Source organism: Prunus persica, chromosome G1, assembly GCF_000346465.2.
Source record: "Prunus persica cultivar Lovell chromosome G1, Prunus_persica_NCBIv2, whole genome shotgun sequence".
Classification (NCBI taxonomy): domain Eukaryota; kingdom Viridiplantae; phylum Streptophyta; class Magnoliopsida; order Rosales; family Rosaceae; genus Prunus; species Prunus persica.
The window spans coordinates 1714414-1784474 of NC_034009.1; the positions used below are offsets into that span (position 1 = coordinate 1714414).

At 37.7% G+C, this 70061-nt stretch overlaps 9 protein-coding genes and 1 pseudogene across 11 annotated transcripts in view; 3 read left to right on the forward strand and 7 right to left on the reverse strand.

Annotated features, from left to right (window-relative positions):
- On the forward strand, positions 2682-5130 carry LOC18790725. Its single transcript, XM_007222714.2, has 3 exons — positions 2682-3828; positions 3962-4151; positions 4259-5130. Exons 1-3 carry the CDS (start codon positions 3370-3372, stop codon positions 4825-4827), a joined length of 1218 nt encoding a protein of 405 aa, XP_007222776.1. The 5' UTR covers positions 2682-3369; the 3' UTR covers positions 4828-5130.
- LOC18789254 (splicing factor 3B subunit 6-like protein) lies at positions 20008-20795 on the reverse strand. The gene has a single exon (XM_007225743.2). It carries the CDS (start codon positions 20653-20655, stop codon positions 20281-20283), a length of 375 nt encoding a protein of 124 aa, XP_007225805.1. The 5' UTR covers positions 20656-20795; the 3' UTR covers positions 20008-20280.
- On the reverse strand, positions 21390-22217 carry LOC109946779 (annotated as a pseudogene).
- Positions 22205-25258, reverse strand: LOC18792175 (GDP-mannose 3,5-epimerase 2). Its single transcript, XM_007223158.2, has 7 exons — positions 25123-25258; positions 24108-24518; positions 23722-23818; positions 23508-23637; positions 23273-23405; positions 22823-23030; positions 22205-22734 (listed from the first exon to the last, which is right to left on the reverse strand). The coding sequence occupies exons 2-7, from the start codon at positions 24515-24517 to the stop codon at positions 22573-22575; spliced, it is 1140 nt and encodes a 379-aa protein (XP_007223220.1). The 5' UTR covers position 24518; positions 25123-25258; the 3' UTR covers positions 22205-22572.
- On the forward strand, positions 27229-32937 carry LOC18789664. Of its 3 annotated transcripts, XR_002269923.1 has the most exons (13): positions 27229-27756; positions 28313-28411; positions 28571-28628; positions 28720-28800; positions 28949-29020; positions 29123-29361; positions 29473-29544; positions 30043-30159; positions 30244-30325; positions 31282-31328; positions 31761-31835; positions 32045-32126; positions 32543-32562. XR_002269923.1 is itself a non-coding variant. In XM_007222726.2 (12 exons), exons 1-12 carry the CDS (start codon positions 27584-27586, stop codon positions 32624-32626), a joined length of 1206 nt encoding a protein of 401 aa, XP_007222788.1. In that variant the 5' UTR covers positions 27230-27583; the 3' UTR covers positions 32627-32937. The 3 variants fall into 3 exon arrangements, 1 of the variants encoding a protein (XP_007222788.1); XR_002269924.1 differs by lacking the exon at positions 32543-32562 and having other exon boundaries at positions 31987-32065; XM_007222726.2 differs by lacking the exon at positions 31761-31835 and having other exon boundaries at positions 27230-27756; positions 32543-32937.
- LOC18789265 (F-box protein CPR30) lies at positions 33621-34340 on the reverse strand. The gene has a single exon (XM_007224074.2). The coding sequence runs from the start codon at positions 34338-34340 to the stop codon at positions 33621-33623; it is 720 nt and encodes a 239-aa protein (XP_007224136.2).
- Positions 44282-47515, forward strand: LOC18791125 (armadillo repeat-containing protein LFR). The gene is made up of 8 exons (XM_007222912.2): positions 44282-44519; positions 44827-44996; positions 45199-45341; positions 45455-45708; positions 46264-46369; positions 46472-46610; positions 46682-46827; positions 46959-47515. Exons 1-8 carry the CDS (start codon positions 44333-44335, stop codon positions 47212-47214), a joined length of 1401 nt encoding a protein of 466 aa, XP_007222974.1. The 5' UTR covers positions 44282-44332; the 3' UTR covers positions 47215-47515.
- LOC18789438 (3-ketoacyl-CoA synthase 20) lies at positions 47750-51117 on the reverse strand. The gene is made up of 2 exons (XM_007222753.2): positions 50113-51117; positions 47750-48703 (listed from the first exon to the last, which is right to left on the reverse strand). The coding sequence occupies exons 1-2, from the start codon at positions 50887-50889 to the stop codon at positions 47915-47917; spliced, it is 1566 nt and encodes a 521-aa protein (XP_007222815.1). The 5' UTR covers positions 50890-51117; the 3' UTR covers positions 47750-47914.
- LOC18789291 (U-box domain-containing protein 44) lies at positions 62559-67760 on the reverse strand. Its single transcript, XM_007225327.2, has 4 exons — positions 67591-67760; positions 65401-66776; positions 64730-65051; positions 62559-64303 (listed from the first exon to the last, which is right to left on the reverse strand). The coding sequence occupies exons 2-4, from the start codon at positions 66628-66630 to the stop codon at positions 62808-62810; spliced, it is 3048 nt and encodes a 1015-aa protein (XP_007225389.1). The 5' UTR covers positions 66631-66776; positions 67591-67760; the 3' UTR covers positions 62559-62807.
- Positions 69927-70061, reverse strand: part of LOC18791782 — a 1163-nt gene continuing 1028 nt past the window's right edge. Inside the window, exon 2 of the mRNA XM_007223890.2 lies at positions 69927-70061. This exon is cut by the window's right edge and continues 335 nt beyond it. The gene's annotated coding sequence lies outside the window, so the exon portion shown is untranslated.

A 70061-nucleotide genomic window follows, 5' to 3' on the forward strand; every position in this document is an offset into this window, starting at 1 on the left:
CGTTGTCTTTTGCATCACGATCATTTCTTGGAGTTGGACTAGTCAAAGAGATTGATTCGTCGACATAAAATGGCCAAATTTATGTTTGTATAGAGTAACAAAAGTAAGTTGTGAAATTGCATTGGATCTCATTTAAATTAAGGGTTATTTGCAGTAGTTGTTCCTCAATTATAATCGTAGTTACAGTTTGATCACTCAATTCAATTATTAGTTGCAGAGGTCACTCAAGTAGGTGTTTTGTTGCATCATTAGTCCTTCCGTCAACTCTGTTAAATTTTTTGTCCAAAGTAAGGATAAATTCAGAAATTCATCCACAATCTTCCCCTTCTTCCACAACCCTCCATCGCCGCAACCCAATCCTTGCGAACACCAAAAAATTTCCCCTAAAACCTTTCTCGGCTACCTTCTTGAATTCGTCTCTCAAATGCTCTAGAAACTGAAGAACACCAGGGTTTCCCAAACTCTCATCAACAATTGTGAAATAAATATACCCATCTTCAATTAGGAACCCATAAGTCATTTACCCACTGTCTCAAAATACCACCTATGAAAAGGAGTCGTCTTTTCCAAGCACAAAATAGCCAAGTTCTCAATTTCACCACTCCACCACTGTATACATAAAGGATCCGATTACCACTTGATACACAACAGTAGTAAACGGTATTTTGAATCGAACCCATATTATACTCAATTGTAGTCTACAACCAATTCTACTGGTGAACCTCATTGCCAAGCATCATTAGTACCAAACGAAATGTAATTGTGTAAACAACAACTCAAATACAAAATCAAAAGCGTCCAAGAAATACAAGAGTAGTTCACTGAAGTTGTGAGGATGCTTGAGAATGCAGAGACTGATATCACGATCGTCTTCTTCTTTGGTCCAAGCTCCTTTGTTGGTGTGAGTCTTTTCACAGCAAGGAGATCTTCCCACTTCTTGTTGTTTTGCGGCTTCAAATTTTTTGGTGTTTGCAAGGATTGGGTTGGGCAATGGAGGGTTGTGGAGGAAGGAGAGGATTGTGGATGAATTTTCGAATTTACCCTCACTTTTGAAAGAAAATTTAATAGAGTTTGACAGAATGACTAATTGTGCAACAAAACACCTACTTAAGTGACCTCTGCAACTAATAATTGAATGAAGTGACTAAATTGTAACTACGGGTATAGTTGAGGGACCATTGCTGCGAATAACCTTTAAATTAATTTTGGCAGTAATGTTTATCAAAAAATTCAAGCAGATGTTTATACAAGCGATCGATACGTGTTCTATTACTCAAGTTCGAAATACTCAATAAGAAAGTATAATGTCACACGTTTTTCACAATCAAAAATCAATTAAGCCTCCCTAGATGAATTGCGAGACTCCACCTGACACAGGGCTATAAGAAAACATTGCTGCACTCATGACCATAATTGGATTGATATTGTGAAAAATATGAGAAATCATGATTTGAAAGAAAACAGCAAAGAGCATAATTGGCTCCCCACAATGGGCACTAATCGATTATATATATAGGAACAACTTAAGTGTCTTTGATCGTAAAGGGGATTCCTTCAATTGGTTTTTTGTCCTATACATGCCAACATATAAAGTGACATTTCACTAAAATATTTTTTGACAAATTCTATTGTAAAAATAAAATTAATAAAAACGTCTTGCGAAGTGCGTGTGATTATAGATAGAAGAAAATATTATTAGAGATAGAATATTCATGATAATTTTGACTAAGTAAAGAGCATAGTTTTCAATATATAGTCACGCCAAAGTTCATTCTTTTTAAATAAGCAACAATCAATGTTTATCTAGATAAAGACCAAGCATTGGTATTTATAGTCCTTTATTTTGGCTGGACAATGTTTGTGTACTTAATTCTAATCCTTTTACACTTTCAATTACATTATTTGATGACTTGAAGAATAATACAAGTAAAAACAAGCCAAGAGTTCATATACATTTATTTAATAATGATGAAATGAATTTGACCTTTCTTTAATAGATCAAGTCTAGAATGAGCTCATTTTATACTTACGTTTCACACAATTTATTCGTGTCGCCGAATTCGATAAATCAAATATTTTAACATAATAAGCTACACATCGTGTCACGTTAATTTCTTTTTTGTAATGGACAATTGTCATAAAGTGAAAAATTAAAATAAATAAATAAAAACTTGAATTTTCTCCCATTTTCTTTTTCCAAAGAAAAAGGAGTTACTGAGCTCAGTTAAACACAAAAAAGGGGGGAGTTATGTTGCTCAAAGCTCAAAAAGAGAGGGGGGAGGGGCGGGGGTAGGAATCTAAAACGGTCGAAAATGATGTCCTTGCGTTGCAGTCAGTTTAAAATCACGAAAGTCCAAAACAGACCCCGCGCGCGAACCAACGCAAACTACGTGTCGCACAAGCTTTTAGCCGCGCACCTCTCGAAAAACGTCCGAGCGCCTCACACCCATACTTCCCCCTCTCACACGACTTACGACCCCACGATCCCCTCCCTCGTGCCAGTTTTCGATGTCGTCTGATTATGAAGGGCACGGTGGTAATTTCATCCATATAACATCATCCACCATGCCACGCTGGAAACTGCATTTTCCGGATAATTTCTTCCACGTAATATCCAACGTGGCAGACCCGATCCTGCTAAGCAGACCCCTCAGCTTCCCCCTATATAACCCAAACCCATCCAACCTCTTTTCTTCACTCTCCACAAAACCCATTTGCCTCACCCACAGATTACTCAAAACTCTCTCTTCTCTTCTTCATCATCAGCTCACCTGTCACCACCACCACCACCACCAGCATCGTTGCAGGCCAGAATAGATCGCCGGAAATGAATATTCCGGCGACGTTACTACTCATATGCATACGAAATGTTCGTATCTTCGATCATCGCCGTCACGTTTTCCACGAAAAACCCTCATCGGAAGCCATACTCTTTTAGCTCAAGTTTTCCCCAAAAAAATCAAAAACATTAACAGTTTCTAGAGAGAGGTACTAATTTTTCTGTTCAATCTTAATTTTGGAGCTTTTGGATCGGATTGGCCTTGTAGCCGGAGAGAACGCGTTGAGATTTTTGAGTGTTTTTGGTAGTTGAGGAGGAGAGTGAATGTGGATGAAGAAAACGTTGATTTCAGAATCGAGTTGATTTTTGTAGAAATTTTTGGGTAATTTCGTAGCGGTGTAAATGCGAAGAGTCTGTGTGTCTCTGGATTTTGATTTTGGATCCCAAAGTTTAACGAGGCTCTGAAAATTGAGCAGAACTGAGATATAGATAAGCGGTGCGTCAGCCTAGTTATTTGTAATTTGTAAAACCACAGCAAAAAAAAAAAAAGCACTAAAATCCTTAAGAAACTCCCGGAGCTTCCCTCTTCTATGCCATTTCCGATGAAGATCCAGCCGATAGATGTCGACTCCGAGGCCTTGATCGAACCGGCCAGGGTCGACTCGGCGAAACCGGTCTTGAAATCGCGGCTCAGGAGGCTGTTTGACCGGCAGTTCCCGAGCGTGCTTAGAATTTCTTCGGCTCCGGAGAAGCCTAGCAGTGGTACTGAGCCACCGCAGCAGAGCTTCAACAACAGCAAGGACGGAGGCAACGCCGCTGCTACCACGGAGTTCGAGCCGAGCTCGGTTTGCTTGGCGAAGATGGTTCAGAATTTCATCGAAGAAAGCAACGAGAAGCAGCCGCCGCCGAAATGTGGCCGCAACCGCTGCAATTGCTTTCACGGCAACAGCAATGACAGCTCCGACGACGAGCTTGACGTCTTCGGTGGCGGTTTCGGCGATTCAATCCCCTCGGGTTCGTTCGGCGGCGACGCCTCCGATATTCTGAAGGTATATTCGCCGCTTCAATTCTTACTTCACTTCTCTTTACGTTTTTATTACTGTAGCTGTTCATTTTCTCGCGGTTTCCTGGCAACCAACCAGAGTATTTAGATGATTGATTGTTGCTTTTTTGTAAAATCAGAGTCTGATTCCATGCGTGAGTGTGGAGGAGAGAAACCTCTTAGCCCATACAGCGAATATCGTCGAAGCAAACAAGAATCAGAAACAGAAAGACGATTGGAGGAAGGCCGTCACCGACGGACTCAACTCTCTCGGCTACGATTCCTCCATCTGCAAATCGAAATGGGAGAAATCGTCCTCTTTCCCTGCCGGTACTTAAAATTCTCTCTCACTTTCCGAGCATCCAAACAGATTTTCTATATATAAAAAAAATACAAGAATTAAAAATAATACTTTGGTTCTGGCGTTTGGGCTTCAGGTGAATACGAGTATATCGATGTGATGGTAGAGGGCGACAGGTTGTTGATTGACATAGATTTCCGATCGGAATTTGAGGTCGCTCGATCCACTGGGCCCTACAAGGCCGTCCTTCAATCCCTGCCGTACATTTTTGTTGGAAAATCGGACCGTCTTGGCCAGATCGTCTCCATCGTATCGGAGGCAGCCAAACAGAGCCTGAAGAAGAAGGGCATGCATTTCCCTCCATGGCGGAAAGCCGAGTACATGCGCGCCAAGTGGCTCTCTCCCTACACCCGAGCCACAGCAATCAATCCCCAAAACGACGCCGCTCCGGCGCCGGAGGTCCCAACCGTAGTTTCCGATGCTCCGACCGAGACCGACAATCTCAGCGATTGCGGCGAACTCGAGTTGATCTTCGGCAAGAGCCCGTCGCTGCCGGCTACCCCTCTGCCGTCGCCAGCGGAAAATCCAGTTTCCGGCGAGAAGGAGGTGGTGAAGTGGCAGCCGCCGGCGATCAAGCCGAAGAGCGTCGAGAGAGGAGCGCGGATCGTGACCGGATTGGCCTCGCTGCTTAAGGAGAAACCTTGAGGCAAATTTTGGATTTTTAATTTTTTTTTTCCTTTTTTCTTAATTTTGAAAATCCACGGACAAAAAAAAAAGGATATAAAATATAAAAATATAAGTAAAAATATATATATGGCAGTTGGAATAGTAAGAGTGTACTGGTACAGGCTTTTGAACTCGTGTCTTTTTCCCAGTTTCCCCTTACTTTTTTGTAAGCGAGGGCACCCCAATGTAAGAGAAGCAAAGTAAATCTACGCACCATGATCTTTATGTAATAAAAATAGTTTTAAAATAGATAAAGAAAAACAGATAATATTTAGCACCTAATTTATTTATTTATACATCTAATTTATTATTAATAATTACTAATTTATTTGGTGGTGGGTATTTTGAGGCAATGTACTCTCTGCAGTGACGGTTTCTTGAAAGGGGAACAAAGTGGGATATGAGACTCTTTTCTCAATTTTCTCATCTTTTTAGGGCATTTTTACTTTTTTCGAAAAAAATTAAAACCATTAAAGAAAAAAGAGAGATAAAATGATGATGAAGATGACGGCAGAGGGAAGGGGGGCTCGTGGAGTCTCGAAGGCCGTGAGGGGTTAATAATAATAATAAAATAAATAATAAAAATGAATAAAACTCATTAGGATTGCGTGATATTCCCTGCAATTTTATTATTTTGGGTGTTTTTATTTGCTCTTGAAAAGTGAAAACCAGTAAACGAGTTTCGTTCTGTTCATCCACGACCACCAGAAATGAGGGAAGCTTCATTTTTGTGTGTGTGGAAGTGTTAGTTTGACTGAGGACTCTCTGCTCTCACGACTCACAAGAAGCTACTCTCCAACACGTGCAACAATTTGACTGGGCGGTGAAGAAGATAAAGATTTTTGGGTTTGGGTCCTTTTTTGTGCAAATGAAGCTCGAGTGAGACCCACAACCCTAGTGCTCTCTAGAAGAATTTAGAACTCATGTCCTTTTCTTTAAGATGTTCATTGTGCATTGCTTGATGTATTTTTTTTAGGTTAAACTGATAATTAGGGGTAATTTGTGATTCAAATTGACAATTAGGGATAATGGAAACATCAACCGAAGGTAAGAAGACTGTCTCTTTCTCTATTTAATTGTACTTTTTGTTCGTAAAGGATAGCGAATCCATTAAGTCTAACTGCGAGAATTTAATTTCAGCTATGTTTTTGTAAAAGTTTGTTTGCGGATGGATTTATTTAGATGGATGTCTTCTATAACCATCTTTCATTTTTGTGATATTTATGTCACAAAATTGATGTCAATATATTTGATTGTATAATAATCTCTTACTAAATTTTATTAGCTTTCGACAGTTTCTTCCGTAATAATAGGAGAAGTGGAGTGTGCTACATATTTTAGAAGTCATACATAATACATGATCAAAACAGTGGAGTGTTTGACAAATTTCAAGCCTCTTGGAGGGTTGAAAACCTTATAAATCCACCTTCGGAGAAACCCCTCTTTTCTGGTTCAATTCAAACACATGTTTTCCGAGTCCAATCCTAACCTTAATTATTAAGGTAATGTGCATCATGGCTATCTACAGACAAACCGACCTTGTTGCCTTTTCATGGCACAAACCTCCCTTCTATTGTTGTGCTACATTGGTGATAGATTTGCCAGAGATTTTCTTTTCAATGGGACCATAAGTTTTTGACTACGTGTTACTAATGCGATATGACTATTATTTATGACGGATATCATTTCAATATGCACGTATTACATCAATTATTATTATAATCAAAAATTATTTCAATGCGTCAACTATTATATTAAAGAATTTATTAGTATGATTAAAAAATGTGATCCTCTCAACCAATTTACAAATTTTTTGCTTAGAAATGATTGTGGTGGGGACTTTGCAATCCATTATGTTGTGTAAAATATATGTTCATATTATTATTGTTATGGTCATTCATTTATCTATATATATAAAGCAAAAGGCAGAGAATGGTGAAACATTCAAAATACCAGAAAATGCCCTTGGTTAATGCAAACATTAAGAATTCAAATTATTAATTAAATGAGGATAATATGGTAAATTCACACTTTTTCATATTTAAAAAAATTAAAAGAAAAAGAAAAAGCAGATAATGGATCCTATTTTTATGGAACACAACTACCCATTATCTTTTTTAATTCTAAAATAAATTTACTTATTTTTTTTTGAAAAAACCTCTCGCAAGCGCGGAAGCGCGTGCAGAGAGGCTAGTATATATAAAGCAAAAGGCAGAGAATGGTGAAACATTCAAAATACCAGAAAATGCCCTTGGTTAATGCAAACATTAAGAATTCAAATTATTAATTAAATGAGGATAATATGGTAAATTCACACTTTTTCATATTTAAAAAAATTAAAAGAAAAAGAAAAAGCAGATAATGGATCATATTTTTATAGAACACAACTAACCCATTATCTTTTTTAATTCTAAAATAAATTTACTTATTTTTAAAAAAAAACCTTTCGCAAGTGTGAAAGCGCGTGCAGAGAGGGTAGTATCTTATAATTGTATGAAGTGGGTAGGGTCGGTTACAATGCTCTCTCAAGAACTACAAAGGCTCCAAAAGTGGGGGTTGTGGTTGTGGGGTCCCTTTCCTTTATTTATTTATTTATTAATTTTTTGGGTGATAAGACTGATGCTGGGGCTTTCTTTTTTGTTCAAAGTAAAAAAATAAATTGCCACAAAGTTTTGAAATAATAATAATAATACCCTTGTGAAAGCAACTTCCCACCTACCCCCCCTCTCTCTCTCTCTCTCTCTCTCTCTCTCTCTCTCTCAATGAGAGATTGCTTGTGATGTGCAAAATTTGATTTCATTCTTTCACCCAAGTTTGCCCACACCACACGAAATCAAGTGTTTGGATATTGGAAATTGGGGAGAGAGGATAAGGTGCACCCATCCCCATCTTGACAGTAGTGGATTCTACAATGTTTGGCTGTGGGATTAGGATATTCTCTTGGACATATGCTTTTTAGGTTTTGTGCTTTTTTTTTTCTTTTTCTTTTTTTGATAGCACAAAATTTGAGGAATGTACCAACCCCAAAAACCCTGTGAGGGGTTCACGAAAAGTGTAGGGCTCCGTCACTCTTATCCAATCATGATTTGACATGTCTGTGCTGTGCCACTGCCACTGCCACTGCCCTGCTCTTCATTCATGCATTCTCTATCCTGTACGAAATATAGACCCAGTGTTTAGATGACATGTGGTGCTCTCAGGTCCCCCAATTTTTGCTTTTTTCCTCTTTCTGCTTCTGATAAATTTCTTTATTCATTTAGAAATATTCTGTCACCATATAATTTCACAAGGGCTAAGCCCGGCCAGAGGAGTATGAAATACATATTTTGATCCACAGCACTATTATCTAGAGGGCACAAAAATGTTTTGAATCTACCCAATTAATCATATAATGTCTGCATATATATATATATATTTTGTCTAGAACTAAATTGAATAACTCATTAGTTTTGAGATATGTTAAAAGAGGAATTGAAGAAATTTTGTTCGGTAAGAAAGGGTTTACTCATGAAAGAAATTTATTTGATTCAATTCCCAAAAACTAGTAAGATATCAACACCTTATAACTTATCCATTTTATATTCATCTCTACTTTTATTTTCTTTTATATATTCAACTTATTAAACACTTTTATCCATAGCATATGCATGTTAGGCTAGTTGGTCAGAGCGGTGAGTATGCCCACTTAAATCTAAACTCGAATCCTCTACTTTATAGATTAAAGTAATTTAGATTAAACAAAAAAAAACCATGTATCCACAATTCTATACGATAGAAACAAACCCTAAAATCTAAAGGTTTTAGAAGTACAAGATGTCAAATTATAACACAAGCCAACCTTTTATCTTTATCTTTTCCTTTCTTCTTTATTTCCCCTCTTTATTATTATTTTTCTTTCTTGTCCTGCTTGAGACATAAATGCATGACAGGTGTCCACGGAGGATGACGTGGATCAATGGTAAAAAGTTAAAACCTCACAATTGTGTGTTTCTTGTAACGTTATGTGTGCACATAGCATGCCATCCATCACACTCATAAAAAAAAAAAAAAAACATAATGAGAATATAAATTGAGGTCACTTTGAAACATACATGTCCACAAATTTATATAAAAAATCATGGACAAGTAAATTGATTTAGCATATCTCCCATCGCTTTAATGGGGACAGATGATTTCAATGGAGTTGAATGCTTCTTGCTTGACTTTAGGCTTCAAATCAAAACCAATATGAAGCTCTCACCATCATTCAAAAAAAAAAAAAAAATTTGTTTTTTCAACCTAAAATCAGTATGTGATTCACAATTGCTGTCACAAAACAATTAATATTTTCACGTCAACTGTTTTATTGTTATGAACCAAAACCAGTCATGAAGATGCACGTAGCAGCTAAGCCATGGTCAGCAGTTTGTGTCAAGACAAAATGGTCTCATTCAAACTCCATGGAAATTAATGTTTCATGACTTTTATAAGGAACTACAATAAACTGTTTTTTTTATCTTGCTTAGACTTTGATTATTTTGTATTTAGGGCACAATCCAATAAAATCCACCTATTTCTAGGGCTTATCCAAGTTTGGACATGGATGGGTAACATCCTTAGAAACTGCTTAGGAAGAAAAAGAAGAAACAAACTTCAATTATTTGTTAGCACATCATTTGATTTTATTGGTATTTTATTAGTGTTTATATCTTCTACATATATTAAATTTTGGGTTGATATTATGCTTATAATCAATGTCACTTGATGGTATATTTGTTAAATATCTAGTATAAAGCTTAAATGCCTGGTCAATATCATTTGGTCAATCACGCACACATATATGGATTATTTTTTATCTTGATATAGATGAATTTTACACATCAAATTGGGTGATGACACATGCATCAACGACTAAAAATTAATCATGCGCCTCACTCAACCTGTTGTAGCATTTCATAGTTTAGATTCAATAAGTTGACTAATAATATTCCACACAAAAACAATAATTTTAAAAATCATGAAGGGAACTGGCCCAAGACCTATAACATCTATTCCGTCTCAATATTTCATTTGCGGCAAAGTGTAAAGACTTGAAAAAGAGAGGGGAATTATAATTGGACCCAAAAACAAAAAATAATTAGCCATATATAAAATAATGGTCACATTTACTTTGTTTTTATTCTCCAAGTTAAATGACCTAAACAGGTTTACGCGGAAACCCAGACATTTTGTGCGACCACCAGTAAGCTTTTTTGATTGCCTTTGGTGTGACCAATAGGTTGCATTTGGCGGATTGTTGCTTTCCAAATGAACATTTCCCACAAAATTACCCAAATTCATGAAGTCATAATCCTTGTATTATCTATCAAACTAAAACAAGAAAACGAAATGATCTTGATTGGCTTGGCACTTTCTAGATGGGCTTTTATTATGCAACCCTTTTGAGCCAATTAAACATAAATACTTGCATTTATTTTACTGACTCAAATTTAATACAGGAAATAACAAAATGGCAAAAAACCCCAATTAATTCTTTCAAAAGAGGACAGTTTTGTGAACCATTTGAGGAAGAAATTAAATTAAATGTTAGAGAATCAGAAAAAAAGAAGAGAAAATTGAGATTATGAGATACTGCAGACGCTACTGTTTAGCTGGAGGATCCTCAGAAAGCCTGTGAAATTACCTGAGGCTGAGCCTGAGCTTCATAAATGATAGATGATGCAGCCTGTGAAATTACCTCTTATTATTATTAATTTACTGAGGCGAAGGAAGGATATTTTTAGATTTGAATTACAACCACTAATTGTTGTACAAGTACTTCAAACTTGAATGAGGAATTAATTATACCCAACAACAAAAATTGGCCAAAATCTTTGCTTAAATGATGCACTTGATTGTTTATATTCGACAGGCTTCAATTGATGTCGACATTCTGTTGCTGTTTTATAAGCAAATTATAGTACCATCTTTTTTAGTGGGGTTTTACTTATTTATTTATATCATATTTATTTATTTTTTGGATTCAGGATGCATTCTAATATGACCAATTCAAGAAGGTTCCCATTGGATTTCCAGTAGGATATAGCCAAACCATTTTCTGCCGCTCATTCTAATTGGATTTCTTCGGGTGTCATTATAATCTATAAAGTTCTGTTTTTGGTTGGTTGGTAGCCACAATTAAATTAAGTATAAAGAATTAAACCAACGAAGTCTAGTCCAGTGAAAATATATCTTAATTTACAGAGCAGTGGCCATGACTCAACCTTGATAGCGTGTGTCAGAAAACCTTCAATCTTTTATAATTTAAACTATCGCTTGTATTAAAAAATAAAATTTAAAAAATTATGAAATAAATAAATAAAATATCTATGAATCCTGTAATTGGGCTCAAAACAGAGTATCTAGATAGTCAGCAGAGTGACCTGGTATTGAACCTAGCAAGCTTTGTTTTTAGTTCATGACCTTTGGCAATTTGGCAGGCGAAGCGACTTGGAATTGAATTTAGCAAACTGTTGACCAAATAAAAAAGAATTTAGCAGCTTTGTTCTTAATTCATGTCTATTGGCAGGCCATTCTCAGCTGCAAAGAGCTTTCAAGAAAGTTTATTGCCGTATTTCAAATGCCTATACTTTTACTTGCATTACGTTCAAAAGTCACTTCCATTTTAATCCCTTGATCTCAGTTGTGCCCTTTTTTCTTGGGAAAACTAGGTTGATTTATGCTGTCATTTCATGTTGACATTTTGCATGATTTGTGGGTCTTCAAACTGTAAGTAGTATCACTTCATTATTATTATTTACTTATGTTGAGTTGGGTGAGAGGTTTGGCTTGGATTGATATTATAAACGATAGTATAAATAATTTTAAATAAATCTAATTTACAAGTAGGCGCATAATGAGTGGACTCACTACCCTGATCAATCGGCATGACCCACTTCTGGAGCTTGAATTGAAGTCTCGGGCTAGTAAAATAGATAAATTCACAGTGATAATAATTGGAACAAATTTATTTGACAAGTCATGAAATGTTTGGAAAAGGACATTTGAACTTGAATCCACTCATGGAAACATTGGAATGAGGAGAAATATTTCTTCTTCGGTTTGAGAAAAAATCATTCAAACAAAGGCTAGAAGGCTGTCGTTGGCCTACCAACCGAAAAAAGAGAAATAATCAAATCTCTATGATTCTCATTGAGACATGTACAACTGGTTGTTCAAGTATCATAATAATTAATAGATAACCTTAAAGGGTGAAAATTAAATAAAATGATTTAAAAATAAATAAATAATGCGAGGGGCGAGCTAGAAATGAATTTTCTTGTAGTCAATGGTCTGCAGAGAAATATCATTTGAGTCTCTTTTTAGAGAAACTTTATTCTAAAGAAATGCATATGCAGTGTCATTTTATGACAATGTTGACCAGTATCTCCGATGTTTGGATTCGACAAGCAAGGCTACGGTCAAGTTGTTTGATGGTTGGGTGGTGTTATAACATCATCTAGAACGTCTACTCGCAGGCAGAATCTCGGCCCTTCCATTAAACAAGGCAGCAAACAATTTCAAAATATTCTCATGTTTATGGGTCAGAGAGTTGAAAGCTAACACTATTATTTGCACCTTCTCATGTTCTTATAATCCTAACCAGTAAGGATCTGAATGTATGCAACATTCACAACACTAACACAGTAACAGTAATCACAAATATTTAGTACAAAGTAGAAAACAGTAGAAGAGATAGTGACATCAAAAACCCTTCCTTTCCACAAAGCTTTCAAGGCAAACCACAAAAACATAAATAAAATATATATAAAAGAACCACACAAACAAGTGAGGGGAAAGATGGTAATTGGAACTGTAAGTCAAGTTTAGAGTATTCTTTAATAGGTAGACAAAACTAGTTTTACCTGGAAACAGGAACCTATCACAAAGTGCATCCCTTACTGTTAACATCCCACTCACTTTACCCTCAATCATCTGTCATTATCACTGCTACCAAGATGGTGCACTTCTCTAATAGGAGCAGGTCTTGAGTTCCACCACACATGGGGGGATGGAGTTCGGATGGGGAAGGCTACGTGTATGAATCTTGAAAAAGTAGAAAGTAAGCTTCAATTGCAGTATTCTCCAAGCAATAGGTAAATATTCCAATCTTCCAATTCCAAGGGATGCAATCTCAAATAAGTCAAAAGAAGTTGACAGCCATCTTACACCCACAAACAGTCTTAGACAATTCCCCTGGAAGCAGAGCACCTAAGAAGACTTCTAAGCCCAAGTAGGCCCAGCCTTCAGACCTACATACTAGTTATTATTATGTATCAAGTTCGTAATCGTCACGTTATGAGAATTACCTTGCTTCATATTATGTTATAACTATAGACTAAAAGCTTTAGAAGTTCTTGTCATGTGACTTTTAAATAAGCTTGTTTGGCTAAGATGTCACGGCCCGCATGTTCAAGGCCCAACCCGTTGGATTGATCATGCTAGACCTCTTAGCCCACATGTCCAGATTCGTTGTATAGTAGTGGGTAAACTACAGTTGGTGACAGTAGTTGGTAGATGCCGGTAGGTGACATTGTATCTTAGCCACCTACCATGATGGTAGGTGGGATAGGGAAAGTATATAAGGAGGATGCCACATTGTGAATCCGGACCTCACAACTTGTAAAGCATTGAGTAGCAATACAAGCATATATATTCTCCCAAACTTTCTTAAGCGTTCTTATTGTGTTCTTGCTCTTGCGATTGTTCTTTGCTTGGTTCGATCTTGTATTGTAGGAAGGAGGCTGACTTAACTTGTTCGAGAGGTGATCAAGTCTAAGGCCGCACGGAAGGAAGACTCCGAAAAATTCATCCCGTAAGAGTTGGTATCAGAGCGAAAGCTCGAATCATTCGAAGAAGCATATCGAAGAGTGGATCAGATGTGGAGACAGACCTGTCCAAGGTCAACATGGATCGTGGGGGCAAATAAAAGAGGGAACGATCTAGAGATGTGGTGGCCATGATGGAGAAGCGGCTTTCTAAGATAGAGATTGGTCGAGTTCGATCAGCGACTCGAGGAGGACGTCCTTACGAAGGGGGGCTTCGAAGCTGTAGTGGATGAGCTTCAGGGCCAATTCCAGGGAGTCCTCAACTCCGCGCTAGATGACATCAAGCTAGATGTTCAAGCCAAACTGGATCACTTCTTAGCGGAGCTTACTTTGCTTCGTGATGAGGTGAAGGATGTGAAGGGAGATTGGGCTTTGTGCAAAGAAGCTGTCTTGAACAAGACCCGGACTTCGAAGGAACCCAAGGTGCTAGATTCTTTCAAGTCCAAATCCTATAATGGGAAGAGGGAGGCGAATGAGCTGGACACTTTCTTGTGGAATATCAAAAGATATTTCAAGTATCTGAAGCTCAAGGATGAAGAGCCCAAGATCAATACAGCAACGTTGTTTCTCGCCGACGATGCTCTCATGTGGTGGCGTCGTCGATCTATGGAGATCGAACAAGGTACGTTTACACTTGAGACTTGAGATGATTTTAAGAAGGATATTATGTTACATTTCTATCCAGAGAATGCCAAGTATGAGGCAAAGGAGAAGTTGAGATGGCTAAAGCAAACTGGAAACGTGAAGGACTATGTCGCCTCATTCACCAACCTGTTGTTCGAGGTGCCTAGCATGACAGATGAAGACAAGCTCATGTACTTCATGAGTGGCCTATAGAATTGGGCCAAGCTGGAGTTACAAAGGAGACACGTCCAAACCTTGTCAGAGGCAATTGCTGCAGCTGAGTCTCTTGTTGAGTTCAAGAAGAGTAATCAAGGCGACTCCAACTTCAAAGGAAAGAAAGGTGGCAGTGGATCCCGTGGGGGAGACAAGCCGAAAGAGGATAGCAAGTCAGGAAACAAGTCTGACGGTCACAAGTCATCCTGAAAGAAGAATGACAAAGGTGACAAGGGGAAAGACAAGTCGAAGCTAGCTTGCTACTTGTGCGATGGAGTGCACATGATGTGGGATTATCCGAAAAAAAAAGCTCTAAATGCTATGAACCAAGAGAAGGAAGAGGAGGCCGAGAGGGAAGCAGGAATGGGGGCCATTCACCGCTTTAATGCCTTGCATGCAAAAGGAGCTCAACCACAGGTTCAAGCTAAAAGAGCGATGTTCGTCAATACCATGGTGAATGGCAAGACAACCCGTTGCCTGGTGGATACAGGTGCTTCGCACAACTTTCTGTCCGTGCAGGAAGCAAAGAGACTTGGGTGTCGAGTCTCGAAGGAAGCAGGCAGTATGAAGACAGTGAATTCAACTGCCAAGCCCATTGATGGAGTAGCTCGTGGTGTGGAGCTACACATTGCCACTTGGAAGAGAGTAGCTGACTTCTCCGTGATCTCGATGGATGACTACGATGTCGTGCCAGGAATGAAGTTCATGGACAAGGTAAAGGCATTTCTCATTCCATTTTACAATACTATGTGCATTGCACAGGGTGGAACAATGCCATGCATGGTGCCAGTGGTGAGGCAACAAGGCGAGACGAAGCTTTTGTCAGCCATGTAATTTTCCAAGTCTTGGAAGAAGGGCGAACCAACGTTCCTTCCAACTATGAAGATGGATGTAGTTGAGAAGGAAGTCCAACCAGTCCTGAAAGCTGTGGAGGCAGTCCTTAAGGAGTTTGCATATTTCATACCCAAGGAGCTGCCCAAAACCTTACCACCTAGGAGAGAGGTGGATCATGCCATTGAGTTGGAATCGGATGCCAAACCCCCTGCCAAAGCATCGTACTGGATGGCACCTCCTGAGTTGACGGAATTGAGGAAGCAGTTGAAGTGGTTGTTGGACGCTGGGTACATCTAACCGTCCAAGGCCCCTTATGGTGCCCCAGTTCTTTTCCAGAAGAAGAGAGAGGGAACACTAAGGTTGTGCATCGACCACAAGGCGCTAAACAAGGTGACCATAAAAAACAAGTATCCAATCCCCTTGATTGCATATTTGTTTGATCAGTTAGGAGGAGCGAGGTACTTCACCAAGTTGGACTTGCGCTCGGGATACTATCAAGTGAGGATCGCACCTGGAGACGAACCAAAGACCGTATGTATGACAAGATATGGGTCTTATGAGTTCCTTGTCATGCCGTTCGGCTTGACTAACGTCCCTGCAACATTTTGCACTTTTACGAACAAGGTATTCCATCCTTTCTTAGACAAGTTTGTTGTGGTTTACATCAATGATATTGTTGTGTACAACAATTTTCTGGAGGAACACCTCGAGCATTTGCAGAAGGTTTTCCATGTTCTAAGGGAGAACCAGCTCTATGTGAAGAGGGAGAAGTGCTCATTTGTCCAAGAAGAGGTCTAGTTCCTTGGTCACAAGATACGGAGAGGACAATTGCTCATGGAGGAGGGCAAGGTACGAGCCATTCAAGAGTGGAAACCACCAACCAAGGTACCTGAGTTGCGGTCTTTCCTTGGATTGGCGAACTACTATCGCAGGTTCATCAAGGGATATTCAGCCATAGCCGCCCCCTTGACGGATTTGTTGAAGAAGACCAAAACGTGGGAGTGGACACCCCGATGCCAGCATGCCTTCGATGAGTTAAAAAAGGTACTTATGGAGGAACCAGTGCTGAGACTTCCGGATCTTAACAAACCTTTTGAGGTACACACTGATGCATTAAATTTTGCTATTGGTGGTGTACTCATGCAGGATGAATACCCATTGGCTTTCGAGAGTTGGAAACTTAATGACACGGAGCGGAGATATACCGTTCAAGAGAAGAAAATGACAGCTGTAGTGCACTGCTTGCAGACTTGGAGGCACTATTTGCTTAGTTCTCAGTTCGTGGTTAAGACTGACAATGTTGCCACAAGCTACTTTCAGTCCCAACAGAAGTCGTCACCCAAGCAGGCTAGGTGGCAAGACTTCTTGGCGGAGTTCGACTACAAACTGGAGTACAAGCAAGGGAAGACGAATGTCGTTGCCGATGCCTTAAGCAGGAAGGCCATACTAGCAGCTGTCACACAACCCCAGATTTCTCTCATGCAAAGGATACGAGAGGGCTTGTTGCATGATCCCCAAACCAAAAGTCTGTTGGAGCTTGTCAAAGATGGAAAGACAATAAGATTTTGGCTCGATGATGGTGTTCTCTATGCAACATAGAAGAGGATCTATGTTTCAAGGTAGGACAATCTGAGGCGAGAGCTACTGAAGGAGTGTCACGACTCGAAGTGGGCGGACATTTAGGCACTTATCGAACATTAGCCTTGATGAGTGAAGCTTACTATTGGCCACAGATGCGGGAAGATGTAGACTCGTTCTTGCGGACTTGCCTTATATGCCAACAAGACAAGACAGTGCAGAAGCAACCGGGTGGGTTGCTAGAGCCACTTCTTGTTCCAACCAGACCATGGGAGAGTTTATCCATGGACTTCATTGTGAGTTTACCCAAGTCAGAAGGGTGTGGCTCAATTTTGGTGGTGGTCGACAGGTTCACCAAATATGCTACCTTCATCCCCACACCGGAGGATTGCAATGCAGAGGAAGCTGCACGATTGTTTCTGAAGCATGTGGTAAAGTATTGGGGGATCCCCAAAAGTATTATCAGTGACCGTGACACTCGCTTCACTGGTAAACTCTAGACAGAACTCTTCAAGCTACTTGGCTCACAGTTGAACTTCTCTACCAGCTTTCACCCACAGACAGACAGTCAGAAGGAGAGGGTGAATGCGCTATTAGAGCTATACTTGAGGCACTATGTGAGTGCTAACTAGCGAGATTGGGCAAAGTTGTTGGATCTTGCTCAATTCTCGTACAACTTGCAGCAGTCGGAGTCGACAGGGTCTAGTCCTTTTGAGTTGGCAACAGGACAACAACTTATAACACCGAACACAGTAGTGTTAGGCTACACGGGGAGTAGCCTTACTGCATACAAGACAGCCAAAAAGTGATAGGTGACTAATGAGCTAGCTCGGGCTCAATTAGAGAAGGCAACTCAGAAGATGAAAAAATGGGCGGACAAGCATCGGCGGGACGTTGTGTTCCAACCAGGTGATATGGTCTTTGTGAAGCTCAACCCTTCTCAACACAAGTCCACTAGAAGATTGCACAAGGCGTTGTTGAGGAGATATGAGGGCTCATTTCCTGTCATCCGATCAGTGGGAAGAGCTGCTTATCGTGTGGAACTACCACCTCGATTGAAGATTCATCCGGTGTTCCACGTGAGCAATCTCAAGCCCTACCATGTCGACCCCGAGGAGCCAAGTTGTGGAGAGTCTCAACAAGCTCCACCTTTGATGGTGACTTCATTTGACAGGGAGGTTGAGTGCATCATGGCCAAGCAAGAGGTGCGACGCAAGGGTGTACCAAGTTACTTTGAGTACTTTGTCAAATGGAAGGGCTTGCCAGAGTCCGAAGGCAATTGGGAGAAAGAAAAGTCCTTGTCGAAGTACAAGGACATCATCGAAGCATTCGAACGAGACAGATCTACCGCGACAACGAGGACGTTACCGGATTAGGTAGGGGAGAATGTCACGGCCCGCATGTTCAAGGCCTAACCTGTTGGATTGATCATGCTAGACCTTTTAGCCCACATGTCCAGATTCGTTGTATAGTAGTAGGTAGACTACAGTTGGTGACAGTAGTTGGTAGATGCCGGTTGGTGACATTGTATCTTAGCCACCTACCATGATGGTAGGTGGGATAGGGAAAGTATATAAGGAGGATGTCACATTGTGAATCCGGACCTCACAACTTGTAAAGCATTGAGTAGCAATACAAGCATATATTCTCCCAAACTTTCTTAAGCGTTCTTATTGTGTTCTTGTTCTTGCGATTGTTCTTTGCTTAGTTCGATCTTGTATTATAGGAAGAAGGCTGACTTAGCTTATTCGAGAGGCGATCAAGTCTAAGGCCGCACGGAAAGAAGACTCCGAAAAAGTCATCCCGTGACACCAAGTAGGCCCAACCTTCAGACCTACATACTAGTTATTATTATGTATCAAGTTCGTAATCGTCACGTTATGAGAATTATCTTGCTTTATATTATGTTATAACTATAGACTAAAAGCTTTAGAAGTTCTTGTCATGTGACTTTTAAATGAGCTTGTATGGCTAAGATTTCATGAAAACATATGTAATGAAGGGGATTCCAAAGTTGCTATAGCAGTATAGAAGTTCTTTTAAATACATTTCCCTATCGATTCAATGAAAATCGAATCTGAACTAAAATAGTGTTCTTAAGCTTAGCCCTTCATAGATTAATCATTCCCGATTCAATTATTAAGCTATATTCACTGTAAGTTATTGCCCATTGCTTTGATTTCTATTTCTGGTGCATCACCAAAACTGCAGCAGAATTTGTTTTCTATTATAGACAATTCTGTTTTTTTATAGAATTTGCCTCTATGCTACAGCTACTCCCTTAATTACACATTTAGGCTACTCAAGATACATCCTTTAACAAATCCACTAATCTACTGCCCGGAAAGATGAATTCTTCCCCGTGTCAGTCCTTGAGTTTTGCAAAAATCAGCAAGCATAGATGGAACTAGTAAGTAGAAATCAAATTCATCCAAGTGCTTTCTTCAGTCTCTTAATTGTATATTGTCTCTTCGTGCTAAAATCCCATCACTTCTCCCCAAATCTACAATCCAATCCAAACCAAAGAATAGAAAGCAGCTACAAGCATTCTGTGTATTAAGGTTTGTGTTTGGCACATTGGATGAGGATAGGATATTTGGTGAGCACTAACACCCCCCTTCCCCCTCTCCACCAAAAAACTACAAAAGAAAGGGATAATGCCATATAGGATTTCACCAGCTTCCTCATGGACCATCTAAACATGCGAAATCTTACAAAAAGTTGATATCCTTTCTAAAGGATGTTATATCCTAACCTCTCCTCCTACTTATGGGACGTGCCAAATACATGCCAATGGACTGGTAGACACTATAAGAAAAACTTAACGAGATATTTCATCAATTTCAGCACTTTCCTAAGAAAATTCAACTCTCCATACCAGTATTCCTAATGTAGAGACTTGCACATTGAGCTTATACAATATTTGTTGACATAGCAATCCATAGACACGACACATCCACACAAACATGCCGGCTTCCATGTCACGTTTATTATCGGTGGCAAAACTTGATTTTGCATCAAATACTATACCTCGCCGCAAAATTCTAAAACCAACAAAATCAAAAGCGTTCAATCACTAATCTCATTCAACAATGCATACCTCAAAATCTACCATTGTTTTCAAATTCATCACATCTACATTCACAAGTCAAAACAAATCAAAGCAGAAGAAATGACAAAAAAAATCAATTAGAGCCAATTAGAGCATTAAAAAAACCCTCCTAATCCCAAATAGTTAGATTACAAAATCCAGAGCATAGATATAACCCTCAACATATACAAACATATAAACCCAACGATTTCCAACCAGAAGAAGAGTTAAATCACAGAAAATTAACTACTTATCTTTGGTGGAGACGCCGTACTTCTCCTGCATCTTGGCAATTTCTTCCTCCTTCTTCCTCTGATCAAGCTTCTTGCCCATCTTCGCCTGCTGGTAATAAAGCACGATCAGGTAGCGGTTGGCGACGTTGAAGCCGGAGAGGTGATCCACCGCCGTTTTGGCGTCGTAGATGTCCTCGTAAACGACAAAGGCGGTGCCTCTGGTGTCCTTGTTGGTACCAATGCGTATCTGTCGTATGGCGCCGTATTTGCCGAAGATGTCGTACATCTCCTCGCTGGAGATGTTGAAGGGGAGATTGCGGACGTAGAGAACCCGATTGACTTCCGGGGGCAGACGAGTGTTGCCCTTTCGGAGACTGATTGCGGCCATTCGGGGATTGTTTGGAGGGCGGGAAAGCGAGGGAAAGTTTTTCTTTGGGGGAAAAAGTGAGGGAAAAGAAGGATCTGGAGTCTCGACTATTTTGTTGTCTCGTCTCGTGTGTTCGATTTTCAATTGCAAAGAGTTTTTATAGGCCAGGGCCACCGACTTGGCTCGATCTTTTTTCTGTTTTATAATGTTTGACTGTTGATGTAGAATCTGAGGGTTGGAAAATATACCCCAGTTAACACAAGGATTGATAAAAATCTTTAATTTTGTGTTGGAAATTTTCTCTTCAATATTGTTAGTTTAAAAAAAAAAAAAAAATCCAAATTACATTTACGACATATTACTTATTTAGAACAGTAAAAGTCTATGAACCGCGAAAGTTAGAAATCTTTTTTAATTTCTTAAGTATTAAATTACGAATTTTAGAGTGGAAACTACATAATTTTTTGATGAGTGAATGGGTGAAAGTGTTTATTTACATCTAACCTCACTTATACACTTTCAAAGCTATTATACCCTTTGTTTCTTCTTTATTTGTAGAGAGAGCCAGACACAAAACGCTCATTGCAATGCTACTTGTTGTCGTTGGTATAAGTTATAACGAGGTTTTGCTTCCAAATTTATGAGGAAAGCTTTCATTAGCAAATTGAAATTGAAGAAGAGTATACTGATTCATGTTCGGGATTCTATTCTAGAATCTAGATAGCCCACAACGGGGGCTGTCCGAAAAGCTGAAGAACACACAAGCAGAATTCTTCAACCGTTAAATAATTAGGACCAAATCCATGCAGTAGCTTCCTGTAGAATTTGATAAGAGTTGAAAACAAAACTGCGGACTAACAAACTAGCTAACACTGTTACAATAATGAAAAAAGGATCATTACGTACAAAGATAACATAGATCATAAGCAAATATTCAGATTATTTTTTTTTGTTTTTTTGCTTCGACTACCAGAGCTTGAAGTTTTCCTCTTGTTAGACTTCTTAGCAATAACAGGATCGCCATCAAGAAGACAAAGGCTCCCCCAACAGATGGTTGTTAAGAAATAACGCAAAGGAAGACCACTTGCACATCAGCCAACCTAGAGCACCATTGAGAAACACGATGTCACAATGACCTACTGGATAGCCATAACCACTGGAAGGACTGTCCTGGATCCTTTTCCATGAGTTGGCTTTTAGGCTATAAACACTAACTTGATGACTCACAACACAACAATGTCTTCCTCATTAGCCATCTTTACAATCTGCACTAGTTTATAGTCATCATTGGTTGAATCGTACCCGAATTCATAGTCATGCCTCTCTAATTCTGGTGATGGCGGCTGGGCGTAGCCAACTATATGCAATGAGTATTTTGACGGCATCGGACTCCCGATTTTCGTGGCTGTCCCGAGCATCTCATCGTCAACAAAAGACAACGAAAAGAAATCGAAGTTATAATTACGAATATTCTGGAATAAAATGTTGCGAGTAGAGTTGGTTTTGATGGAGCGTTCATGATGCGCTTTGATGAAGTCTTGGTTGTGGATTAAGCATACCAAGCTTTGGAAACACAAGTATAGATATTAGAATGACCAATATGCATACTTGAGCTTTTAAACCCTTGTTTCTTCTTTTGTTCAAGAGTTCACATCTTCTAGCTGGACAACAAACACTCATCGCTACTAATTGTCAATGTCATTGATATAATGACATTCCAAACCTATGATTTGATCGAAAGCTTTCATCAGTAAAAGAAAGCGCAGAACATTATTCTACCCTAGATACTACATATTCACGAAATGGCTGCTGTTCGAAAAGCTGAAGAATAATTAAGACCAAATCCATGCAGTTGCTTTATGTATGAAAATCTGTCATATCCAGATATGCTGGGTAAGCAAATTATATAGTCATCTTCATCATATATGTCTTGGTAGTTTAGAGCAACTCTTTCCCATCAGCAGCTCTAAGAGAGCCCAGTTGAACAGGTGCTTGGGTTCCCACTACTTTTGATGACCCATAACCTAACAAATTCATGCCTTGAGCCTTCTCTTTCGCTAACTGTTCCTTAATCCAAAAGTACGTAATTCTCAATCCATCCTATTAAAATCAGAGTTAAACACACATTAGTTCATTCAGTAGAAGTGAGATTCAGTCAAGAAAACAAATCACTCCTGAAAAATTGTACCTTCAACTTCATGGTAGGGGCCCAGCCAAGCTTCTCCTTAATCAGAGTGTTGTCTGAGTTTCGTCCGCGAACACCCTCAGGGCCAGGGATATGATGGATGGGGAGCTTCTGGTTCTCAAAGCTTAGGACTATCTCAGCCATCTCATTCATGCTAACCATCTCATCACTTCCAATATTTACCGGCTCCCGGAAGTCAGACTTTGTCAATCTGAATGCATTTGAATGTCAAATCAGTATGCATCCATTATCCCTTTTCAAAATCCAATTTATTGATTTTCAAATGAAGCTTAAAAAGCAGCTATTTTTCCTATGATGGAGGGATTGATAGAAGAGTATTACAATTTCCACAGTAAACTAAACATTAAACCAATTGATGTGCAATGAAAGCAACAGAATCTTGAGTGCCACAAAATTGTAGCAACAAATGTTTTCATTTGAAGGCAGTATTACCTTAGGACACCTTCTACACATTCATCAATGAAGGTGAAAGACCGCGTTTGTAGCCCATCTCCCCACATCTCAAACTTATCAGTGGAAGTGAGGGTTTTTCGACAAAAAGCAGCAGGGGCCTTCTCTCTACCACCTGCAAAACAGATCACGAACAATATGCAACAATGAATATGCCAAAATACATAAATATGCAGTGTGTATGAAGTCATAACGGAACTCACAACTGGAGACTGACCTTTCCAAGTTCCAAAGGGTCCATAAATATTGTGGAACCGCCCGATCCGACACTCAATACCAAAATCCTTATTATAGTGCTTGCATAATTCTTCAGTCATGAGCTTCTCCAAGCCATAAGCATCTTGAGGCTATTACACAAGCAAAGGAATTCAAAAATGACGAAAACACATTTCATAATGAACATATTTGAATGCAAAGAACTCGGCAGAAACCTCCGCAGGCCAAGCATCAGACTCCTTCAAGCTCACATTACTAGTGTCCAACTGTTTAAATTCAGGGTAAATGCAAGCACTAGAAGCATAAAAGAGCCTGCAAACCATGATGAGAAATCGAGTTAGCAGATATTCAAACAGCGAAAAACAAAAACAAAAGTTTGAAATCATATGTGATATCGTGAAGAAAAAAAGGCTTCACAAACAGAATAAACAGATAAAAGAACCATTTCAGTTGTTTCGTAAAATTTTAAAAAAAAACGAAGTGGAAGGTATTTATAGTGGTGACTAGTGTGGATCAATAGACCCTTAAACATTGCTGAAACCAAGTGGAATAAGTTAACTGAAATGTCTAAAAACAGATAACAAATCCAAGGCAAACAAACCTCTTAGCTCCATTGATCCTTGCTGCCTCGAGCATGTTAAAGCTGATCATTGTGTTGTTATACATAATGACGGAATGGTTGGACTGAATAAAACCCATACCTCCCATGTCAGCAGCAAGGTTGAACACATGGTCAACACCAGAAGTGACCTTCAAACAGTTATCCATCACCCTCAGATCAACAAGATGGAACTCATTACAAAACATGTCCTCTGTCATGTGTTCATTTTTCTTCCAGTCAGAAGCAATAATGTAGTGACCCTCACTCTTCAGTCGCCTGGCAATATGCGAAGCAATGAAACCACCAGCCCCCGTTATGGAAACCCGAAGCTTTTCGGAAGGCCAGTACTGTTCCCTCTCCAGGTTCTCATATGTGTATTCACCGTATTTACTTCCCCCAGTAGTTCCCATTCTGCAACAATAAACATACCCAAAAAAATGAGAAGAGTTTGTAGTGAAGACTTTTCAGCATCTATGATTAATTAAGCATTTTAACATCTAAACAAATCGAATAAGTGCCTTGCCAATGAAGTTTCTTATTGTTATAAGGGTGCCATTTAAAATTAATGCCGAGGTTGGTTTAAAGGAAGAAGAACAGATACTGCTGTAGGAATGCTATTTTCTGATAGTGCATACATTTTCTCGGCAAACATAACAGGGTACACAAAAACTGTATGTTAATTGAAAAACATTCACATAACTCCATGCCACAGCATCACTTTAAAACACTCACTGCGGAAGAATAAACAAATGAATTTAAATAAACAGCAGAAAATCAAAATTAGTGAAACAGAGCATCCTCAACCCTCATGAAACAAGGAAATAAAGACAACCCAATAATCAAAATAAGCTGAAAATCACAATACTTGCGTAAAGTAAAACATGCCCATAAGCAAAATTATCGAACTGGAGGCAGACGAGACGATGAAAGGAAAAGACAGTAAAAAAATGAAAGAAATCAAAGCAAAACCACCACGCCCAGAAATTATTTTCAACCAAAACAGTTGATTACGAACCTTGCAAGCTGAGAGATGTTGGAATAAGATGATTATATTGCAGTGTGAACGAGAGGTTGGAAGATTTCGAATAGAATTCCAGCAGGAATGGCCAGTGCTATAAATAGAAGTGAACAAAAGCAACGCTCAAGCGTCCACCTTATAAAATTCTAATGTTATTTTCGTTTTCCATGTTTATCTACCCTATTGGGCTTCCTATTTTTATGGAAAACAAATTAGTGAGAACCGACACACTTTATGCAGTTGTTGGACTTTATTTTTTTCTTTTCTTTTTTCTTTGAAAGAGTGTAAAATCTATATCTATGCTCCCTTCAAATTTGAGGTTATTATCAAAATGGGACTCGGGACTTCAATTTTATCAATATAAAACTCAATATTTATAAATTTGATCAAATTAAGCATTTCGTCAACTTATTTAATCTTATAATTTTTTTTATTTGGACAAGCGACTTTAGAAAAAAGAGATTTGAAGAGAGAATCTGGAGCGCAAGGAGATTAACCTTAGTCACATTTTACGCACGCGGTATTTACATGCAATTACGATAAACTTGTTTGGGATAATTGTGGAAATGTCACCTGAATTTATACCTCAGTTTCAATTTGTCACTTTATAGAAAAAATTAAGAAAAATGTTACCTTAATTTTTTAAAATCCATGATTTGTCATCTGAATTTAACACCATCTAATTTTCCATCCATTTTAAGGGTACTTTAGTATTTCCATTTTCAAAAAAAAAAAAAAAAAAGGAGAAAAAAGAGACCTCTCTCTCCCTTTCTCCCCTACCCGCCTCCAAAACACATCGCACAAGAACCACCCCCCTCTCTCTACTCTCTCTAACCATGTATAAATTTTTTTAAAAATAATTTTTCTATTTTTAAAATACCCTTAAAAATGGATGGAAAATTGGATGGTGTTAAAGTCAGATGATAAATCATGGATTTTAAAAAATTAAAGTGGCATTTCTTTTAAATTTTTCTTTAAAATAATAAATTAAAACTAAGATACAAGTTCATGTGACATGCCTACAAAATTCCCAAATTTTTTTGACAAACTTGATTGCCGGAAAGAAAACAACTTTTGAGACGACTAAACAAGAAATCTTACGGGAACATTACCCCAAGAAAGTAAGATCACAGGCACATATGGGTCCACAGTACAGACTGCACAGGCTCTTCTCAATAATTTTTTTAGAATCCTTCTATGGAGAGAAGCGCATGGGTAAACAAATATTCTTCGATTTTTGTTTGTTTGTTTGTTTGTTTGTTTTTTTTATTACAAAAAAAGGTGGTAGGAGTGTCGGCATGGGTTAAGGAAAAGCTCTCCTCAAGATGTTCGTTACACATGCGGAGGATCGAACTCAGAACTTCTTTGAGGAGTTCGATCACATTCGTCCAACATGTGTGGCCTAATCCGTTCAATTTTCCACTCGAACAAACCCACTTGGGTTGTTTGTTTGTTTCAATCAACTGTGGTGATGTGGTCGTTCCTTTTCACTTTTTATTTTATTTAAGCGATAATACTAATAGTGTTGTTCATGTTCTTTTGGTCTCTTTTTTTCATCCATCAATGTGATAACTTGTGTGCTTGTCTACTTCACACGTGGCCCAAATCAGTATTTTCTTGGGTTCCAGGGTTTGGTTTAGTTTAGGGTATCAAACTGGTAAAGCCCATCAGCAGATAACGTCTCCATATCTCCACAAAGCCCATACCCAAAATGATGAGGGGGACTTTGATAGTCATATCAATTGTAGAGCTATTGTTAGAATCCCTCAACATAACCCTCTCATTGTAAAATTACCAAAAAATTGGAAGATACTAGTGAGAGTGGGTCTCGGATTAGAAATAGTAACTTACACTTTTTTTTAAATAAAATGAAATATGATATTGTCATACAATACAAGTAATGACACCTTTGTGTTTCACTGGTGAAAAATCCCCCAATCCTAAGTCCTTAAATAGTTTAGATCTTCAACACAAAACCTTTTAAGTGACATTGGCCATTTAAAATATTGGTGTCCCATTGATGAAAAAACCCTAATGATGAAGTTGATTGCCAAAAGTCCTCAATGCTCCTTAAATAGTTTTGAGACTATGTAAGTCATATGTGGCTTACAATTCTCATACATCATATGCTACTAACGCTAGCATTTTTCAAATTTTTTTTTTATTTTCCAAAAGAGCCAATTTCACCCATGGATAAAATTAAAGGCAAACCAACTGAAAAGAGAGAAAATCCCCTAAACATTTTGTGGTGGTATGGGTCCAAATTATTTTGTTGTTGAGGTGGCATTGGACATTTATTTAAAAAAAAAAAAAAAAAAAAAACCGTTCATTGAATAACCGTACGGAATTCCATCCCCATAACAAAACCCCCTTATCCTCTCCTCCCCAAACTTTCTCTAACAACCACTTGGCGCCATTTCTTCAGAAGGAAGACCGAAAGGAAGCTGAGCAAACGACCATGCTCCGCGCACCACCTGATTCCCTCTTTCCGTTTCGTCACATTCACAAACCCAACTCTCTACTCAGAACTCGGACGACTCGGATCTGTTGCAAAGCAAGTCTGATCACAAACTCTGACTCGTTCGAGGTGGGTCGACTCATTGGGAGCTATGGCTTCATGAACATCACCAGGTATCCTTTTGTCAACGCTGCTTAACTTTCTGTTTGCTTTATAAGAAAATGAAAGGAAAAAAAAAAATAAGAAGAAAAGTTTTCTGTATAGAGCTGCAGTTGTATGTCCTAATAAAGAGGGAAGCTTTTATGAGATTTTTGGGGTCATAATGTCCTATGAATTTGTCTCTGTTTTGGTTTTTCTGATTAAACAATTGGAACGAAGGTTAGGTTGTTGATTGGGCAGTTATCAGTATTGTTGTTAATTAGAGTTAAATTTTATTTGATAGTTGTTGAACTTGCTTTCTGTGTTTGGTTTGGTGGCTGAGAAATTGGAGGAAAAAGAAGTGCTGTATGTTCTTATTAATTTAGATAATCACCGTCCGCTTGATTGATCTTTTGATAAGAAACCAAAGGGAAAAGAAGAAAGTTAAATGGAAAACTGTAGATTGACTTAAAAAAGAAAAATTCTACTTGGATTCATTGGTTCATACTTTATTAATACATTATTCTTTCTTTTATTTCATCTTATTTTATTTATTTATTTATTTATTCTCCTTTTCTCTGCCTGAAACAGCTCTTCGGGGTCTCCATTGGGCGAAGATACTGAATACTCATCGGGTGATTTGGGGCGGTTGAGAGTTCAAGATGTAGGAGAAGGCAGTGTAAAGATCAGGTACATTCTAAAGGATATATGTATGGTATGCTTAGGCACACAATGACTGGTCCTATCAGTTTGAGGAAATTAGCTCAAAGGAAATCTATATTGTGAATAAGATATCTCTAAATTGTTATCCTTCTGATGCTAATAGTACTCATGGCAGTTCTTTTGCAGGCTATATGATGGGAGAGTCTCTCAGGGTCCGCTGAAAGGGACTCCTGTTGTTTTTAAGGTAATATTGTTATCAATGCCATCCTCTTTAGTTCGATTCACTTTTATAGGCTCATAATTTCTATTGAACAGTAACATTTTTAAGCATGAAGGTTTATCCTGGACAACGAGCTGGTGGGAATGAGGCGGATATGATGGCTGCTAATGAGCTAAATGCTCACCTATTCCTTCAAGTAATACAAGATGTTACTTAAATTACCCTATAAATGATTGCATATGCATGCAACGTTTCCCAATTACTTACAATCAATATCAATACCAAAAGCGTTTCCTTTTCCTGTTTTTTAGTGTTGTCCTTTTGTTTTAAATTTTTTTTTTCAGAACAGTTCAAATGGCATCTGTCAGAATCTTGCAATACTTGTAGGTGGGTTTGAAACGAAAACTGGAGAGCAGGTTTGTTATGTGAAATTATTTCTCAAGACTTTGCTTATACAAAGTGTTTATTAATTCTTTTGGTAGCGACAATGAATGAATGAAGAAATTTATCATGTGCAGTGGCTTGCTTTTCGTAATCATGGCAAATCCAGTGCCGCAGATTATGCTAAAGTTATGAGTGAAAAAGTGTCAAGAAACCGTGCAGCGGGAGTTTGGAATAAATTTGAGCAAGAGGAAACAATCAAACGCAGAAGATATTTTGTTACCAAGCTGCTTCAGGGCATTATGAGAGGCCTGGCTTACATGCATGATCATGACAGGTTGCACCAGAGTCTTGGACCAGCTTCTGTTATTCTGAAGTATGTTGCTTAGAGATATCCAATTTTGTTCAAGACAGTGCTTCATCTAAAAAATTAGTTTATGAATTTTCTCTCTGCTATAATCTGCTCAAACTTTTCAACTGCTGGCAGCACAATTACAGAGAGAGATGCTGCTTACTTGGTCCCACGACTTCGGGATCTAGCCTTTTCTGTTGACATTGGGTATGCTAACTGTCATATAATATATTTGCTTTTGTAATATTTTTTGTATGTGTAATCTATGCGTAATCAAAATTTTGGTGCTTTGGCCAAAATTTCAATCCTTGGCAAAGTGATTCTTTGAATATTTTAATTGTTGAGGTCCTGTCTTTTAATCTACCAATGGACAAAGGAGGAGGTAACAAAGGAGCATGCAGAAGGAAATGTTGTTGTTGAGTCTCTTCAATTTATCAAAAGGAAAATAGTAATTTTTAAAGGTTAATTAATAATATTTTTAAAGTAAGGATATAAACGTGGAGTCATTTTTTTTAACTCAACACTCCAATGGGTTTGTATAATCTAATTTATTTGTGAATCAAAATGCCATTACTTATTTATGATTCACTGCAGTTTACATATACAATTATCTATTTATTAAAGAAAGGCATATGAGGATTTATTGAATAACAGCGGGTCATCTGTACCTTAACAGTTGCATTCTCCAAACACATTGTTTTCTAGGTATTCAAATCTAGAAGGGGATCCTGGATTACTATCGGAGGGACTTTGGAGACGAGCATCTACTGCCGGTGCCTTCACTCCTATGGAAAAAAGAGCCTTTGGAATATCAGATGACATGTAATTTGTTGCACTTTGGCTTCATTTCATAAGTTTGAATCCACCTCGTATTCATTACACTATCTTTTTATGATCTCCATGCAGATATGAAGCAGGTCTTCTCTTGGCATACTTAGCATTTGTTCCATTCTGTGAAGCAGGCATAATGGACGGACTTTCCTTGCAAGTAAGCTATAATGTTACCATACATTTTCTTTTGATTTTAGTTGATAGTTTCCTTTTTCTCGTATGAGTGATTGTTGTGGGAAAACGCAAAGTGGATATTGCTATGTTTGTGGTGGGGTGTAGATAGACAAAGTTAATAGTTGGTAGAACAACCCGAGAAAAAAAGAAGAAGCGAAGGGATTGGTGTAATGCAGAGACATTACATAGAGAAATAAGGAGGAGAAAGTATAGATGGAGATATCAAGGCAGCAAGCTCTTCAACATCCTCCATTCTTTTCCAAATTGATATAGGCCAACACAAGGTGGGTGCTACTTAGATTATGATGTACTGTAGGTGGTACAAATTTTTCTAATAGAGATAAGAAGAAAAACTGCTAGGAATGCAGAAAAATTAGAGATAAAAAATACAGAAAAGAAGAGGAGAAATTATTGACGAAGATACTAAGGCAGCAAGCCTTCGAACAAATACTTAAATCTGAAAAGAATCCACAAAATGCTAAATGACATTAAAGAGTTGAAGACTTGGAAAACTTACAGGACCCAGTTTTCTAAACCCCAAATAGGTTGACTCTTAAAACTATTGACATTGATTCTTAGGTTAACTGTTTGACTAACTCTTGAGTAACAATAGAAATAAATGGTCCAACTCCTTTGATTACCATTAACAGTTCTCTTTGGGGAAAAAAGCTTCTAGTCACAAACTTGGGATAATGAGTTTAGTATTGAGATTCCAAACATAATATTTCTTTTCTAACCCTGTTGTTGCTACTACATTAGTTATAGTGATATTCGCAAACAGGATATTTCGTTTCTAACCCTGTGTTGTTGCTACTACATCAGTTATAGTGACATTTGCTAACAGGATATTTCGTTTCTAACCCTGTTGTTGCTACTACATCAGATATAGTGATATTTGCAAGTCTTTTAGTCGTAATTGTTTATGTTGTGAATTTGCAGAGGCTTTTGGAGAGCACGTTCCAACTTGATCTTGGAGCAACTAGAGAGTAAGATATCATTGATATCATAAAGTGCTCATAATGATTATTAGTTTGTCTATTTAATAGTAATAAACACTTAAAATTTTTGTTTAATTTAGCTCTTGTAGGGGCTTCATACCTCACTATCTTTGTTTCTGTAGTTTAGGGCTTTGTTTCATGGAATTGAGTTACTGAAATTACACATATGTGGTCCGGCCTCACTGGAGGTAGACAGACTACACTAGGATGAAGCATAATTTATCCATTGTGACCTGAACTTCATCAATATATGAGTCACATCAATTATGAGTTTAAATTCCCATCTACGGCTCCTTGTTTAGAGTTGAATATTTTTAGCGTGATCTCAGTTGTTCTACAGTCTGATCTGATGGAGCTACCATTTTCTGTATGTCCAATGGAGTCTTGTTTTACTAATCTGCTTTGTTGCTGGAATAATAGTTATGTTTAGGGAGATTTGCTGCACTACAATATAAAAGATGAACAATGCAGGGGTTAAAATGTATCAATGGACTGGTAATGACCTTTTAAACATTAATTATCTTTGATTCTTTGTCTTTATTTTTCATTGAGTCTATGTAGAATAAGAAAAAAGTGTGCTCGTGTTACATTTGTATTATACTTTTTGAATTTTTTCTTACTTTTAAAGTTAAGATCTTCTTTGCAGGTTTTGGGATGTTTCTGCCTCAGGTGCTTATTTTCTTCCCTTTGACCCCTTTTGACAGGTACTGTTTAGCAGATGACCGGCTATTAGATGCTGTGAAGTTCCTGGATCTTGGAGATGGTGCTGGTTGGGAGTTACTCCAGGTTGGGTTGTATTTTTTCTTTTTTCACAACTATATTTACTAATCTCATCATCATTTCAGCATATGATGAGCTAATATAGTCGAAGTTAGCATAAATAGATGTTCTTTTTTGGCACTCACTTTAAACACTTAGGGTCCACATATGAAATATGGTATCTTAGCATATCCTAAACAGTCCGAATTACCATGTCGAAGAAAAGGTTACTGTTGTCCAGTCTCATTTTGGTGAGTAGAAGAAGATAGCTCTTTTTAGGCATTGAATTGGTTATAGTGTTTGAGTAAGATGCATCTTCCAATTATAAGAAGCAGGAAGGGCTAAGCATAAAGAAGCTTCTTTAATAATTCAACGGAATGTAAGATTCCAATTGTCACTTTCATTTTGTTTTATTAAAACAATGTTATTTCACTCGGTTGTAGGCAATGCTGAATCCTGACTTCCGAAAACGGCCAATTGCACAGGCTGTACTCAATCATCGCTTCATGACCGTAGGCATTCTTTGAGATTTTGGATAAAAGGATTTGATTTATAATGTATATTGAAAGGTACATGGATAATTAGATGAAGGCTTCATTATTGATATGGCCTATATGCTTTACCAAAAATCTCAATTTACCCGTTGTACTTGCAATTGGCACACTTTACCCCCTGTGCTTTATGCTTGTGTCCTCCGTTCCCCTGTTCCGTCTAGTTCCTCACCTGATTTATAAATATATATTGAAAGGTAAAGGTACTTGGATAATTAGATGAATTGATACTTAGTTTTGTATAGAGTTTATAGTTCTTTGAAATAAGAGTAGATATCTTGACTTCATATTGCTCTGTTGCAATCTGTAAATACTTCTGCCCATGATTTAAAGACAACTCTTGTTTGCTCGTTGTGATATTTTTCTATACATTAAACCTAGGTAAACGCGTGGGGAGTGACCTAGAGACTCTCCCTTGTTATACTTGGGTATATGTAAAGTTACACTTTTTTAATAATAGAATCTTGAAGAAAACTAGATTTTTGCATAGGATGGCAAGAGGACTTAAATCATTGATGCAGCACACTCATATCAGAAAAGGTGTAGTAGGTCAATAAAATGTAGCAGGAAACACAGCAAAACTACCGAAACAGAGGTGATTGATTTGTAATGATATGAGCTAAAAAACTAACACGCGTATAACCAAATTCACCCTTGTCACGCACGCCAATTAACTACTTTCCTCTCTAGTTCCAATCATCATCTATTTGAATATTTCCCTTTCTTAGAGGTAGTGGGGACTTGCTGCTGACTCTCAGCAATAACAGGATCGCCATCAAGAAGACAAAGGCTCCCTCACCAAATGGTTGCATCGAAGCAGCGAGGCAGACCGCTAGTTTCAACTTGTTTGACACTCTTTTTCTCTAAATCATACCAAAAAAACCTATCGGCATCCTTGCACTCCATCTTCAAAAGAACCATTTTTCCATTCTTTGAAAACACCAAAGGTTTGCAGGAGTCATACCTCGGTTCATTCAATAGAATAAGGAAGGCTCCAAGATTCTGTCACCCCATATTCCTTCATAATCCAAGCCTCACTTCGACACCAGAAACAATTAACAGAAATACACAGATAGTCCCCTAAGACCTCCAAATCCAGGCTAGAAATGTCAATGTTAATCCTGTCCACTGGGATGGGAAACTCCCGACATTTCTCACTGGCAAGATCAAGGGTTACGATCATGTACTTATCTGCATCATCTGACTCTTTAGACATGAGCCAACTTAGAGCACCATTGAGAAACACGATGCTATCTGAATCTTCTGAAAAACTATAACCATCGCAAGGCGTGTTTTGGATCCTTTTCCATGAGTGGGATTTTAGGCTATAAACATGGACTTGAGAACTCACGATAACATCGTCGCTATTAGCAAGCTCCAAAATCCCCAGGAGTTTATAGTCATCATTGGCTGAATCGTACCCGAATCCATTTGTAATATGGGAACGGGATATCTCTAAACCTGGTGATGGATGCGGCTCAAGGGTTGTGAAGGGAAGCTTCTTCAACTTTTGAATTGACGGGTTCCACAAAGTAAAATCCTTATTGAGATCATAGTTGCATATAAAAAGCAGACCAATGGAGTAGCCCAGGATTAGAGTATATCTTCCTCCGTGTTTCCACGGAGGCATCGGGTGCACAACTTTGGATTTCCCTAGCGTCTCATCGCTGTCAAAAGGCAATGAACCCATGTATGATGGATCTGACTGTGACTGGATTAAAATGGTGCGAGTAGAGTTGGTTTTGATGGAGAGTTCGAGATGCAGTTTCATGAAGTTTTGGTTGTGGATGAAAGCATGCCAAGCTCTGGAAACACACATATATCGGATCAAATCCTTCAGTTGGAGCCGTGAAAGGATGTCAAAGATTAGCTCCCGTGGGATGTTTAACATGGTTGAAACTTGGAAGGTTATTGGGTTTGGGTTTTAAGATTAGGGTTTAGGGTCTACTTATAGGGGTTATTGTGCTCTTGGACGTAGGGTTTTTTTAATTTTATTTTTTAGCCTTTGACCAGAAAACAATCAGCCTATTGTGTTCTTGCATAGAAATTTGTATATTCACGCCCAAAGGCAACTGCAATTTGAGTGCCTAATGTGATTAGGCCCATAGCCCCATACTTAGAACTCATTCCATGTCTCATGGAATTTAATCCCATTGATTTACAGGTTTATCTATGTCAACCTCAACTTCATCAAGCAATCAGATCTCTCAGATGGTATATACATGTTGGAGTTATAATTTCTCAGTTATTCTACAATAGTAACTGATGGAGGAAGGGAGAGGCAATGGAGAGAAGAAATTATTGGTTATTAATTAATTGAAAACATACTCTTGAAGACCCTTTCTCCCCCAAAAAGAATAAGTGTTGAGAAAGAAGCTTTAGTCTTGCGTCACAAGGCAACCAAGTTGAGAAACATCATCTGCTCTAATTCATTACAGAGATCAATTGCAATTGCACGAGCAAGTGAATTAAAACGTTGTCGTTTGCCTAGTTACACCCCACATTGGTGCTTATGGTTCACTAGCGTTCGCCTCCTAGGATACAACGACTCCTCTCCTTGTGAAAGAAGCACTGCAATTCATAAGGAACTTTGAACCAAATTATGCAGAAACCTCTCTTTGTGAATATAAAAATTCTGATGCTCTCTATATATACTGCAGGAGGACTGTTCTATTTATAGATGATGAAATATATAAATACTATTTTTCTCCCAAATTCTGATCATCTTTTTTTTTTTGGCTTTGACTACACTACAGATCGAGAAACCCTTCACTGCTTGAAGTTTTCCTCTAAACAATAACAGGATCACCATCAAGAAGACAAAGGCTCCCCCAACAAATGGTTGGTTTGAATAGACTGGGCAGACCAGTAATTTCAACTTGTTTGAAACTCTTTTTCTCTAAATCATACCAAACAAGACTACAGCCTTTGCAGTCCTTCTTCAAAAGAAACACTTCGCCATTCTTTGAAAACACCAAAGGTTTGAAGGACTGATACTCCCTAGGCTTAGAAACCGGTCCCATTGTCAATAGAATAAAGCAGGCTCCAAGATTCTGTCCCTCCATATTCCTTCATAATCCAAGCCTCCCTTCTAGACATGAAACGATTAACACGAATACACAGATGGTCTCCCAAGACGTCCAAATCCAGCCCAGAACGTTCAATGTTATCAATCCTATCCACTGGGATGGAAAACTCCCGATATTTCTCACTTGCAAGATCAAGTGTTAGGATCTATGTTGAAAGAAGTTGAGGTTCCACATCAAAACCAATTGGCAATGGGGGAGTAACTCAACTCCTTATAAGTCATTGCTAGGTTTCTCAACTTTCCAATATGGGACTCTTAAACTTCACATTCTCACACTCCCGCACGTGTGGCGAATTGTTAAGCCTAACACGTGGACAACATATTTTGGATGACGTGAAGCACGTGTGGCCGTTTTGACTTGCACACGTGGGCAACTCACTCTGATACTATGAAAGAAGTTGAGGTTCCACCCAAAAACTAATTGGCAATAGGGGAAGTAATCCAACTCCTTATAAGTCATTGCTAGGTTTCTCAACTTTCCAATATGAGACTCTTTACCTTCACATTCTCACAGAAGAAAGTTGAGGTTCCACCCCAAAACCAATTGGCAATGGGGGGAGTAGCCCAACTCTTTATAAGCCCTTGCTAGGTTTCTCAACTTTCCAATGTGAGACTCTTTACCTTCACATTCTCACACGCCCCGCACGTGTGACAAATTTTTAAGCCTAACACGTGGACAACACATTTTGGGTGACGTGGAGCACATGTGGCCGTTGGGGTTCCACCCCAAAACCAATTGGCAAGGGGGGAGTAGCCCAACTCCTTATAAGCCCTTACTAGGTTTCTCAACTTTCCAATGTGAGACTCTTTACCTTCACATGTTCTCACACATCATGTAACTTTTTCGACAAGAGCCAACTTAGAGTGCCGTTTGAGAACACCATGCGATATGAATGTAACGAAAAACCACTACAAGGTATGTTCTGGATCCTTTTCCATTAGTTGGCTTTTAGGCTATAAACACTGACTTCATAACTCACGGTAACATAGCCATACTCATTAGCAGGCTTCCTAATAATCCCCACTAATTTATAGTCGTCATTGGTTGAATTGTACCCGAATCCATATTTTGGTGATGGATGTGCATGCGGTTCATGGGTTATTAAGGGAATCTTCTTCAGCTTTTGACGGGTTCCACAAAGCAATATCCCCATCGATATAGTTGTGTATCCAAAGGCGGACCTACAGAGGCACAAGGAGGTGCATATGCACCTCTTCTCGCTGGAAAGAGCTCTGGAGGTTGTGGAATTTGCCCCTCAACTCTGCCATGGAAGTGCCCACAATCTACTCGAAGAAATGCCTCTGCGAAATTGCTTTTTGTTTGATGTGGTGTTGCGTTGTTGGGCTGTTGCACGTAGCACAACCGCATGCATTTTTTTTTTTAAAGTCCTTGGCCAAAACGACTCGTTTTGGACCAGGGCAATGAAAAAAAATATGAATAAAGCCTTATATTCCGCAGATAGGAACCCATTGCCAAAGTACAATTAATATTATTAATAATTTAATATAAAGAGAGTCCTAAATTGAATTGAAGAAGCCAACATACCCAAATCTCAAGGTCTGTGTTTAATTTGTCCCCTTTTGGTCTTTTTTTCTTCTGGTTTTTTATTTCTATTTTTTTTATAATATGTTTTTTATAATAATAATTTTTTTTATGTGGCTCTCTCTGTATTTTTTAATTATAAAGTTATGAAACATTGCTAGTAATCTTCAATCGAATATTGCCCCTTCTCTGAAAAATTCTTGGGTCCACCACTGTGTGTATCTGTATGCAAACCAGACCATTGGCGTAGCCCACTATTCCGGTAGTATACTTTCCTGGGCCTTTTGACTGAATCAAACACCCGATTATCGTGGCTGTCCCGAGCGTCTCATCGTTGTCAAAAGGCAATGAAAATAAATATGAGGGAGGAGCCTCCAGTAAAATGGTGCGAGTAGAGTTGGTTTTGATGGAGCGTTTGAGATGCGCTTTGATGAAGTCTTGGTTGTGGATGAAAGCATGCCAAGCTTTGGAAACACATGTGTATCGGATCAAATCCTTCAGTTGGAGCTGTAAGAGGATGTCAAAGATTAGCTCCGGTGGGATGTTTGACATGGTTGAAACTTCACAGGTTGCGTTTGGGGTTTCAGATTAGGGTTTAGAATATAGATATTAGATATTTGTCATATTCTGATCGCTTGTCCTTATCTTCACGACTGCTAGGACTCTATTTGTTGTTTGACTCCCGTTTGATGGCCTGAACTGGACTGGTTAGGATTGGACTTAGTGTTAGATTAGGCTGGCTTTGATTGGATTGGACTTATAACCCACCAAACAACAGATTGGACTCATGTCCAATTTAATTAGAGAAGTCCAGTTCAGTCCGGCCCACCAAACATGTAGCTCACTTAAAATCAAAGGCTTAATTAAGCCATGCCTAAAACAGGATAAACAATATATGCTGATAAGAGGGACTTTCTCCTAATATATGTACCAAACAACAGAAGACCAACGAGACAAAAAACAAAAACAAAAATATATACTCCACAACCGAAAGGGAGTTGATTTGTAATGGTATGGTTTGAGTTAAAAACAGTCTTGCGCACTAACAATTAAATAACCTAATAAAGCATTACAAAGACTAATAATAAGCCTAGTAGCTAAAGGATCACAAGTTCACATGCTCATTAGCAAATTCACAGCTCAAATAGTCAGATTAAAATACCTTCAAAAAGAAAATTTCTTAGCCCTCAAGAAGAAGTCTTCTCATTCCTCAGCTTGGCAAACAATTTTATGCAAGATCTGTTCTTAATTTGGGAATCAGGTGGATTATGGGAAATGGTAAGTCCATTCCTTTTTGGACTGTCCATTGGGTTTTTCCTTTCCCACTTCTTGACCTGATTCCTAGTACCCAAAGAAGTTCTCTTAATCTCCAGCTAGTTGTTGCTGATTTTTTAACTGATCAATGTTGGAACATAGTTAAACTTAAGGATGTTGTTGATGATGATATCTTCGACAAAATTATCTCTATCCCGCTCCCTCTAGCCCCCTTGGAAGATCAATTAATCTGGGGCCCTGACCCTAAAGGAATTTTTACTATCAAAAGTGCTTATAATGTGCAGGTGCAGGATGCTACTTCTCATCCACAAGCAGCTCTTCTTAAGAAAATGTGGGGTCTCCCTATTCCCCCTAACGTCAAGATTTTCTTGTGGCTTCTCATCAGGAAAAGGCTTCAAATGCGAAGTCATTTGCACATATTTCTCCCCCATATCAATCCGGATTGTCCCCTCCGCAATTCCCACAATGAAATCATTAATCATCTGTTTGCTACTTGCTCCTTCACTCAAAGTCGTATTTGGAGCTGCACCAACATGGATCCCGTGTCTTCCCCTTCGAATTTTGACTTTCTCACTTGGTTGGGCACTCTTCTTGCTAGTTCAACTCAGATGGCCCCAATGCTCTCTCCAAAGCTCTTCTTTTTTGTTGGCAAGTCTGGGAAGCTAGAAATAACCTTGTCTTCAAAGATGTTACTCCTCATATTGTCCGTGTTCTCAATGTGGCTGGGCAGGTTGGCTTGGAGTTCTAGAACCAAAATGTCAAGCACGCCAAGGGTCCTTCAGCCCCGCTCCATATCAAATGGAAACCTCCCCCAAGGAGCTGGGTCAAGTTAAACTTTGATGGCTCTATCCGTAATAATGTGGCTGCCTCTGGTTTTGTTATCTGTGACTCTGACGGCCATGTCTTACTCGCTGGAGCTAAGAACATTGTTGACAACACTATTTTCATGGCTGACTGTATGGCTCTTCGAGATGGCCTTGCTTATGCGATCCATAGAGGTTGGCGGAATATCCTTGTGGAAGGGGATTCAAAGCTCATCATTGATTGTGTTAAACAGGAAGCGGATCTGTCCTTCAATCATATCTATCGCGAGGCGAACTTCACGGCGGATGCCGTTGCAAATTTGGGCCATGGGCTCAACCCTTCTAAGCTATGGGAGTCGGGCTTGCCTTTGAATTGTTCGGTTCCTTTCTTCTTCGACCTGTTTGGGCCTGCTTGTCCGCGTGGTTTCTGTTTGTAATTTCCTTTTTTTTCATTAAAAAAAAAATAGCAAATTCACCGTAATTCTGATCATCTTATTTTCCTCTTCTTAGAGCCAGAGAGAGGGAACTTGCTGCTGCCTGCCTCTCAACAATAATAGGATCTCCATCAAGAAGACAAAGGCTATCCCAAAAAATGGTTGTTGTGAATCGAGGGGGCAGACCACTAATTTCAACTTCTTTGAGCCTCTTTTTCTTTAAATCATACCAAGAAAGCCTATGGTCTAATTCTTCATCGATATCGTAGTCTATCTTCAAAAGAACCATTTTGCCATTCTTTGAAACCACCGAAGGCTTCATCTCAACGTCAGGTCCTAGGTTAATAGAATAAAGCCGGCTCCAAGATTCTGTCACGCCATATTCCTTCATAATCCAAGCCTCACTTGGAGACTGGCCGAAACGATTAAACACAAATAGTCTCCCAAGACCTCCAAATGCAGGTTACCATTGTTAATGTTAATCCTGTCAACTGGGAAGGGAAACTCCCTTTATTTCTCACTGGCAAGATCAAGGGTTACTATCGTGTACTTATATACGATCGTGTACTTATATAATGTTAATGTTAACTATTTCAATTTTAGTTTTTGGTTTTTATTTTTTGTGCTAGAGTATAGAGGAGAATGAGAGTGAAGATGAGATTGAGAGAGATGATGAGAGGGGAGGATGAGAGGGAGGAGTAACAAAAGTGAAAACAATTTCAAAATAGATTTCAGTTTTTAGTTTTGTTTTCACTTTTATTACTGTCCCTCTAATCCTCCCCTCTCAATCTCATCTTCACTCTCATTCTCACTTCCATTCTCCCTCTTTTTCCTCTATTCTCTAACACCAAAAATGAAAAATGAAAACTAAGAATTAAAATTGAAATGGTTATCAACACGGAACTAAGGTTTCCAATATTAATTTGGATTCCTGGCTAATTTGCATATGTAGGGGTTAAGATGTATATGGAAAATATCTCTTAAACACTATTTAGTCAAGTACTTGTTCGTGAAAATGAAACTAACATAGGTACATATAATTCTTTCATAGTGACACACATAAGATTCCATCGAATGGAAATTCCTCAAAAGTACCTAACTACAAATCTAAGTCCAGATTTGCAACAGAAGCAAATCAGTTCTTACTCCTAGGGAAAGTACATATCCCACAAACTTAGCTAAAATAAGAATCACCATGCCTGAAATCAAATCATATATTATTCACTTTTCTACTGTAACTGACCAATATTGTATAATTATAATTCAGTCACCACATGATGTTAAACTGAATACATAATTTCATTTGGCTCTCTGTTAATAATAATCTCCAACATTCATGAAACCAAAATGACAATATATAAAAGAAGCATTCTTTGAGATTTTGGACCAAACAACATTGTGCAAATATAAAGATGAGGCAAGTCAAAAAGGAAATTTTCCGGGATAAATTCTCAAATTCTCTTTTTGTAGGGGTAGATATATTTCTCTTGAGACAATTATAAACTTGGCTCCGTTGCTTGATCTTGAAATTTTCAGCTCATCAAAGCCATCCTACGCATCAAAGATAACGTTAGAATTCTCACCAAAAGTTTATCCTAAATTCAAAAATTCAAAAATTCAAAAAATTCAAAAAGAAAAAAGAAAAAAGAAGGGAACTCTTTGTCACATGCAATTTCATTTTGTGACCTTATCAAATTCACAATTTGACCCCAAAAACAATTTCATTTCCAAGTTTCGCATAAAACTGAAAATGGCGAATTGAAATCAATTACCAGACAACTTTTAAAAAGTTTTCCAGTTTCAAAATTTTTATGTCAGTTTTTTAAAATTTAAAAAGAAAATGAAAACTGAAATAATCAGCTCTACATTTGTCATAGGAGATGAGAAACTCCTATAATTGTTGCTACTACTTGCCATCATATTTTTTTGAGTTTGAAAGTTAGGGTTTCAAAGAAATAAATCTCAAATAGTTGAACATAGAAAATACTCCCAGCTTAGTTTATCAGACTATGCTTCGATACCATGTTGGAATTTTTTGGTAATACAAGTAGCAAATCATTCAAGAGATTAATATGCAAAGATATATCTACAAATATGATTAAGGACTGAAGACAATCTCTAATACATTAAGGGATTTTGTCACTATTCTTAAAATCCGTGCCTAATGGAAAATTAAGTAAATTTGTTTACCCAATATACGACGGTATTGATGTCCATTCATTTAAAATACGGATGATAATAACAATAGGAACTGTTTTGTGTCTTTAGTATTGCAATAGGGACGGTTTTGTGCTCCTTGATGTTTATAAGGACGATTTAACCATGTTCTGTGCCAAAAAAACAGTTTTTATGGACTGTTTCCCAAATTTCTAGTAGTGATAAGAGAAAGAGAATGTTTTTTATTAGATCTCAGAGGTCTAGCTTTAGATTGATTAACATTAGAGAGCAACTCTCTCTACAAAATATCTATTATAAGGCTCTTTAAAGCCCACTTGCTGGTTTCCTTATCAACCAATGATCACATGACACCTATGTGGCCTCCTAAAAGCACTTCCACCCATTTGTCATGGTAAAGCGTAAAGGGAGGCAATTGCTATTATTATTCACGTGAATAGTGGCAGCCCTTGCAAAATGCTTGTGGTGTTTCCACTCATTGCCATGACAACCACTATTCACATGAGATATGAGGAAAGAAATTTGTATAGAGTTTTGATATGGAAAGTGAAAAATATGACTAAGTATTTATTTTTAAAAAATTCTGAAATTTTTAATTTTTTAAAATTAAATATTTTTGGTTGCTGACGTCATCATTGACGTCAGCAAACTCAGGCTAGAGCAAGAGTTGATTTTGCCTGAAGGCCAGCGTAGGCTTATAGAGCCCACCAACAGCAGTGGCAGCATTTGTCCTCTGGAAGCCTGTTTTGGGCCTAAACCCCTCTTGCCTGGGGCCGCTGCAACTGCTCTAATAGGCTTACAGACAAAAACAACAATTTAAAAGTTTCTACCAAAAGTAGCTGGAGCTGACGCTCGAGCTGTTTTTAGTAGAGAGTTACAACAAGGGCATTACACTAAGTTTAACACCAACCAATTACAGGATCACCATCAAGAAGACAAAGGCTCCCCTCACAGATTGTTGTTGCTGCATAATCACTGGGCAGATGACGAATTTCAACTTGTTTGGCTTTCTTTTTCTCCAAATCAAACCAAAAAAGCCTAATTAGAGTTTCCAGTAGCAGTTAATTATTTTACACCTTCCAATACTCCCCCTCAAGCAGAGGCGAGAATATTGATTGAGCCAAACTTGAACAAAAGGTTTTCAAATTGAGCTAAAGGAAGCCCTTTGGTGAAGATATCTGCCAGTTGCTCATTACTGTGGATGTACGATGTGCAAACGACATTAGACTGAATCTTCTCTCTGACAAAATGGCAATCAACTTCAATATGCTTGGTTCATTCATGAAACATTGGATTGGAAGCGATGTGAATGGCATCTTGATTATCACAAAAGAGAGTCATGGGATGTGGGTCTTTAAAGCCCAAATCATTGAGAAGTCCCTAGAGCCAAATTAATTCACAAGAGACAGCAGCCTGACTCTATATTCGGCTTTAGCAGTTGAACGAGCAATGACACTTTGTTTCTTGCTCTTCTATGTGACCAAATTTCCTCCAACAAAGGTACAAAATCCTATGGTGGATTTCCAATCAATTGGGCACCCTGCCCAATCAGCATATGAGTACCCTATAATTTGACTGTTTCTATTTTTCCTCATCAAAATACCACGACCAATGGAACCATTTAAGAAGAATCTGTCAAATGATCATGTAAAAATTACTTGTTCGTTTCCTTGAACTCATCTGAAAATCCACGTAAACATGTTGTTGGTAGAGATTCAAAGTCTTTACCAAGTTCTATGCACCAAGAATGATGAATGTTGGTCTATGTAGGGGTCCAAATCTGTAAACATTTGATTAGACATAATCATTCCAACCTCTAAGCATTTTGATTGTATAGTCCATATCGAGATCGCATTGACAATTGGATTTGATTGGTATAGTCCATATCGAGATCGCATTGACAATTGGAAAGAGCTTGTCGATTCATTTAATAGTGGGGTGTGGGGTGTGAGGTTGATGAGTTTTTTATTTTTATTTTTTCTGCTCGGTGTGTATTTAGGGGTAGTTTGGGAAGATAGTGGGGTTTTCTTAGAAATTGTGAAAATTTGAATTAGAAGTTGGAGTGAATTTAGAATATGGGGTGAACAAAGAAAAGTGCGGGGTTTAAATAGAAAAAATTTGTATCAAAAAATATTTATATAAAAATAAAAACAAAAACAAAAAGCCATGAAAAGTGCATACACACCTTTTTTATTGAAAACTTTACTCAGTGGGTCACGGCCAAGTCAAAACATAGCCCAACAACCCATTTAGGCCCAATAAATAACGGGGCGGACACGGGTCAAAATTATTTTACCTGCCCTAAAATTAAAATACGATCCCAAAATCAAGCAAGCAAAATACCAGCGAGAGAGGGAGAGAGAGATGCAGAAGAGGGAGCAGAGCAAGTTAGGTGGAGTGGGTGGCGGGGCCTCGGCGCCGCCGGCGAAAAGAGGCCGCCCATTCGGAAGCGGCGGGAATAGCGCCGCAGCTGCGGCTGCCGCCGCCGCCGAAACGGCAGCTCCGTCGACTCTTCTCGGTCCTTCCCTCCACGTCCACAGTTCCTTCGCCGGTCAGTTTATCAAAACCCTCAACCGCATTGCATTTCAGTCTAAAATTGTTTGCAATTTGTTTAGAAGTTTTAGATATTTGTAATTTTTAAGTTATTTTGGCTATAAACAAACCATATATTCCGATAATTGAATTGCCAAATTGTAAATGAAAGAAAAATAAAAGTGAAGGAACAATTTTTGGGGAACTGGGTAGCACAGCATGGAAATATGTAAACTTATTGAAAAGGGTATCAATCACAGGAGGTGAAAAGTTTGCTTATGAGTATTGTTGGACCTTCTTACCAATACATACCATCTACATTGCAGATCAGAACAATAAAAGGATAGTTCTGGCTCTGCAGAGTGGGCTGAAGAGTGAGTTGACATGGGCATTGAACACTCTCACATTACTCTCTTTCAAAGAAAAAGATGACATGCGCAAAGACACAACCCCTCTTGCAAAGATTCCTGGCTTGCTTGATGCTCTCCTCAGTGTTGTATGTCGTGCACTCCTTTAATTTCTGATATCTGCAATTTTATTTTTTATGCTGAAGTTTTGGGCAGCTCTCAGTTGGTCATCCTGCACTTTAAATTCAATAATATTATTACTTTAAAGCTCACACATCAAGGAGTGCAGATGAACAATTAGGAGCTTGTTCCTGACAATATCTATTGACACTACGTTGTTGTGATTAACAGATTGATGATTGGCGTGATATAGCCCTTCCGAAGGAACACGTAAAGGCGCCGAGAGTCAGAAATTTGGGTGCAAATTTGCTTGTAACTGGGTTTGGAAATGAGTACGAGGCATTAGGTTCAAATGGCACTCTCCCACTTCCTGGGTAAGCCCTACAGGTTTATGGTCTTCTCATGTGTGAATTTCCAGTTTGAATGTCTAAAATCATCTTTGATACGAGTAATTCTAGACCTGATTTTGGCAATATTCACATGGCAGCTTGGGATCCAGTTCTCAAGAAGCATCGGTGCTGAGTAATGTGACCAAACTTCGTTCTTCTTCAGAGTGGTGGCTTGATGAAGATGGTCTGTTTAATCTAGATGAAGAAGGTCGAGCAGAAAGACAGCAGTGTGCTGTTGCTGCTTCCAATATCATTCGCAACTTCTCTTTCATGCCAGATAATGAAGTCATTATGGCCCAGCATCGCCATTGTCTGGAAACAGTGTTCCAGTGCATAGAAGATTACCTTACAGGTGAGAAACATTGTCTTGTAAAGCATTATTTATTTCTTGAATGCAGTCAGTCTTCAGTAAATAATTTTTTAGCTCAACTTTAGGATTCCATTATTCAGTATAATTATCTATATGTGAGATGTTTTAAAAAGTTCGAAGTAATGTCCAGTTACAAAACTTAATGGTGTGATTTTGTTGTGGGTGATCACTTATACAAGTACCACAATATCCTTTTAAGCCTGCTCACTGATAAGAATGTATAGCTCTTATTTGCATTCAACTTTCCAATGTTGTAGCTTAATAAAAAGGGTTATGTTAAACTTCTTTCTGTTATGGACATATTTTACTGGCAGTGTTAATCTGTAGGCGTAATCCATTTTAAAATTTGGTTTGGAGCTTTTCTGCTTGTATACTTCTTTCATATTTGGGGATTCATATCTTTTTTCCTATTTGAGATACTTTTCAGAACAAAGGAACTAGCAACCTTCGAGTATGAAATGATGCTAAATATTTCTTCAATGCTTCTGTGGTTATGCTTTTATAATGGAATGACTCTAATGCTCCCTATGTTAACAGAGGATGAGGAACTTGTGACAAATGCTCTTGAGACAATTGTAAATTTGGCTCCGTTGCTTGATCTTGGAATTTTCAGCTCATCAAAGCCATCCTACATCAAGATAACGTTAGAATTCTGATCTACTTTTATTTTATTTTGTTATTCTAGCTTAAGCTCCCTTTGTTTCCAAATTCTGTTTGATTAATTAATTAATTTTCTATCAAACAGAGGAAAACGAGCAGTTCAAGCTATCATGGGGATGCTGGGATCTGTAGTCAAAACCTGGCATTGTGCTGCAGCTGAGTTACTCGGGCGTCTGATCATAAACCCTGATAATGAATCTTTCCTTCTTCCCTTTGTTCCACAGGTTAATATTCAGAAACTCCCCTGTTATAAACGTGTTTATACATTGTATCTGAGGCTAAATGAACACTGCAGATACATAAGCGATTGGTTGATCTTATGAGCTTACCATCAGTAGATGCGCAAACAGCACATGGGGCACAAGCGGCTGCAGTTGGCGCACTCTACAACCTCGCTGAAGTTAATATGGACTGCAGGCTAAAACTAGCTAGTGAGCGATGGTGAGGGCTCTTCTTCCACCAAAAAACATCCACATAATAAATAATTCAAGATCAAGAATTTCGATCATGAGTTTGGAAATTAAAATTTGTTGCTGAAAGGACATTTCTGTTTAAACTTTACAAAATTGCAGGGCAATTGATAGACTGTTAAAAGTTATCAAGGCACCCCATCCAGTTCCTGAAGTTTGCAGGAAAGCTGCTATGATATTGGAAAGTCTTGTGTCTGAGCCACAAAACCGAGCCTTGCTGCTAGCTTATGAGAATGCATTTGCTGAAATACTATTCTCAGATGCCAGGTATTCCGATACCTTTGCCAGGATTTTGTACGAACTGACGTCTAGACCAAACAACAAAGTGGCAGCAGCCCGTGGTGTTTGGGGAATGTAACCAAATATTGTATCCTCCGGTGATTTGCCTCTTTATAAAGTTATTGGATTGATCCTCTGCTAACAAGTCTATGATCTAATCTATGTACCCGATGACGTAGCAACAATTTGTAAGAATCTCAAGTGGTTATTCAAATGCTCTCTTACGTGGTGTAGTAATTTGGAAGTGTAATTGTGTGAATCAGAGTCTACACTAGTGTATGTATACATATGCTTTGGTTCTGATTTTAATGTATACTATATTTAATCTGTATGAACTTCTTCTTCCAGTCAACTTTCTTAGATTGAGACTTTTGTTCAAATTCCTGTATATTTATTTTCGGGCTTGTTTGATGGAACCCACAAACAATAGTGACTGCGATGTTCTCGTCCGGGAGATTGTTAAAAATTATCGTAGCAGGTAACGTAACCGTAGAATTAGTAACACTATTTTGTTGATCGTAAGTATGAACAGTACCTAAAAATAAACAAAGAAGAAAACTTCATCGTCTCACCCCTGTTCATTGCTCTGTTGCTGAAGAACTTGGGGGACCTGGTTTTGGATCTCAAGGCATTTGTATTGTTATGTTTTCGTAACAACCAAACATTATGAAAAAATTACATTAAATGAATCAGCATCACAAAGAAACACAAAACGCTAAATGAGTTATAAACATAGAGTACTCATAGTTTCTTCCCCAAAAGAATGAGGTTTTAGTTCATTAAGAAGCCTTGCATGGTGCCACTTTAGGCACATCAACAGGAAATTGATCAATCTCATCTATCCAAGGGTTCTTCTCTTTAGCTGGATTAACAGTCCTCAAAGCCTTCCACACAGCACTGTTACACTTGAAACCCGACCCGAACGCAATCTGCCACATCCTATCACCCTTCCTCACTCTTCCCTTGGCCTCAGAGTAAGCCAGTTCATACCACAAAGAGCTGCTTGAAGTGTTCCCAAACCTATAAAGTGTCATTCTCGAAGGCTCCATGTGCCAGTCACTGAGCTCAAGGTTCTTCTCCATCTCATCCAGCACTGCTCTCCCACCGGCGTGAATGCAGAAGTGTTCGAACGCCAGCTTGAAATCCGGGATGTAGGGTTTGATATTCTTCATCTTGAACACCTTTCTTGCCACCAAAGTAACAAAGAAGAGGAGTTGCTCTGACATGGGTAGGACTATTGGGCCAAGTGTGGTGATGTTGGTTTTAAGGGCTTCTCCAGCAACAGCCATCAAGTCTTTTGAGAGAGCAACGCCGACTCTTTTTGTGTCATCTTCCCTTTGGAAAACACAGCTGTATGCTTTGTCATCTGAACCTTTATGGGTGCGGACAGTATGCATGAGTTGGTACTTTGAGCGGCGGCGGTCAGAGGAACGGTTGGAGAGGAGGATGGCGGCACCGCCCAATCGGAAGAGGCAGTTGGAGAGAAGCATTGAGCGGTCATTGCCGAAGTACCAATTGAGGGTGATGTTCTCCATGCTTACCACTAGGGCATAAGAGTTTGGGTGCACCTGTTACACAACATGCCTTCTACATCAGTTTAGGTTGCAAACAAATGACATACTTAAGACATGATTCAATCTAATTTACAATCTTAATTTTAATCTATATAAATATAAACATACCTAAAAGGTAGCCCAGGAAAATTAAATCCCTGTGTTTAGTTTTGTGTATATTTCAGTTGCAAGTCCATTAATTATCTATTTATGACGCCAATTGCACACCAAGACGTCCTTTTAATGACATCCCGTGTACCAGCTGGACATGTGGGCAAGTTGTGCACCACCACTTTAAAAAATGGTTCAAATGTTGGTTGTTACATGTATAACATTTATTACCACATTTAGAGCACTTCAATTCCTTTATCACGGCAAAAGGTAAGGACAAGTAAGAGCGATTATTATTCACGTTAATAGTATCTGCTTTAGCAATATTTTTGTTGCTTTTCCACTCATTATCATGACAACTCAAGAGAAATTACTATTCACATAAGAATAATTTTATTTATATGTATGAGATTAATAATAATAATAAATTACTAGATATGTATAATAATAAAAAATTATTTTGAATTATTTGGTAATATTTCATTCTTTTTTCAATTTTTTTAATTTTTTTTCTTCGTTGACATTAGCGTGATGTCACAGTCCTTAAGTAACAGCTCGGGTTGTTCTTACTTTCGAGCCTGTCAGGGCATGGTGGAGCCCATGCCTTGCCTAGGCTATTTTATACCGCTAGAGATCCATTTATGCATGGTTAGCCTTTTGCCAGCACATGCCTGCTTGTGGAAGTGCTCTTATGAACCAATAATTTGGAGAAATTTTTGTATGTTGCTGGTGTACCATCCAATATACATGGGACGTATGAAAATATTTTATTTTTATATCCTATGTGTATTAGAGAATATTTCCACATGTTCCATGTGTATTTAAAGGTGCTGGTGTACACAGAACATACAAAAATTACTCATTTAACCTATCACTTTTTATGTTGTTTTTTTTATTGGAATTATCGCACTTCTATATTTGAGGTGAAATCTATCTATACTCACAACATATACATCACCAATGCAATCCAATGCACATGAGATAGTTGAATTTTTTTTTAATTACTAAAAAATTTCTTAATTTATTGTTCCATTTTATTATACATGTTGGATATATAAAAACAGATTATTTGATACCGAGTAATTAATTTACAGTACGTGGTAAATTGATGATAATTTCAGCTTTTCAGGTGTACATATATATACATATTAAAAGATTGCATTTGATACTTGTCGATATTTTGTTGGTATTAAGTTGTTATATATTCTAGGAGTATAAACACAAGTATCCATTATCCATGGTAATTAAACTAAACAATTATTTTATATTTAATTAACCAAAAAATAAATAGAAAAAGGCCAGAAATAACAAACCTGGAGAAGCTGTTTGGCAAGGTCAATAGAAATCAGCCCAGCACTGCAACCCATCCCACCAAGATTGTAGCTCACAATATTCCCTCTAAGCTTGTAGTGATTCACGACCATGGCGGACAAAGACGGCGTCGGATTGAACAAGCTGCAGTTCACCACCAAAATCCCAATATCCTTAGGCTTCACCCCAGTCTTCTCCAGCAACTCGTCAATGGCACCAAACATCACCATTTCCGCCTCCTTCCTCGCCTCGGCCATACACGGGTTCGGCGGGACCCGCATCACGGCCTCGGGCATGTAGGTTTTCTGCCCCAGCCCGGCCCTCTCAAGAATCTTCTGCTGAAAAGCCAAGTTCTCATCAGAGAAGCTGCCTGTCAGCTTAGACCTCTCCATGAACAGCTCACGTGTGCACGTGATCGCATACTCGGGCTTGTAACAAGCAAAGTTCATCAAGTAAACTTTTCTTGGGCGGGTGGTGAAGTAGAGGGTGGTTAAGAAAACCAAGAGGCCTGAGCACAAAGTGACTGACACAAAGTTGAACTTGAGTTGGTGCCATAATTGGACAAAGTCCTCGAGGGTTAGGGTTGAGAGATGGGCCGACGCTACGGCCATCAAAGGGACTAGTAAGAAGTAGACGGCATTAGAGATCAAATAGTGGTACCCAAGTTTGACATACTTGAGCCTCACTGATAAAAGAAAGTTCGGAAGAGCTTTACGCCCTCCCGACGATTCAGGTCCTAAGTTCGACTTCCCTTCCTGGTTATGATCCTGTGCCGCCATTTTACACAGTCAGAACACTAAATTTAACAAGTTGCAAGAGGCAAAGAAACTCTCTAAGAAGTTTTGATGGTGGAAATGAGAAATACAACTTGTATATATATAAGTGTTGGTGGGAGAATGTAGAGAGGAAGGGAGAGTTGTGTGGTGTTTTTAAAGGGCGTGAGGAGAGGGAAGGAGGGGATAGGGGGCCGGGAGGATGCAACTACCCCAACGAACATTTAATTGTGAAACGCGGGGGCATTGAATTTTCGCCAACCGGGAAAATGGCGGACTTTGATTGGGGGTTACCGAGTTTGACCACTGGTTGTCCAGTATTTACTGGTTTGCCATTTGTTGTTACGGTCTGGTAGTCTCTGCATCCCGTGCTCTGTACGACCAGTGTGCACTGTACACCTCGCGGGGTATGTGTCAATTGATGCGTGGTGCAAGCAATGAGTTCATTCCTGCGTTTGGTGAACTACGTAGCTCCTCCTCCACAATTTTATTTTGAGCATTTATATTTTTTTTTAGTGAAGAAAAGTTTAAGAAGAGATTGGCTACTCTCACCGCCAGCGTTAAAGTAGATCCACAACCTCAAGTTGGAAGGACTTACGTTTGGCACCTAACTACCAGCTGCCACTAGTATGGATTTATATAGGAAATTACAGATCGTGCACTAATGAGGACTGTTGACAGCGGGACTCGAACACTGATAGGACTATACATAATGCAGGAACTTTACTTACCAACTAAACCAATCCTCATTAGCTGATTTTTTTTATTTATAATTTATATATTTGGAATTCTATATCTACAACTACAAATATTGATTTAACCATCCAACAAACATTATTAATTATAGGGGAATTAATTAAAGTGGTTATGTGTCGATAAAAGGAAATATGGGTATAATGTAAAATTGTTATATGATTATGTAAATAAAATTATTTGAGAAATCTATCAGTAAAGGGACTGATATAAAGAGCATTATATGACATTATCCAATATTAGGAGACCCAGTGTCACAAAGCCTCACTTCACTAGATATTGCTTTTGAGATGACCTCATTTGACAAGTAACTAAGCTACTATATTAATGATTAAAGCCTTCAAAATTGATCTGTCTCCTAATATTGATCAGATACAGCGAGGATTGATTTGTAATTAATATATTGTTGGGGCCATGTCTGATTAAACCTTTTATCAGCCCCTAAGGCATGGACATTTAGGGCCCAATAACCTACTCTTAGCCTTAGATGTAAGGGTTTCGACTGAATACAAGATTTGGAAACGATTTATAGTTCAAATGATTAAAAGAGTATATCCATTTATATTTATAGCATATCTTTGACTATCCTTTCCCTCAATATCGTCTATATCAATCAAAAAGAAATTATTTCGTTAGGTTTCTGATAAATATATAGCTCTCTGGTTACGTCAGTATATTGTGGGATCGATCTAAATACTCATACATGGATGTAGATGTTTTAGGGCATTTCTGTGTTTTATTGGACACCTTAAGGGTAGTTTTGGAAAACCACAAAGAGCAAAGAAAGAAGCCATGATGGGCTTTGCTGCTTGGAGTTAAAAGAAGGCCGGTGACAGATATATATAGAAGAAGTTAATGCGACCTTTGACCTTTATAAGTCATCCCCTCTCTTTAATTTGGTGTCTCTTTTTCTGACATCTCCTCTCAACAAACTTAACCCTTCCATCTCTAATTAAATGCACAAACTTCTCACCAACAAATTATCCACCAGACCAGACCCAGATCAATTTCGCTTGCACTTGTAATTACGTAATGGGAAATGGGTAGGTGCATATATTTGTGTAAAAAATTTGGGTCAGGCCAAAAAAGTTGGCACTACTTCTAATCTGTTTATGTTAGTCATGGCAGACGGGAAAATAAGCCTTGCACGAAATAATCCCAATATTTCTTCTCTGGTTGTATATGGTATCTTCTAAGGCATATCTTCTTGTCTTGTTGTCTTACTCTTGGAAAAATGCTTCATTTCTGTCTAAATCAATGATATCTTGTACGTGGGTTAACATGATATGAAGCTCATATTAAGTAGTGGGGACCTAATGACACCTCCTTTTACCTAAAAAAATACATAAGGGAAGAAAGGTGCATTTTAGGTTATTAGGGGTTTTGCATGTGATGTTAGCTAAGAAAATGCGAAGATTGTTGTTAATCTACTTGTACTTTTTCTTGTATGGCTATAAGTTTCCTTAAACACTCTAATCTTAGTTTGACGTAAAATACTTTGGAAACCTTTACATATAAAAAGAAAAATTTAGGATAATCAAATGAAAGTTTAAAACAACGCAGTTTTAGAGTATATAAGCATAACCATAAATTCTTTTTTGCAAAACATGCCTTCATCGATATTGTATCGATAACATGTATGTATATTTTGTCGATGACAATTATATCGACACATTATCAATAACCTATCGAGATAGTTTGTTCTTTACTTTTTTTAATAAAAAAAAAAGAAGAAAAAAAAAAAGAACAATCGTCCATTCCATTGTCACAATACAAACACCAAAAGTAGAAGTAAAGAATTCAGTTTTATAAGAAGTCATTACTTTACTCCTTAATGACGCAATTCCTCATTTTAAGTCAGCACGTAGGTGTTGTGATTGGTTCGTAATCAAGAAGGAATGAATTCTTGCATGGAAGGAGCCAAGCAATTTTTAAAGTAGAAAATAACCACTCTACTGAAAGAATTTCACGAAGTTCGTACACTTTACAAACCACTCTACTGAAAGAATTTCACGAAGTTCGTACACTTTACAGCATAGCACATACCCCACTTGTGCATCTATTACTACTGGAGGCACATAAGATAAAGAGACACGAACCCTGTCAAGGAGAAGATTAGTTTCCTTTCAATGAACCTATGCCTTTCAATCAGAAACGAGGGATATAAAATTCAAATATATATAACGTAAAGGTAGGGATTTCAATACTCACGAGAAAGGGTTTAATTTTGATCCCTCAACTTTTTTAAGAAAATCGAATCAATATAGTTAGCTTAGCTTGACTCATATATATTTAGCATATTGCACGTAATTTGATCTTAGAAACTTTCAACATGTATAGTTAAGTTAAGTAGCTTGCTGAACTAAGAGAGAGCGACGAATTAATGTTTTAAAAACCCAAAAAAAGATAAAAGACTAAATGGTGGAGTAAGATGTTGAGAGAGAGAGAGAGAGAGAGGAGGACAAATCTGAACCACACACCTGAGAGAAGGTTTAAAACCCATGATAGAGTAAGATGTTGAAAAAAGTGATCACTTGCTTTAAAACCTTCTCTCAGGTACGTGGTTCAGATTTATCCAACTCTCTAAACCCATCATGGGTACATGCACGTGCAATTAACGACTAACCAATAAGCATGCCCAGTTGACCGTGGGTTTGCTTGATGACATGTAGCTTTACTAATTATGAGTTGAAATCTCTGCTTATAGGATTGGTGCTTATATATATTTGTACTTGTCTTGAAGAGTTAAACTATATGTCGTTTCAATCAGACCAAAAAAAACCTATGTCGTTTCATTATTCAATTTACTTTTTAAATAAAAATATCAGCTCATGTGTGTAAAATTTTTAGTACACATTAGGCAATCCACTTCTTTCTTTGTACCATTGGTATATGAGGAAAAACTCAAGTGATGACTTCTCCGTTATGTGACAAATACTATCAGGTTATGTGACAAGTACTATCGAGTTAAAATAATGTCTTGAGTCACAAAATCTTAATTATACATAAAGACTTTATATATACATATATGATCACATTAGCTATAATTTTGTTCTCTTACTCTCTTTTTTCTTCTCTTTCTTCCGGTGTTAAATGTACGTAACAACACTTAAGACCGACATCACAAGTTATAATTATTGGATATCTGCTGCTCAATTTGTCACGAAGTAGGAAAGTTCGCATTGATCTTGGTACGTATATGAGGTTCAATGAAAAAGGGCCCAAACAATTTAATTGAGGCCATCACTGGATGTAGGTGGAGAGCCTGATGAGCATCTGTCTTCTTCTTCTTGTTCTTCTTCTTCTATGAAAAGATTGATAATTCGTATGTATTGAATAATAAAAATAGAATGAGGTACAGAACCTTTATACAAATACAATAGCCAATTAGGGTGCTGGGAACTAGCCTAAAATGGATCATTCCTTAATATACACGTCTACATAAAAGGAAGGAAATAAACTAAATATCTGTACAGATCAATGATTAATACTCAGAATCAATCACGTTGATTTAGTTGGGATTTTACGCTCCTCAACACTCCCCCTTCAAGTTGGAATGTATGTTGATGATTCCTAACTTGCTGAGTAAAATCACAAATTGTGGAAGACTCACGGCCTTTGTGAATATGTCTGCTAGTTGTTGTAAGGTGGAAATATGAGCCGTTTTGATCATTCCACTTTGAACCTTTTCTCTCACCAGATGGCAATCAATTTCAATATGTTTAGTCCGTTCATGAAATACTGGATTCGAAGCAATGTGGAGCGCTGCTTGGTTGTCACAATATAACTTGACTGCATGTGAATGCTTAATGCCTAAATCTTGCAAAATATATCGTAACCAAGTAATTTCGCAACAAGCGGCAGCCATGGAACGATATTCAGCTTCGGCACTAGATCGGGATACTGTGGTTTGCTTCTTGGTCTTCCAAGAAACCAAAGAATTGCCAAGAAATACACAATACCCGGTAGTAGAACGTCGAGTATCACGACATCGAGCCCAATCCGCATCACAAAAAGCATTTAATTGAATTGGACTGTTGGCAGAAAGAAAAATACCTTGCCCTGGTGCACGTTTGACATAGCGCAAAACCCGATAAGCTGCCTCTAGGTGTGGTGTTCGTGGCTTATCCATGAACTGGCTTAGAGTGTGAACGGCATACACCAAGTCAGGCCGGGTAATTGTCAAATAGATCAGCCTCCCCACAAGCCTTCGATACGAAGACGGATCATCAATGTAGTCGCCATCATGTTTGCTAAGGGACAAATTCTGCTCCATGGGTGAATCGGCTGGTTTTGCACCAAGCTGTCTTGCATCCTCTAGTATTTCAAGTGCATACTTGCGTTGTGAAAGGGCTATGCCTTTGCTGGAATGAGCAATCTCGATGCCAAGAAAATATTTTAGTTGACCAAGGTCTTTCAATTTGAATTGTTGCAGCAAGTATGACTTGGTTGCTTCAATGTCTTGTAAGCTATTCCCTGTCAAAATGATATCATCCACATAGATGAGTAAGGCAGTGAATGTGGCACCTCGGGTTCGGACGAACAATGAATAATCTGCCTTCGATTGACGATAGCCCGCTTGCTTAAGGGCTGTGGAAAGTTTAATAAACCATTGACGTGAAGCTTGCTTGAGTCCATACAAGGATTTATGAAGCTTGCATACACGAGTCTCCCCTTTTCGTCCGAATCCAGGAGGGAGATGCATATAAACATCTTCATCAAGATCACCATTGAGGAAAGCATTATTGACATCAAGCTGATGAAGATGCCAACGACGCGTGGAAGCAACGGCGAGAAGGAGGCGAACGGTGACAAGCTTTGCAACAGGGGCAAAAGTTTCCCGGTAGTCCAAACCCTCAACCTGACTGTAGCCTTTTGCCACCAAACGTGCTTTATACCGATCAAGAGAACCATCAGGATGAAGTTTGACCTTGTAAACCCACTTACAACCAATGGGTTTCTTGCCGGGGGGGCAAAGATTGAAGAGTCCATGTGCCATTAGCTTCGAGGGCAGCCAATTCTTGGGTCATGGCATGACGCCATTGAGGATCATGAGCTGCTTGAACATAAGAGGTGGGTTCTTTGACCGCTGAAAGAGAAGCACTAAAAACACGATGGTGTGGGGACAAACGGTCATATGTAAGGACATGAGAGAGAGGATGTTTGGTACCTTGGGGTTCAATCGACGCCGAGTTAGATGATGGGAGAGACCGGGCAGGTAATTTTATGTTGACATGATAAGATATATGGCAGTGAGTATGGCATCCCCCCAAAATTTCTTAGGAAGTTTGGCTTGGAAGAGTAAAGCTCGGGCAACATTGAGAAGATGTCGGTGTTTTCTTTCGACTACTCCATTTTGCTGTGGAGTGGAGACACAACTAGTGTGATGTAAAATCCCTTTATCAGAAAAAAATTGTGTCATTAGAAACTCAGATCCATTATCACTGCGAACAATTTTAACATGGGAAGAGAATTGTGTTTCAACAAGATTGATAAAGGTAGTGAGCTTTTGGCGTGCATCTGATTTGTGGTGCATTAAATAAACCATGTACATCTGGAGTAATCATCTACAATGGTTAAGAAGTATTGTGCCTTAGTGATGGAAGGAACATGATAACCACCCCAAATATCAACATGAATTAATTCAAATGGCGCAAGTGAATTAATAGAACTCAAAGGAAAAGGATGACGAGTTTGTTTAGCTAAAGGACAAACCAAACAATCATCAATGTCACAAAATTTCATGTTTTTAACAGAAAGGGAAAGAGCACGTAGGCTTTTATTTGAAAGATGACCAAGGCGTTGATGCCAAAGTTGAGAAGAAGAAGGAACAAGGGCTGAAATGGAATTGCACCCAGCTGTCTTCGCAGTATCAAGATAGTAGAGACCTTCCCTCTCAGTTCCCGTCCCAATCATCTTCCCCGAACGTCGGTCCTGAACAATACAAGATTCATTAGTGAACATGGCAAGACAAGAGGAGCTTTTGGTGAGCTTGCTCACAGAGATTAAATTTAATCTAAATGAGGGAACACAAAGCACATTATGAAGAATAAAATCATCCGAGAAACGGATAGTGCCGATGTGGGTGACATTGACAAGGGCATGATCAGGAAGGTACACTTGACGATTAGAGACTGGAGTGCATGTAGTCAACAACTTAGGCGAACAAACCATGTGATCGGTGGCACCAGTGTCAAAAATCCAGTTGAGTCCACCAACGAAAGCAGAGGCACATAAGGTGTTACCTGAGAGATCGCTGGTGCTGGAAGCAGTGCTAACATGATTAGCCAAAACTGTGGGCTTGTTTTGATTGAGGAGAGCAAGGAAGCTCTGGTATTGTGCTGCGGTGTAGAGAGAATCATTAGGATCATCATATTTGGGTTGCTCAGGCTGGGCTGAGGCTTGAGAATCAATTTTGGGTTGCTCGGGCTTGGCTGAGGCTTGAGGTGATTCGCTGTCGTTGATCGCCATGGAGGTTAGCGAGAGGACAGGCTAGGGTTTGTTTTGTGTAGGTAACCTTAGGCTGCTGATACCATGAAAAGATTGATAATTCGTATGTATTGAATAATAAAAATAGAATGAGGTACAGAACCTTTATACAAATACAATAGCCAATTAGGGTGCTGGGAACTAGCCTAAAATGGATCATTCCTTAATATACACGTCTACATAAAAGGAAGGAAATAAACTAAATATCTGTACAGATCAATTATTAATACTCAGAATCAATCACGTTGATTTAGTTGGGATTTTACGCTCCTCAACATTCTATCATCATCAAAAGGCACATCAAAGGGTAGTCTGCTTACCACCACACACATTCCTTTGGTAGCAAAAAGATATATATATATATATATATATATATATATATATATAGCCACACAAATGTGTAAAAATATATACTATAGGACATGTTAATTAATGCATGTGTATGCATAACAACTTCTATGTGTAAAGTCAACAACGTGTACTTTAGAATCACCTTCAACCAAACAACCACGAGATTTATCCAAACTGTTTTGCCCACAGCAATCGTCACCAACTAGATCTTTAAGTTAAAGTATTTTTTATAGTTCAATCTTATTTATTATTCTTATTCTTATTATTATTTAAATGGGGTCGAGAGGCCTAATTTATAATTTTCATCTATATATGTTATGATATATGAGCTGGAGCTACATGTTTTCTGCTGCGTCTGTGTATGACAGTATGTTCTTGCTGTCAACATGTCTCTTCACAATGAACATTTAATAAAACGTGTAATTTGTCAAAATATTTTCCGAAGAAATAAGAAATTGGGTACACAAAATTCATTGAAAACTAACATTTTTCATTTCAACTTTAATAAGTGGGTGGGCATCCAGGGACAGAGTTAGGATTTCAAAATGGGGGCGGTTAAATTTATCTTACTGGATTGTTAGAGTTTAGATTCGATTAAACCCTTATAGGGAGACTGATAGAATTGATCATAAATATATAAATTTAATTTAAGAATATATTCTTTTTATTTTATTTATTTAAAAGAGCCTATTTTACATCAACAACGTCATCAAAAATTGATTATATGTACTTAGCATTAACGGTAACTATAAGAAAAGAATTAAACTAACCTGGGCTACTCAGGTTGGACATGCTATAGGTCATCAAAGGGTACAAATTAAGGATTGTTTAATGTAGAAACAGTATTGTTTTGTAAGAAGAGTGCTGGCGTAGAGTCTAGCTGCCAAGAAATTCTTGAGTTTGATGATCATATCGAAAAATTACTCTTAGATATATGTTTGTAGATCGCCGAAAATGATATAAATGTTAGTATGAAATTTTCTTAATTAGCACTGACTAAATACATTTGCAAAAGATTTGAAAAGATTATGAAGTTAAGACCTTGGGAAGAAATTTGCTTAATGTTGACTAAGAAATTAAGGGTAGATATCAAAAGTCATTTTGATTATCAAACAGATACTGTTGTTTAAAGAACAGATAAATGTGTTGTTGGTGTTAACTAATAAATCTCTTTGCTGTGGCGTTGCATTTATAGAGGTACTTGTTTTTTTTTATTTTTTTTAAGAGAAATTAGTAAATTTTCATTAAAATTGTGAAATGTTATAGAACTCATAGAGACAAAACCTAAGAAGAAAAAATAGTGTCGCACGTTTCATAAAGACTACAAACAAAATTCATGACAACTCCAAAATATTAACATCAACTTGAAAAAACACATTGAGCCATAGGACCCTCCTCAAGCCAAAGGTGTATAGAGGTACTTGTTATAACAATAAATTTGAGAAAAGATATTGTGTAAAAGTCTTGAAGTCATTGTTCTTATTAAATTAACGATGACTCATCTCTAATATCGGCTTTCATGTATTTATTATTATTATTTTTCCGTCACTTCACAGTAGGATAGTATTGAATGATTTGACCATTACAATATCTTTTTGATAAACACACAACCTTTTTCTTTCTAAGTTAATTTTTGTTTTATTAAGACTATTATTCTCAACTTAGAATGAAAAATCTTTGATGTGGTGAATTGTGAATTATATTTCTTTCTATTTTTAATTAATTGATTCTCATTTAGTATTTTATTTATTTATTTAAGTAAAAATATAAAAATTATATTCAATTAAGAAGTAATAAATAAATCAACACTAATGTAATAAAATAATATTTTAATTTGACATATCGGGTGGGGTGTAAAACTGTGCAGGATTTCATATTGCCACATTATCCATCAAATTTAAATTTAATATTTGGTATTTAACATTTCCCTTAGAGCATCTTCAAGAGACATGTCAAATGCACAATGTTAAATTTGAATGTGATGATTTATGTGGCAATTTGACACTTGTAAAAAAAAAAAAACTCCACCCAAAATGGCCGCATGTCAAATGCAACATGTGAATGTATGTCAAACATTTTGAAACTCCATTAGAGCATCTCTAAGGAAGATGTCAAATACCAAACATCAAATTTAAATTTGATGGATGATGTGGCAATTTGATATCTTACACAGCTTTACACTCCACATGATATGTCAAATTAAATTATTAAATTATTATATTTTAGTGTTGATTTATTTTTAATTAAAAAGATAATATTAATATTAATAATAAAATATTTATTTGACTTATTGCTTTTGGATTGTCAAAAATAACATCTAGACCTCCAGCCTTCATTCCACATCAGCTTTGACATATCAGTTGGAGTGATGTGAGATGTTATTTCTAGCCATTAATATTTATGTGGCACTTTTGACACATCAATTGAAGATGCTCTAATGGAAATGTTTTCCTCTAGTATGAACAAAAATGATAAAGGTGACAGCCTTTTAAATAGGGAACTTTCAAGGAGCCAAAACTAAGGAAGTCTCTAACCCTAATTGAGGGAAGACAACCTAAAGTGAAAGAACTCACACCACTAATCTTCGAATTAAATACATGCAACTGTATATATAGATGATAAATTAAATACATGTAAGAGCAATATAAAAATAATAGAGATACCAATCTTCAAACTAGTAGACCCTAGAGGTCATCTGAAACTCACTTCTTGGTTTCATCAATTCAAACATTTTTAATTTAATTTTCTTTCTTTAATTTCATGGTTCTGCCATTGCTGTGAGGAGTGTTACTAGCTAATCTTTCTTTAATTTCATAATTCCAATAAATTATTGAATTTATATCACAGAAAGTATAGCCAAAATAACAACAACAAGAAGAATGAAACCAAATCAAGACGAACTTGTATATTTGGAAAATATTTATAAAAAAAAAAAAAAAGGGATCTTTTAAACCAGTTAAATATAAAAGGCACAAATTTTCTAGTTTAGAAGCTAGTATTTACCTGCTTTTGGATAAATAGGGAGCATGGTAGTGCATTTCTCCTCTTGTTACTCATTTGACAGAGGTGCCATGGCGACTATGGCATGCGACGATGTTTTGAAGAGTTAGGGTTAGGAATTTTGTATTTGGTTGAATAAATTTGGGGATTTTGCAACACGGTCTGTCCACGATAACTAGTTGGCCTCAATCGCAGGCCTGAAATTGTCATTTCCTATCCTTCAATAAATATTTAAATATTTTAAAAGTATAACCGCACGGCTATACTCTTTAAATATATTTGAATATTTAGAAAGTATAGTTGCACGGCTATACTCTTTAAATATTAGCAACTCTGAATATTACGAGTTAAGCGATACATTGACCTCAAGCTTGCAGTAAGAATTGGATCAGGGCAATTCAATTTTATCCTCACATGTAGAGGTTTCATAAAGATGTGATCTCTCAAATCTCTGTTTGATTTTAGTAAGAATTGGATGCATGAATCTCTTCCTATATACTATCCTTGCTGCATATATCTCCTCTAATAATTCTTTATTTCTTTCAAGTTTTAAATACAATGCCGCATAAACAATAATCTGCACAATGCTAAGAATGAAGATGTAAGGACAAAATTGGAACCATGAATCTCTTCCTATTTTATTATATTATATTTTATCATAATATAATAAAACTATTATGATATTTGACATTTTGGGTGGAGTTAAACTTTTTTAGTAAGCCATCAAATTCAAAATTAACATTAAGTACTATTTTCTATTCATAATTAAATTATTTGAAAAACGCGAAGAGTCTTGTAGTCGTCATTATTAGTATTATTATTTCATCACTACTATAATTATATTGTACAAAAATAGGTGTACTTGATTAGTTTGAAGCTTTTCTTTTGTGTGTAAAACAAATGTTAAAAAATCGTCGTCAAATTCTCATATGAACTCAAAACTCCAAGAAACTAGCCCATGAGTTCTAACTCAAATATTGGTGCTATTTGGTTGAGCTTTAAAACATGTCCCATATGCACATGTTATGTTTATGTGTTTATATGAGAATTTTGATTAGCATGCCAATTGACAAATTCGAGTGTAATGGCATGGTGCTCTAAATGATGATTTTATAAGCATTGTGCCTGAAATGAAAACATAACTGTACATTAAAATCTTTTGCCCACCCATCTTGACCAATGTATACTGAAAGTTCCAAATCATGTATACTAAACCCTATATGAACTGAGATTGATGTACTAAATTTCCCAACTTGATCACTGTAATCACAATTCTCAAGCAAAGTTTTAAGTGTTTTTTTTCTTTCTTCCTGATCTGATAAGCAGAACTTTTAGCCATACAGCCCAGGGATAATAGATGTAGATGATCTTGAATAACGTTCAAGGAGTGACAAGACCCTGGCAGCCTTCCTCCTATGACGACCATCCTCATGAAAATTACTGCCAGTTAGACCAGCAAGACTTAATCTGGCAGTTGATCCATAAAATTCAACCATCTCCTTTGACAAGAAAACCTTTTCAAGTAGACTCAATGCCTCTTCCTTGAGAGAATCTGTTCCCCAAGTCAAGATCTCCAATGTAGGCTTTATGGCATCAGCCTCATGCAAGACATTGGCTCCTCTTTGAGGAGAGGCTTCAAGAACCAATGTGGAGAGAGTTTGAATTGCTTCGATGGCAGTTTCGTAAACCTCCCCGGATAAGAGCCTTACCAGGTCAGGCAAAGCTTTTGCTTCCAATACACAAAATGTGGAAGTGACACTGCAGGTGCCACCATGTGCTTGGCAAACAGGAGCACCCGATGGCTTGAAACACCAGCAGCCGGATGGTTTGGACACAACAGTGAGCTTTTGACTGCTTGTGGAAAGATTCCCAATCAGAGCTGCAGCTCTTGCCTTTGCGGTCACTGAGCTGGACCTAAGAAAGTTTACAAGCAAAGGGTATGCTCCTCCTTCAACCAGTATACGCTGCGACTCCAGGTTTGTGGGATCTGTGAACCTAAAAAGAGCACTTAGAGCATTTTCTTTTGCTTTCATGGTCCCTGTTCTTAAAATGTTTATGATTGCAGTATGTCCATCCAATTCAATTAACTTCGTAGTTAGTGATTTTTCTGATTTCGGCAGATTAGCCAATATGCCAGCAGCAGCCATCTGTACATCATCCTTGTCATCATTCTCAAGAAACCCCACCAAAACCTCCAGCCTTCTTGGCTTGAGAAGGTACTCAACAACCCCCTCAGGCTCGTGCTGGGAGAAGAGGAAAAGCAAACTTATTGCAATCTCTCGAATCTCAGAGTCGGAGTCATCAAGAAGAGGAAGAACCAGTGATATGGCATCGCCAGTGACAACCGCCTTTTTAACCAACCCTGCATCAAACTTGCAGATTCCAAGTAGTGTGCGCAAGGAAGGCCTCCGGACATTGTAGGCCAATTTGGGATTCTGCTGTAACGAAATCAAATTGGTGAAAATTGGCTCTAACTCGAGTTGGCTCCCATTTTCATCAACAAAGAATTTAACCCCATCAGCATCAGAAGCGAATTTTTCCAGGATTTCATAACATTTAACAACAATGATTGAGCGAACATGGGGAGAGAACGCTAGTTTTAGAACAAGATGAACCCCACCAGAAGCTGCAACCAGCTCTTTGTTGGTATTGCAACTTGACAATTCAGCTAAGGCAGATAAGGACAACTGTTTTGCTTCAATATTGCCAGATGCCATTTCAAGCAAAGGAGGTATAACCCCTTCCTCACCGAGGAGCTTCAAATTTGAGTCGACCAATTCCATGTTAACAAGTGTTCTCACCATTGATAACCTTGAAGTTTCAGGCCCTGAAAACATTTAGAATGACAAATAGTATCAACTAATCTTCGTTAAAAGGATTATAGGCAATTCAGAATTACAGCTTTATTTCATGCAGAGGACATGACATATCTCATTTAAACACTAGAGAATGAGACTAATTGTTAAAACATCTGGCCATACACTCACACATAAAGGAAAAGCTACTAGTATATCTGACTATCATGGAACGAAGTGAATCCACGGTGTCCTAATAGGCTTGTAAATAAGCACACTGACTAGTAGATTTCCTCAATATCTTTTTTCCCCTCAAATTCAGTTATTGTTTCTGGTAAGAACAATGTAGTAAAAGGAATTTGAGATCTACTGATTACATCCCTCTTTTCATTCTTTTATGTGACTGAAGGAATTGAATATAAAGAAATTTTATAGTCCTAGTAAATGAATCATCTTACCATGAACTATGCGATCAATAAGTGGCTTATACCAGCCAGACTTAGCTGCACAAGAAATGTTTTCCTCATCTATGTCAAAAAGTTTCATCAAGATTTTCTCTGCAATCTCAGCTGACTCCCTGACAGTACCCTTTAAAAGGGTATAAACGAGGAAAAGAATTGTACTGCACTGTTGAGAGAGTTTCCTGCAGACAGACAAATTCCAACCAGATCTGTCTTGCAACAATTCATATAGCAATTCAATTGCAGCCTTTGAGATGCTTGAGTCACGGCCTAAGCAGGGAACAATGTGATCCCACCCCTGGGATTCAACCACTTTTTCCTAAAAGATTTTTTTCAAAAGAGATTTAGAATACTCCAAAACGTTTCGTATATTTTCAGGACATAAACAAGAACATTGAAACTTTTTATTTTTTAGTAAGGTCAACAAGAAAATTGAATCATCAAGTAATTTTTTTTAAGGGTTGCATTCGTTTTGAGAAGGATTAGAAACATGAAATTCTACAACAACCGTAAAACAATTCATAGCATCGTAAAACTATGCAATAATAGATTGTAAACTCAACAAATTCAAACAGTGGGAGTAAAATTAAAAGAATCAAAGAAAGGGGATCTTTCTTAGTTCGGTTTTTTTTTCTTCCATGTATACAAAGAGTACCGAAGATGCTTACCTTGTTTCTTGCATGCCCTTCTACAATATCCTTTAAGGTGATCAAAATCTTCCTCTTCACATCTCTGTTGTGAGAGTTTCCAAGGATAGAGATTATAATATCAGTAAGCCCTTCAATCATAATCCAGTCCTTGTTAATAGAATTCTCTCGCATAAGATCTTGCATTTGGCTTAAGGCATCTAACATGGACGTCTCAACACCTGATAACAACTTTGCCTTGGAAGATCTTATCTTGAGGCAGTAATTAAGTTCTCGCCACTCTTCTATTGATTGCCTCAATGGAAGGTTACTTCTCCATTTAGTATCTTCAAGAACCTCATGTGTTTCTGGGTCAGTTCTCTTTTCACTGTCAAACCAAGCTATGATGGCGGCTCTCTCACATGTAGTACCAGTGCAAAGGCTGACTGGTTCAACCATGACAGTTCCTTTTATACAGCAAATAAAAGGCTTAAGCGGTTGAATATACTCTTCACTAGTGTCATATCTCTCTATGGCCTGAACACGCTGCTTGTATTGCTTCTTGACTTCTTCATAATCCCTTGCAGCATCAGCTCGAGAGAGCAGCTCAATAATCTGCTCTAAGAAGAAAACTTCAGCTCTTTCCTTCCTGCTGGCAGCTTCTTCTTTCTCCTTTCTGAAATCTGCCAGCTCTTTGCTTATCTCTGAGGGTTCTAAAGGCACTCCAACTGCCATAGCTATTTCTGCAAGCATGTCATTTGCAAAACCCTGGTCAAGGGTCTGATCTTTAAGACCCTGGTTTAGCTTGTCAAAAACTTGGAGCTGAGACTGGGAAGCCTCAAATTCCACTCTTTGCATCTCATTCTGTAACCTATTCACCTTATCAGATATCCCCGATAAAACTTCAGTATTTGCCAGGGATAGAGCAGCCAATGACCTACCAATATCCCTGGTAACGTCTTGTACCTCCTTGACTATGTGTCGGCACTTGACAAGCAAGTAGAAACGAGCTCGATTTTTGTACTTCTCAACCAGACTGTTAGCCCTTTTAACATCTGTTTCAAGGGACTCCAAAGCAAGCCTAGCAGCTTGAGAATCATTCAGTTCTTGATGCTGCAATTCTTTTAAGACCAGTTCAATGTCAAACAAGTGCTTTGACAGGACCTTGAAACTCTCTTTTTCGAAAACATCTTTAGCAGCATGCGCTGTTTTAATGACCTGGTTTGTTAGCACGGCCAAGATGGTCCCAATAGGTATAAGCTCCAATGCCATTCTAATATTCTCTGCCAAATCCTTTATTAGAACAGAAGAAGGATTTCATCTACTGCCCGTAAAATGAAGACTAGATCAGTTAAGCGTATTCCCTGGTTGAAGTACTTTCCTATTTTTATTGCTCCTTCTGACCATCGAACATCTAGCTATAAAGACAGAAAAACGAAGAATCAGCTTTATCCAGTAAAAGGGGATGGAGAAGAGAAGAAAGAGATTAATTTAACAAAGCGAAGAAGATGAAATTGTACAAATTTAGAGCAAATTATAGATAATAATCTCGTTCATAAATAAAGACATACAAATGTTCATGTATATCCTCTATATTGCTACAAATTTCGGGAGGGAAGAGTTACCAAATCTTTAATCTCTTTTGGGAAAATACACACACACACACACACACACACACACACACACACACACACACTCACACACACACACCAATCAGCATACTAATTGGTGAAGGACAGAAATTTAAACCACAATCCAAACTACAATGCACAAGCAATCTTTCCATTTTAAGCTTTGTTAAATCGAAGGAAACTAAAAGCAAAATCTGTTCTCAAACAACTACGAAAGCATGAACAAACAAAACCCAGAAGTTAAATGATTTATAAATTTAAAGTTAAAATTAATCATAGTGAGAAAACCAAAATGCCTGGTTAAATCACTGATAAAAGGTATAAGAAAATCAGAGATAAATAATTCCTTGCTCAGACCCCTGCAACAGAGGGAAAAAGTGGGAAATCGGCTAAGCCAGAAAATGCATCTGTGGGTCAGCTCAGGCTAGCTTTCCATCAACGAAGAAACAAAAACCACATAGATTGTAAAAGTGGAAAGTACTCTTTTGGCTTATGTTTCTCTCACAGGGTTTTTTGGCAGACAAAAATAGAAAGAAGCAAGAAAAGTAAGCCAGAAATGTAAAAACATGAACAACTCGGAACAAGTAAGGAATTTAGGTACCTGCCAAAAGAGTTCGTCATTACACTTTTATGAGCTACATGCCCTCTTTGGTTTATATCTTGATGGAGCAAAGTGCTCGTAAATGATCAAAGCTTTTGCCCCAGTCAATGCGGCCGGACGACCACCAGGGGGAGGACAGGAAGAAGACTTGAGTAAGTCAATAAAGATTCATTCTGTGCCTCGATAATATTATCATCAATTTCAAAGTAATTAATTCAGACGCGGTGTGGAAATTTGTGTTTTTGACTAGTGACCACTGTTCATTTGGACGTAATACCACGTACTTAAGAAAAGAGCAAGGAAAATTCCACGTACTTAAGAAAAGAGTATTACAATGTAACTTTGCGTTTACAATTTGATATCCGACATCAAATTGTTGATATAAACACCAACTCACTCTTATTTTTGTTCTCAACAATATTATTTCGACATATACCAAGAATTTTTCTCGCCATTTCATTAAAATTTAAAGTCGTCAGTATACATTTGTAGCTAGAAAAATGTAGATTAAGAAATTTTATATCATTGTTGACTCTCTTCCACCAGTAGAATCACGACATTTGTCTATCAATGAACCAAGGTAATCTTTCCTAGTAGTATGAGGGCCAGTAGGTTTTGATATAGGAGGAGTTGGCTGAGGGCTCGTGCCTGCAGCCCATATTGAAAGGCCTACATTCATTTTTCATTTTTTATTGGCTTTTTATTACAAATGGTATTTGAGTTTTACGAAATTATCACTTTTCGTCTTTAACATTTTTTTGAGATACTAATGGTCCTTAAGGTTATCCTGCATACATCAAAATGATCCATGCTGTTAGCTTCCGTCATATTTTCTGTTAAATTATTGACATGGCACATGTGTGGAGCCTAGAGCCACATAGTTTTAAATATAATATAATATTATTTTAATATTTTAAAACTTAAAAGTCATGAAAAAAATATTTTAAAGCAACTTAAATTGTTTTATATATTTTTAAATATCTTTCATGCTTTGTTCAAATAGAGAGAGAGAGAGAGAGAGACAAAGAGGAGTGGGTCTGTGAGGGGGGGATGGAAAGAGAAAACATGGAGAAGGAGAGAGAGAAAGATATATAAAAATATACTAGCCTTTTTGCATGAGCTTTCGTGCTTGAGATATATATTTTTTTAAAATTTTTAAATATATTTTAGAATTAAAAAAATAATGGGTGGTTGTATTCCATAAAAATAATATCTATTATCTGATTTTTCTTTTAATTTTAATTTATTTAATATGAAAAATTGTGAATTTACCATATTATCTTCATTTAATTAATAATTTCAATTCTTTTAATGTTTGCATTAACAAATGACATTTTCTGGCATTTTGAATGTTTCACTATTTCCTACCTTTTGCTTTATCTATATATATAAAGCAAAAGGCAGAGAATGATGAAACATTCAAAATACCAGAAAATGCCCTTGGTTAATGCAAACATTAAGAATTAAAATTATTAATTAAATGAGGATAATATGGTAAATTCATAATTTTTCATATTAAAAAAATTAAAATTAAAAGAAAATTCAGATAATGGATCCTATTTTTATGAAACACAACTATCCATTATCTTTTTTAATTCTAAAATAAAATAAAATTTTTTTAAAAAAAAACCTCTCGCAGGCGCAGAAGAGCGTGCAGAGAGACTAGTATATATAGATAAAAAGATTAAGTTGCTTTTAATTTATAATTTTTTATTATAAATTTTTAAGTTTTAAAAATATTAAAAATATATATTACATTATATTTAAAACTACATGACGCTATACCATTGGATGCGTAGACTTCACACATGTTCCACGTCATCAACTTAACAGAAAATTTGACGGAAACTAATGACAAGAACCATCTTGATGTGTGAAGGCGAACCTTAAAGACTATTAGTGTCATAAAAAAACGTTAAAGATGAAATATAATAAATTCGCAAACCGCAGGAACCATTTGTAATTATTAAAAAAAAAAAAAAAAAGCTTTTTTATTTTTGGTCTGAAGGCCTACATCCAATTTAGGGCAATAAAGATTTTCTTTTCAACACACCCAATTTACACATTCTGTAATCTTAAAAATAATCCTAACCAAAATCATCACTGCCTCCAATATAAACTTTTTTTTTTTTAACGAACAGTTTTTCTTTAATACAAACCATATTCTATTTTAATCTAATCTAAACTAGGTGGGATTCAAACTCGGGTGCACAGAAAACTTGGCTATGCCCACGTCTACCCAATATCAATAGTTTTTAATGAACAGCTAAGGCATGAAATTTAACAGTAAATCCAGATTTTCAACCTTCCAGCTTCACTCAGGCACAACCCAGAAAAGCAAACCAAAAGAACTCACAAGTAGATTACAGCTCCACAAAGAACACGAAAATGAAAGTTCAAAAGTACATGAGGAATATTGTAGATGTTTGGTCACTTTCAAATCCATCCATGGTTTATCACAACATATAATT

Bases quoted from the DNA above. Each gene is read 5' to 3' on its own strand.
- LOC18790725 (XM_007222714.2), top strand. From the start codon at position 3,370: ATGCCATTTCCGATGAAGATCCAGCCGATAGATGTCGACTCCGAGGCC. The intron at 3,829-3,961 runs GTATATTCGCCG...TTGTAAAATCAG, and splicing joins ACGCCTCCGATATTCTGAAG to AGTCTGATTCCATGCGTGAG. The intron at 4,152-4,258 runs GTACTTAAAATT...TTTGGGCTTCAG, and splicing joins ATCGTCCTCTTTCCCTGCCG to GTGAATACGAGTATATCGAT.
- LOC18789254 (XM_007225743.2), bottom strand. From the start codon at position 20,655: ATGGCCGCAATCAGTCTCCGAAAGGGCAACACTCGTCTGCCCCCGGAA.
- LOC18792175 (XM_007223158.2), bottom strand. From the start codon at position 24,517: ATGGGAACTACTGGGGGAAGTAAATACGGTGAATACACATATGAGAAC. The intron at 23,638-23,721 runs GTTTCTGCCGAG...CTTGTGTAATAG, and splicing joins CTGATGCTTGGCCTGCGGAG to CCTCAAGATGCTTATGGCTT. The intron at 23,031-23,272 runs GTAATACTGCCT...AAATGCATTCAG, and splicing joins TGTGTAGAAGGTGTCCTAAG to ATTGACAAAGTCTGACTTCC.
- LOC18789664 (XM_007222726.2), top strand. From the start codon at position 27,584: ATGCTCCGCGCACCACCTGATTCCCTCTTTCCGTTTCGTCACATTCAC. The intron at 28,629-28,719 runs GTAATATTGTTA...TTAAGCATGAAG, and splicing joins GGACTCCTGTTGTTTTTAAG to GTTTATCCTGGACAACGAGC. The intron at 30,326-31,281 runs GTAAGCTATAAT...GTGAATTTGCAG, and splicing joins TGGACGGACTTTCCTTGCAA to AGGCTTTTGGAGAGCACGTT.
- LOC18789265 (XM_007224074.2), bottom strand. From the start codon at position 34,340: ATGGGTTCATTGCCTTTTGACAGCGATGAGACGCTAGGGAAATCCAAA.
- LOC18791125 (XM_007222912.2), top strand. From the start codon at position 44,333: ATGCAGAAGAGGGAGCAGAGCAAGTTAGGTGGAGTGGGTGGCGGGGCC. The intron at 44,997-45,198 runs GTATGTCGTGCA...TGTGATTAACAG, and splicing joins TTGATGCTCTCCTCAGTGTT to ATTGATGATTGGCGTGATAT. The intron at 45,709-46,263 runs GTGAGAAACATT...CTATGTTAACAG, and splicing joins CATAGAAGATTACCTTACAG to AGGATGAGGAACTTGTGACA.
- LOC18789438 (XM_007222753.2), bottom strand. From the start codon at position 50,889: ATGGCGGCACAGGATCATAACCAGGAAGGGAAGTCGAACTTAGGACCT. The intron at 48,704-50,112 runs GTTTGTTATTTC...GTTGTGTAACAG, and splicing joins TTGCCAAACAGCTTCTCCAG to GTGCACCCAAACTCTTATGC.
- LOC18789291 (XM_007225327.2), bottom strand. From the start codon at position 66,630: ATGGCATTGGAGCTTATACCTATTGGGACCATCTTGGCCGTGCTAACA. The intron at 65,052-65,400 runs GTAAGCATCTTC...AAAATCTTTTAG, and splicing joins AAGGGCATGCAAGAAACAAG to GAAAAAGTGGTTGAATCCCA. The intron at 64,304-64,729 runs GTAAGATGATTC...AAATGTTTTCAG, and splicing joins TATTGATCGCATAGTTCATG to GGCCTGAAACTTCAAGGTTA.